The sequence below is a fragment of the Columba livia genome, chromosome 1, assembly GCF_036013475.1.
Source record: "Columba livia isolate bColLiv1 breed racing homer chromosome 1, bColLiv1.pat.W.v2, whole genome shotgun sequence".
Lineage (NCBI taxonomy): Eukaryota > Metazoa > Chordata > Aves > Columbiformes > Columbidae > Columba > Columba livia.
Genome location: NC_088602.1, coordinates 89770605 through 89842693, shown reverse-complemented (window position 1 = coordinate 89842693; position 72089 = coordinate 89770605). Strand labels below are relative to the sequence as shown.

General features: G+C 38.3%; 2 long non-coding RNA genes across 4 annotated transcripts in view; one reads left to right on the top strand and one right to left on the bottom strand.

The window, feature by feature from the left end:
• Positions 1-7294, bottom strand: part of LOC110365500 (uncharacterized) — a 9372-nt gene extending 2078 nt beyond the window's left edge. Inside the window, exons 1-4 of one of the 3 annotated variants that reach the window (XR_002425027.2) lie at positions 7015-7294; positions 6071-6181; positions 4681-4791; positions 1-909 (exon numbers count right to left, since the gene is read on the bottom strand). The exon at positions 1-909 is cut by the window's left edge and continues 2078 nt beyond it. This is a non-coding gene — a long non-coding RNA (uncharacterized LOC110365500). Of the gene's footprint in view, positions 4792-6070; positions 6182-7014 lie in introns of all 3 variants that reach the window. The other 2 variants (XR_010473232.1, XR_010473231.1) reach the window with 2 other exon arrangements.
• An 8365-nt stretch (positions 7295-15659) lies between these two features.
• Positions 15660-56620, top strand: LOC135579662 (uncharacterized). Its single transcript, XR_010473230.1, has 3 exons — positions 15660-18667; positions 26601-26712; positions 51964-56620. It is a non-coding gene; the product is annotated as an uncharacterized LOC135579662 (long non-coding RNA).
• Positions 56621-72089: the final 15469 nt, after the last annotated feature.

Here is a 72089-nt window from a genome sequence, read left to right as displayed (position 1 = left end):
AACTTGGCAACTACATGGAAAAACTGTTCATCAATGTACAGAAAGGACTTACCATCTTTTTAATCATTAATATTAAAATTTAAAACTACTTATAAACTTATCTACTTTTTTCAAGAGCAGAGAATAATTGGGAACTCAATAAAACACATGCTGACTGGCCTTAAAATCATCTCATATGGAGAAATTACTTTCTCGTTCTCCTGGCTTTCTCTCTCTGAAAGTAACTGACTGTCTTTTAAACAGTTTTTCTGTTGTACCCTCTTACTATCAAGGTTTATTACAGAGATCAAGCAGAGGTCTAGACACAAAAAAATCCGTCTTTTGTTCTCAGTTCAACCACAGTCTTTTAAATGACCTTGGACAACTCATTTATTTCAACTTCAAAGGCACTAGGGAGGGTAAAATTAATCACTGTGCTGTCCACAGATAATATATACATTTAGTAGCCTACTATTTTTTGGGGAGGGAGGAGACAGACAAGATATACATTGACATGAATAAAAATTTTAGTTATTCCCTAGTTTGTCCTGCCTCTGCCGTCTATAGAGTTGCCACCTAAAGAAGAAAAACCATGTTGATTTATAAAATGTTTTAAATTAAAGTTGTTACTAGATTTTAGTGATCTAGGAAAATTATTTCTTTCTGGAAATCCTAATTTCAGAGGCTTTTAGGCATTGTAGAAGTAATATTTTCCGTGTGTGCTTTACCTAGCTATGCCACTGTACAAGCTCCAGCTGCTGCCCACAGAATGAAATACCAATCTCAGAATATCACCTCAATTTTTCATTGGCAGCTTTCCTCAAACACGTAGCAGAGAAAGTGTACCTTTATCTAAACCACATTTTGATCTTGCAAAAGCTAGACATTGTTATGTAAGATATCTGTGTCGATCTTGCTCTGGAACATCACCTGTTAGTGGAAAAATAAAAACATAAAGGTATTTTAAAAATATCTTGAAGACAAACTCCTATTAAACCTGGATCTGTTCTGAAAAAGGAACAGATTCCAGGGTAATTTTTGGCTGTGCTGGGTAATGACTGTAATAGGGAAAACAGGAACAAGCACCTAGCAGAGTACTAAAATTCACAATGAAGTCACTTTGCATCAGCTGATCTGTGGTAACCAGGTGTGTATGAATGTTTCTCATGCCAGTGTAGAGTACTGTTACCATCCTTTCCATGCCCAGTTAAGGAAAATCCGGTTGTATCTGCTCCAGACTAGGAATAGCTATTAAAGGCAACTATGATACATAAAAACTTGCCCGCAGGGCTTCTTTTTAGACTCTGCACTCCTTCTACTGTTTTAAGTCTGGATTAATCCCTCTGAGGTCAAGTTAACTTTAGTGGAATTTCTTTCTAGCTCCTGTAACTTTTTTAGCTGAGAGGAAAATGAATCCATTTTTTTTTCTTTTCTTTTTTTTTTTTTTTCTGTTGAGTACCATCTCTGACTAACCTAACTTAGACAACTTCCTAAAAGAGGCATTTAGTTCAACACTCTCGGTATTAAGAACTGCCGAATTTCTATGGTCTGCATTTTGCAAGAGTTTGCTAAACCAAGGACCTCATGACCTCAAAATCTCTAAAGCTGTGTTGCAGACTTATGAATTCTGCAGCCTTTTATGGTTTATTCTGAATAGAATGGGAGGCAGAAATTTATTTTGTGGTATGCCACAAGTAAAGTGTCATGAAGGTAGGGAAGAACAGAAATTGAGCCTGTAATCACTCTTCTCTGTGATTTATTCTAAAATGTATTAACAGGGCCTTTTGAGTGCTCTTACCTGACTTTGTAAAAAGTCTAGATGCCCATTAACATGGATGTTTGTTCACTGACTTTGATTATCAAGATATCCTTTGCAAGTGTAAACCCATCACTCAACTCTGTGCTATACCCAGAAGAGAAACTGGATGTTAACAGTGGTAAGAGGCAGTTTTCCTTTTCTTGAGGCCTGGAAGGAAGGGGAGCAGTAAGAGAGAGCGGTTGTTGTTGAGATCCCCCACAGCCAACTTTGGTGGTGCAATGAAGTGACTACAGTGCATGTACTGTAGTGCAATTGCCACAAAAGAAATCACTTTCACACACAGAATGATACAGACACTCTTTTAAGGGCAAGTGTGGAGTCTTGCATCTGGGCAGGAACAACCCCAGCTTCCAGTATAGGTTGAGGAACGACCTGTTAGAGAGCAGTATAGGGGAAAGAGATGTGGGGGTCCTGGTGGACAGCAAGATGACCATGAGCCAGCACTGTGCTCTTGTGGCCAGGAAGGCAAATGGCATCCTGGGGTGTATTAGAAGAGGAGTGGTTAAAAGGTTCTCCTTCCCCTCTACTCTGCCCTGGTGAGACCGCACCTGGAATATTGTGTCCAGTTCTGGGCCCCTCAGTTCAAGAAGGACAGGGAACTGCTGGAGAGAGTCCAGCACAGGGCAGCCAAGATGATTAAGGAAGTGGAGCATCTCCCTTATGAGGAAAGGCTGAGGGAGCCGGGTCTCATTAGTTTGGAGGAGACTGATTGGTGACCTCGTTTATAAATATGTAAAGGGTGAGTGTCACGAAGATGGAGCCAGGCTCTTCTCAGTGATAACCAAGGGTAGGACAAGGGGCAATGCATTCAAACTGGAACACAAGAGGTTCCACTTAAACATGAGAAGAAACTTCTTCACAGTGAGTGACAGAACACTGGAACAGGCTGCCCAGGGGGGTTGTGGAGTCTCCTACTCTGGAGACATTCAAAACCCGCCTGGACACATTCCTGTGTAACTTCATCTAGGTGTTCCTGCTCCAGCAGGGGGATTGCACTAAATGATCTTTCAAGGTCCCTTCCAATCCCTAACATTCTGTGATTCTGTGATTCTTTTGCTGATCAGTGTGAAAGAAATTTTAGAGCTCAAAGAGCAGAAATCTGTGTGCCAGCTAACAGGGGTATTTTATGCTGCCCTGCCTCTATATTGATTTTGCTGACTCAGGTCATCTCAGATTTTGGTGATCTTTTCCGTTGAAAAGGAATGATTGCTTTTATAGTAGTCTGATGGAATTGCACAAAAGTATACCAAAGCTACTTGATTGATTAGGTGGCTTATTTTCTGAGACATTTCTTTTTGGTGGGAATGCCTGTCTCCCAGTCTGTGTCAAAAGAGACATCAGTTACTTCCTGACTCTTGATTCTTGTCTCTACCCTGTCTGTCAACTGTGTTGCTAGCACAAAATTTTTTGCTCTTGCTTAATTGAGGCTTCTTGTTTGTCAAATTTGATATTTCAGGCATTTTCTGTGAACACAATCACAAAGCTTTTTGGTGAATGTGATGAGCACTAGCGAGTTCCTAAAATTCATATGTTATGGCAGGATTTACAGTATCATCTCTTGACAGCAATTTTGTTACCAGTTCCTAGATTTCTGATCTATGAAAATACTTACTATGCAAAATTTATCTTAGATTCATGAGTGCAAAGTTATTTTGATAAATAAAACCCAAACTGGTATATGCACTGATCAGAGGTGCAAAATACTATTTTAACTCTGTGGTTAGAGCTTTTGCACTCTGAATATCCTGGGGTCCAAGCTGTTAAACATTATATTTAAATTTCTGAGTTTACAAAACAAAGTTATAAATATTCAGCAAAGTTTTATGGTTGTGTCATTTGTTAAATACTTTACTATTTCATAACATCTAAAAATAATGTACAAGAACAATAAGAATCATGCAAAAAAGTGGACCCAAGAGAAAGTGTCTGTGATAACCCTTTTCCACTTTAGAGAGGTCCTAAAAGGGATCCAATACAGTGTTTGGTTCTGTCTAACTCCTGGAAATAAAAATCAAAAGAAATTACAGAATTTAATTATTTGAAGAGACATCAGCATTGGCCAGACACCAATATTACACCAGCTTAAGTTGCAGCTGCACAGTTCTTAGATTCAATATTTTCTTTAAAGCTTTTTTCCTCATGGCTTAAAAATCATGTCTCTATTATTCATCTAATGCTTACATGCATGAAAAGTTTGCAATGCTTATTTTAATCCCTTATAGGACACAACATTTAAAAAACCTATTTATGTTGCTTCTTCAGTGCTCAGTGGAGCCATCATCATGACTGCTCAAGCAATGAAACATGTTCAAAGAATATTTAAAGAAATGCAGTTACCTTTTAATAGTATAGTAGAGAAAGTGTTAACTCCAGCATACGCCTATGGAATGGACCCAGTAACCCCATGGTTTGTGTGTTTGTAGACATCAACTTTAATGGCCCGTTGTGATAATTAAGAGATTTTAAAATCTTACCATTAGTATTTTTGCCTGCCTGCACAGTCATCTGCAGTCAGCAGAGGGCCAAAGGTTAAAGGTTAGGCCTAGGAAATTCAGAAAATGTGCCATTCTGTTAAGCAGATTGAATGCAGAGAATGGGCTGCTCCAGGGACAGGAGGCTGTAGCTGATTTTTCAGCTGTTGTTGTTGTTCCTGGCCCAGGGTAAGTTTATGCACAACCCAAAACATTCAGTATCCTTTCTTCATGTCAAAATAAATGTGCACTTTATCCACTAGAGGGTTTCTTAAGTTTCATATACTTCCCTGTGTTGTTTTACCTGGTACATACACTAGAGAGACTTTTTTTTTTTTTTTGTTTGATCAGCCCATTTCCAGGCACGTTGTTAAATCTAAGGAAAGGATTTCCAGCAAATTGGTTACTTACGAATGTGCTGAAACTCCTGTTACTGCAAAATACATTTTAGCATCTGGGTACTGCCACTGCCAAGCATGTGCTACTGCCTTCGGGGATCAGCTCAGGTGTTGGCTCTGGTAACTGGAGCGTATCAAAAGTAAGGACCAAAAAGAGCACAGTCAGCAAGGCCAGCATCAGAATTACCGACAAGTGAATATTTGCACTGCAGAGAAGACAAGTGTCCATTTCATTTTTTAGTTCCCTGAATGAAGCTATGTCTCTAAATCAAATCTGTTTATTTAATCATTGGAAGTCCAGAAGTAGTTTATATATAAGCATGAAGAAAACCACAGTTCCTCTTTCTCAACATCCTGTTGCAAAAACAAAGATTGTGGAGGTAAATTAAGGTTGTTTTAAGCCACTTTTGCATACTTTGTCATGGGATCTGGCTCAGTCTCAACTGACTCCTAGTGTGAGTGTCACTCCTGTGACATACCTAATGCTTTCTGTGTCTTTCTGTCCCTCTTTCTCATTAGCCTTTGATGGCTGCAAATGATGGAACAGGATTACTTTCTCTGGTTACACTGCTGATATACCCTTCCTGTGAGAGCTGGGGAAGACTGCTGAGACATCACTTTCCATTAGCTATATCCTTTTCAGGGAGGCCAGGGAGCTGATTACATCATTAAGGTCTCTGTAGTCTCATGGGATGCCACGTGGAAAACCTGGAATAACTGGGAATAGAGTTGAAGAGCAGGAAGCCACAAGAGTAGCTACTGACTGAATTTTTATTTGTGTCTTCAAAGATTCCACCTCTGTTTCTGAGTATCCTTTGTGAATGAGGGACAGAAAAGGCTTGTTAATCATATTCAAATCTTCAGATTAGCACAAACACAGAACTGTAACACTGGTGATATGTTTGCTCTTTAAAATTTACGCACAAGGTGGTTTCTGCTTTTGTGTGAAGCAGCCAGGCATTTTTAAGACCAGGCTTCTGCTGGTTGTGAAACTCAGAGTGAAGCAGCCCTAGTCTCTGCCTTACATAAATCCTGTGCCTGGTACCATGGACTGCTGCCACTGCTGTGTTTGTAGTAGTGAGATTTCCTTTCTGACCTACTTTTCTGCTGTACGCATTGGGCCAGGCCTTCTGGAGCCTTAGATCATTTTATGTCATTCCTGTGCCACAAAGCTTCCCTGGAACTGCTTTGAGCAGCCAAGGAAGGATCCCATAAGCCTAGAGGGATGCACAAACTACTTAACAACTCTATTGTCTTTTTTCTTGCTGTTGCCAGCACAGCAGATGTACTTAGTGTGCTCTAAAACAGACAATGGCTTCTTAGGTGTATAGTCATTCTTTAGGCTGCTTCACACAAGGCAATGATCTAGCACACAACATCAGGAATATGAGAACGGTACTCACAGATATGCAGGTCTATGCTGAACACATCATGGCCATAATCACCCTGGACAAATATATATGAAGCGAAGTAATACTAGTGAAGACAGCCTGGGCAGATATTAAAGGAATAACCTTGGAGATAAAGAAACAATACGACATTCATAAACTTTTAAATAATTGTAGAGCATTAAATGTGCAGCATTTGGTTATACAAAAGTCTTTATAAGAGTTGGATACAACTCTGCTAAAATCAAAATCTGTGTCTGTGAAGTTTTTCCTGGAGGAAAAGAGAGTAAGGACAGGAAAGACCCAGTTGGAAATTTGTATCTAAGACAATGGAAGTCTGTGATCAAGGCTTACCTACCCCCTCTCAAAGCTGTGGAGTCAGTGCCTCTTTTTGTCTCCATCTTAGAGCTGCTCCAGACAGCACAGATACCAGTGTCTGAGTCTTCTTAATGGTATTTAATAGAAAACATAAATTCTATGCCATAGAGAGCATGATTTCCTATCTATAGCATCTGGTCTATAATATTTTTTTTTTTACAATCATCATATTAAATCGTTGTTGTGTTTACTAGACCCAAAACTTCATGCTCTGCTATGCTTAATTCCTTGCAAGATAACTGACAGAGCCTATTAAGCAAACATGCCACCATGTTGTAACTTAACATTAGATAAAAGAGACATTTAATTATTTCATATGAGAGCCAGAGTCTAATTGGCATGCTGCAAGTAGATTGCTGGGGATGCCGATCACATCCATATGCCAAGTTTTCATCCTGCTTGCTCCTCAGAGAAAAACATATTGGCCTGAATTACCCTGCAGAGCCATACCACGATACCCTCAGGCATGTGTACACCCAGCTTGGTGAGAGCCCTGGCAACCTCATTACAGCTGAGACATCTAGTTATTGCAATTGAAATTTGCACTGTAATTCATGTGCAACAAGTGTTGCCCAACTTACCTGGACCAAAGAAAAGCTGTCAGCTTGACAGGGGGTGTCTAGGTGGGAAAACCAGTTTCACTGGGCTCCTCCACACAGAGAGAGCAGAGAATGAGAACTTTCAGCAGAGAAACACAGGGACACAATTTCTGTGCCCAAGGATTCCTGTTTGACTGAAAGGAAGAAAACAACAGCAGGGGAGAGGCTCTCAGCCAAAGGCAGAATTGAGGGCAGCTGATCTTAAGCACATCCTGCAGTGATGAGAGAAGTAGGGCAAGGAAAGCATGCAGGTGATCAATCATGTTTTGCCTACATCTCCTCCGCAAGTACTGTTTAGCTTAGAGTGGCTGAGTTAAGAAAACCTCCTGTAGCACTCACCATACGTGCCTATGTATGTCCTGAGCTGTTGACAAGTGTCCAAAAAGCTGGACTTGGCAAAAAGAGGCAATCTCTTTGGGTGGCTGAGCAGGATTTCACTGCCCAGACTGATTTGTTATCCCATTTCTGAAAAATGCCCTCAAGAGTCTGTGCCTTAGGAGTCAAAGAAAGAGATGGTTTTGCAATCTATCCAGATTATGGAAGTTTAAAGCGTTCACAGACCCAATGTGGTATGATCTAAACATGAGGCCTCACAGACAGATATTTACCAGGCTCTTATCTTGGCCATGGAAACTACTTGGCTCAGATATTTTTATCCTGGCACATCTATGCAAACCTGCATCTGATTTAGACATTATGGTCAGACAGATTTGAGACAGAAATAAAAGTTAAGGAGTTAAAATCAGATATGCGAGCCACCCATGAAAAAAAAAAGTTAACAAGATGTTTCATGTACCTGAAAGCTTGAAAACTTTGACATTTCTGACAAAATATTACTTTTCTTTCTGTGACTCTGTAGCTGACCCAAACCACAAGGGATATTTTGTTTTGCCTATGTAACATATTTTTTCACACATATATGAATGATCTGTACCTCAGATCAGGACAGTTATGTACCTCATAACTTTCACATCCAGGACTCTCTTCATATTTTCTGGTCATGATGATTTTGACATTGTTGATTTGAAAAGCCATATATATTTTGCTGATGTTATCCTAAGCATCGAAAGTGTCCCTGTAGCAGCTTCTCATGCCTCCTTTGTTGCCCTGATGAAAGTAAGCCTGAAGACCCCCAAGTCACTGGGCCCAAAAGCAGGCAAGTGGTGCTCCAAGGAATGTGCCTATTGCCTGACATAAACACAGGCTGTGATTATACGGACTTTTTGCCAGCTGCAAGGTTAAGCCTGGCTGCTTGTTTCAGATCCTGCAACACACTTTACCATTCAGTTTCTTGTTTGTGGGAATGCAGTGCAAACCAATTCACTTAAATTATTGGAACTGGAAAAAAATAAAACACCCTGCTCTCTGTTTCCCAATTTATTTTTTCCCCCTAGATAGGTGTGTATGCACATGTGGATTTTTTACTTTCCCTCAAATTTGAATCATTTCAGCAATCTGGATGACAGTATGACCTCAAATTTTAGGTGGGGCTGTTAAAGTTCAAGAGGGCAGGAACGAACAGATGCTGGAGGGGAGGGGAAAGGAAACTTCATAAATTGCATTTGCCAAGAGAGTACCATTCATGTGACAGTCTTTCCATGATTTCTGTGTCTGCTAGCACAGGGTGCCCTGCTCAGCAAGGTCAAGGACAACCGTGATTGTAGATGACCAGAGCACTAGCTTTTAAACCCTGAAGTCTGTTCCTCCTCCAGCATCTGGGAGCACCAAACTTTCTGGTGCCAGAAACCAAAACCGTAGGCTTACCGTGTGCTGTTTGTTAAGCAATCTACTGCTGCTGTTCAAAACAGCAAAGAAGGGTGTTGTATGGAAGAAGGACAAGCTGTGCACTCCATTGCTAGGTGATGATTACACTGGCTGCATAATTGCTCAAATACAAAAGACTATGAGAACTACTCAGAGGTACTGAGTACTTTCTGTTTCCCAATTCCTTTCAAGTTTGCTTGTAAAGACAATATTGCCCATCCACTTATAACCTAGATGCTTACTCAATCACAAATCCTATTAAAAGGAAAGGACTTGAGGGGGTAGAGTTGACAAGGTTTGTCCATAAAGACTTGTGTTTTTGACAGCTGAATAGAGTTCATATTACTTGTTGGATTTGTCAAAGTATATGTATGAACTTGAATCTTGGATATTGAATGGCAATGTGGTGTGATAGTGTTATATAAATGTAACTCAGTGTTTCATATTTAGACATATGATGCCAGTCCTGTACCAGGTGTACTTGAGAAAATTTGAAACTATTCAGGACAAGCTTAGGCAACTCAAAAGAAGTTTCATAATCATATGTGCTTCTCCCTTTCCCTTTATCTTGGTTTGAACCCTACAGTTGCCTCCTGTTACATTTCAGTTGTTTCCCTATTTTTCTGACTGTGAACCCTTCCTGTGCAGTTTTCATGACCTCATGGAAGCCTTCAGAATGGCCAGGATCAATAAATCTCCCTGCAGGGCTTGTTGCATGCATGTCTTTGCTGACAGGTTGTAAGGTGTCAGCACAGAGGTTGCTTAGGCCTCCAGCAAAAGACCCTGCAGTGAGAGAACCAGAAGGGTATTCAACTGGTACCTGGGAAATAGGTTCCTACCAAAAAAAAACCAAAAATGAAGCATCTCCCTATGTTACATGTTTCTTACCTCAATTCTTATTTGCAATTTACTTATTGACATCCACTTTTAATGTGTACCTGGGAAAATCGGCTTTGTTAATAAAAGTGATGAGAACACTATAGTTCAATTTGGAAAGTAGTGGCATTATGGCACTCTTGGTAATACACATATTGTCATCTACCTGGACTTCTATAAGGACTTTGATATGGCCCCTCACAACATTCTTGCTGGTAAGTTGGAGAGATATGGTTTTAATGGATGGACTATTAGATGTATGAGAAATTGACTGGACGGTTGCATTCAAAGAGTTACAGTCAACAGCTCAACTTCCAAGTGGAAACCATTTACAAGTGGTGTCTCTCAGTGGTCCATATTGGGACCAATATTATTATTATCTTCATCAATACATAGACAACGGGACTGAGAGCACACTCAGCAAGTTTACAGATGACACCAAGCTGAGTGGTGCAATTGATACATGTCTGAGGGAAGGGATGCCATCCAGATGGACCTTAGCAGGTTTGAGGAACAGGCCCATGTGAACCTCATGAAGCGAAACATGGTCAAGTTCAAGGTCATGCACCTGGGTCAGGGCAGCCCCCAGTATCAGAACAGGCTGGGAGATGAAGGGATTAAGAGCAGCCCTGGGAGGTACTGGTGGACAAAAGATTGGGAGTGAGCCATCAATGTGCACTTGTAGCCCAGAAAGCCAGTCCTACCCCGGGCTGCATAAGAAGAATCGTGGCCAGCAGGCTGAGGGAGACGATTGTCCCCTTCTCCTCCTCATGATCTCGTAACACCTGTGAAGTGTCATCAATACCTGGAGTACTGTGTTCAGCTCTGGCATTCCCAGCACAAGAAAGAAATGGGCCTGTACAAGCAGGTCCAAAGGATGGACATGAAAATGGTCAGAGGGCTGAAACCTGTCTCCTCTGAAGAAAGGCTGAGACAGTATGGCTTGTCCAATCTACGGAAGTAAAGGCTCCTAGGAGATCTTATTGCAGCCTTTCAATCTATGCAGGGGGCTTATAAGAAAGAGAGGCTTTTAACAAATACCTGTAGCAACTGGGCTAGGGGAAACTTTTTTTAACTGAAATAGAGTAGATTTAGATTAAAGGAATAAATGTTTTACAATGAGGGTGGTGAGGCAGTGGAACAAGTTGACAAGAGAAGTTGCAGATGCCCCATTCCTGGAAGCGTTCAAAGTCAGGTTGCTGGGATTTTGAGAAACCTGATCTAGCAAAAGATGTCCCTGCCCATAGCAGAGGAGTTGAAATAGATGATCTTTAAATGTGCCTTCCAAGGCAAACTATTCTATGATTCTGTTATTCTCTGATTCTATGATTCTATGATACTGATATTATCATTAGATTGTTATAAGGTTTTAGATAGTTTAAGAGGTTTCTCTCTCTATTTTTCTCCTGTACAAGTTAGCCTTTGTTGCGTATCTATTTGTCTCATGAACTAGAGAATAAAAAATAGAATGCTCTAATTGAAGACTCCAGGTACCTTCATCACTCATCAGGTAAGCCAAAATAAATAATAAAAAAGCGATACCTTTTTCAAAGACAGAATCAAGAGAAAAACACAGCAATAAACCAACTACAAGTTCCTGGTGATTGCTGCATTCAGCTCATTATTAAGGGAAACTGAATACTTTTCATACTGTCCCACCTAGTCTAGCTCATAGGCCTATAGGGTGCATCAAAAGGCAAATAACACTTGAGCGGAGACAGAACCCGAATAATTTTTTCTTAAAAAACCTTTTTTTTTTTTTTTCTACAATTTATTTTACCATTTATCATACTAGCTGGCTGCTATTTGCCAGTTAAGAGACTCTTATGAAGGTTGGATCTTTGGGATACAAGGCGCAACAGAGACTGATGTTGTAGACTGTGCCACCAACCTCAGATAGCCCATTTCATCTCCTTTGCATGTGTTTCTTTTTCTAGATATTCATCATTTGGATGGTAATGACTTAAAGAGAAACAGTTTCCTTATTCATATGCAGCTCCTGATGTGTTCTCAGTTAGAGAGCTAAAGGTCAACCTTATGTTCAAGTGCAGCATCATGTATCAATAGTGCTAAGATTGTGCATATTTCACTTGCATCCAAGAAGTTACTGCAATAAATTTAAAGGTCCCTGTGGAAAACAGTGCATATCTCCACCTATATGTATTATTTTGAGCATGATATTTACCCTGAGAAGCACATATTTATCTGTGACTCCTTTTTACTTACATATCTGAATGTTATTTGCAAGTTGAACAAAGTGATGTTATCTTTGCACAAATTAGCACTGCAGAGTACTGCTTTTTAAAATTTGGAATGTCCATGGTGAAAACCACTAACTCATGCCTTTGGCTACAGTGAAAATTTTGTAGACAATTCACGTCTTTTGAATCTCAGTAAAAAGCTCTTCAAAGCAGGTGAAACTGTAATATGGTCTTATGAAAATAAATAAATAAGCAAATTTCTTGCTGCAGTGCTTTGGAAAAAGAAAGAAAGAAATTGAAGGAGTAAACAGAATCTTGGACTCTAGAGTAAGAGAAAAACTATGGAGCATTTCACCTATGCTTGTTGAGTTGTTTTTTAGTGTTCTGGGGAGATTTTTTAAGTATTGCATCTGAGATTTTGTGAAATAATTACACTTGTGGTTCTGGTTTCTAATGTACAGTACATGAATGTGCAAAAGATATTAAGCAAATTTTGCGGAGTCTTTCACCTCAGATCAACAGCCCTCAGATCATTAATCATGCATTATAAGCTTTGATAGACTAAGTGTTTTAAAGACATCTGCTGAGTCTCAAGGATAGATTGCAAACCTTGCATTTCAGAGATTCCAGTATTAGAGCAGTAATAATGTTGGGAGAAAAAAAAAAAATCCAACACAAACCTTTGCCTCTCCTTCTGCTTTTAGAGAGACCTGCTGTGCTGCAAGGGAGGATGATCACTCAAGTTATTTATAATTGGAGACTGAACAAGTTAAGCTCACCATGTATTAACATGTCTTCTTAGATACAGAGATTGTTACCATCATTACTTGCTCAGGCAACAAGCATATAAAGAAAGATCTGTTTCGCATGAATTGAGTATGTGAATAAAACACAGTTTTGTCCTGAACAACATCACGCATGCCTGAAAATCACTACAGGTAACTGGCCTTTTACTTATTTAGTTTGTCTGATTCAGTCAATGAAACACGTCTTGGAGAAAGCTGTTCTTGCATGTCTTGCACAAAAGAGACAAAATTAGATTTTTTTCACATTAACATTTTAAGCAGGTACAATACCAGATTTGGAAGCTGATTCTGAGTTACACTAGTGAGTCAAAGATATTGGTCTATAAAATATATTTTGCACTTGTTATCTGTTCACTTGTAGTTATTGTCTCCACTTGATACTTTACTGTGAGGTGGTCGCTTCTCAGATTGTAGAAGGAAACATTTTCACAGTGGAAAGGGAGCAGGGAGGTGGAAAGGGAGCATGACTGCTTGCAGGCTCTCGGTTATGGCTACAGGTTTGTTTCCAAACAGACATCAATAGGGAGTGGCAGGCTACAGAGTCAAAGGACACCTTTGCTCATGTTATGCTATGGATGAACCCTCCCTAACGACAACAATTCTTGAACTAACAGCTTGTTCTCTAACTCCCATATTTATTCTTTAGCACAGAGGGTGCAGCCAGGAATTTCAGTACCTGATGTGTCCTGGTGCAATTGTGTTGCAGCTGTTTGAAAGTGTTCTACTTAAAATATGGGAAATCAGGATGAATTCTGTCTTCTTCCACACTTTCTTAAGAAACACCCCAACTAGCAGGCTATGTAGCGTGACTGCACTGTGAGTTGTCTTTCCATTTTCTAAAAGTATAAAGCAGCAGCTGAAAGCTGGGTGTCCTCGTTATTAACTTGAGGAGTCACTTTCCTTCTATCCAAGAGGTAATTAAGAGGGTCATCAAGGGTGGAGTTACCTGGAAAACCACTTGGAAACCCTCCAGCCCAGGGTTAAGATACCCTCCCATGAGGTGGAAGTCCCAGCTGTAAATCTGCTCTCTTCTTATTCAGGGCAGTGGCTGGCAGTATAAACTTTTCCCATGCTGACTGGAAACTGGTGGAGCTTGTTACTCAGTCTCCGAAGTCCTGTTTACTGGAGCAGTCCCAGGTGTATGATGTGATTCCTTACAAGTGCAAAGCACAGAAGAAGAGCTTTGTAGTGTGGTGAGATGGGTGTAAGATGTCACTGGTGCCCTCAGGCAGAAGAGGGGCTGGGACCTGGTACTCCCATGTGAGTGCTCTAGTGCGTGGTCATGGTGGGAAGACATCAGCTGCAGGGTTGCTGCTCATTTCCTATGTTTTTCTTACAATACTTGAAAAAAAAAGCCTCATTCTGAGTCAAATTTTTCATATGAGATGACTTTTCTTCCTGGCTTTTTGCATGCGTTAGGAAAAAAGGTAATAAAATAAATAATAATAAAAAAATTTGCACATAATCCAGGCTGGCCTCCCCTTTCCTCCCCTCCCTGCATTTCTCAGTTTGGTATTGAAGACATCGATTACTCTTCCAGCCCTTTGAGGCCTGGACTAAAGCCAAGAAAATGAATTAAAAGGTAAACAGAGGCAAAGTAGAGATATATGATCAGGGACACAAAGCAGGTTCCTGGCATAATGTGGAATTGAGTCCTCTTGCTTTCTGCAGAATCCAAGCTTTCCTTAAAAGGGAAACTGAAGGAAATAGGTCAACTCAAATAACACTAAATCATGCTGTATGAGAATGTATCCCTCGCCATCTCTGTGCTGTGAGTTGACACAGTTCTTAAACCTGTTTTTACTGATGAGTATCTATCATGTTCAAGGAGGGTCTCCGGGATCTGAACAGCATTCCCTCCTTGGTGTGACAGTTTTTCTAACAGCTTTCTCACCATATCTGCTCTCAGTTGTTCTTTTTCTCTCTCTTTTTCTTTTTTTTTTTTTTTTTTTTTAACAAAAAGGAAACTTGAGTCATTGCCACATTTTATCCTCTCTTCACTGCTTTCATAGGATCTTCCTACTCTTCCTGCTTTTTTGCCTCTTTCCATTTTATGAGAATTTTATTCTCCTCTTCATATAGTTCCAACACTTACCTTCTCTCTCACAAGTAAAGAAAATTAAAGCCTTACGCTATACATTCATTCTGGAATTCAAATCTATTGTAACACCCCTTATTCAAATTGCTTCTGGGCAAAGAGGAAGGCAGCTTTATTTTGTTTTAATTTTCTTTTCCACAGTTGGTTTACAGTCCTACTATTGAGTTCAGAGTTCTGATATCCTGCAGGGTACCCTAAAAAATATTCTTTTCAAATTCTTTGTTAAATATTTAATAAACAACGACCATGTTTCCTAATGGACTTCATCCAACAGCATTTTTTACAGAAGGAGCCCTGGGAAAGGTGTTAGAGGTCAGACTGAATGACAGAAAGGTGAGAAGGAATTTAATTTGTTCTCAGATAAATTATCAAGACAAGAATCTGTAAGAAATGCTACTATTTTCTTTCTGAAATCAACTGTTAGATAAATATGTTGTAGACTCTCCAAATAAAAACTGGTTTCAGTGCAGGCAGCAAAACTGCTCCAAATGAAAAGTGATTTTTTCCATTTCTTCTGGTCTACCTTGTCTATTTATATTAACGGTCTGAAATAGATCAGAGAGTGCTATTAACAAAGTAATAAAAAATGGAAAATAGCACTGAATATTCCTAGAAAGCTGAAATTGAGATGTCTATTTAAAGCTAAATCTTAGATCTCCTGTCACATAAGCATGCTGTTAAGCTCTCAGCATTATTTTAATTTACATTTAAGTAGCATTGCCACACCTGACAAGGGCAAATAACTTTTCTCTACAGTTCTACATAGCTGATAAATCCAGGTCTGATTTGACCTTCCCCAAATGCCTTGATTTGGAGAGAAGCCTTGAATAGGAGATGACCCTTAATCTCTCCAAGCTTTATCTCAAGGGAGTTGAGTCTGTATGTCCTCTCTGTGGAGCTTCCTGGAAGCAGCTAGTGTGTTTGTCTATTTCTTGCATGTTCCCATAGCCCTCAGCTCCTTTAGCCCACATCACCCACTCCCTCTCCCTTGCTATTGCTGTGCTCCCAGCTGAGCACCCTGCTCCCTGTGTACTGTAGTGGGACATGGTGTCAGAGAAGGGGCAGCAGGATGAATGCAAAAGAGAACAGCACTGTGACTGATGGCCCTTTGTTTCCTCAATAAATTGGGTCTGGGGTGCCTGGCTGGGGAGCATGTGTGAGTCTGAAAGAGGAATAACTAGCAATAAACATCCTGTGCTGCTCTCTGTCCCCTGAGAAAGAGGTTCCCTCAGAGGGTGGACAGAATCATTGTGATAGTGCGAGTACCCACAACTATAAGCCTATGTTAAGTCTGTCAGTCAGTCTTTGATGTAGCCCAGTAAGACTGATGATAATCTACAGTGAGCAAAAACAGACAGGGAAGAGAAGCGGTAACGGTAACAACAGAATTTGATCTGACTCTGCAAAATAATACTGGCACAGATGATGGAGATTTTTTCCAAGTAAAATTATAGAAAATATGGTTTGGATCTCAGGAGTGAGGAACCCTGCAACTCTTACAGGTTCATGTGAGGTTTTATTGCCCTATTCTGAGACCACTTTTAAATTTTTATGCTATCTTTCATTGCATGAAGACCTGCTTCATGTCTGCTCTACAAAAACTGCCATTCTTTTATGTTTCTGTGATGGCAGCTAGCAACATGAACTGCATATGTAGCTAAAGTCTCCTTAAACATGAAGTATATTTATCATTTTTCTTACGAGATGCCAATTCTATTACGTTGAACCCTGGAATAAGATTTTTTCCCTGGTATTGATTAACATTGAACTTCCAAGTTAATGGTATATGTTCATTAAATTCATTGTAACTTCAGTTCTGAAAAGCGTTCAAAGAGGGCGCTGGTATGAAGCGATTTGAGCCGCTGGCTCCGGCAGCAGGAAAATGTTCACCAGGTGGCACTCATGGACCGCGCAAAAACCCTTGTCCTTCTGCATCTACCCGAAATGGGAGATGGTCGCTTAGAAGCCGAGGTGATCTGGTTTAACTGCTCAAGCACAAGTACCTTTCCAGGGCAACACAGTTAGTGTTTGGAATAAAACAACCCGCATTTATCCTCCTCGCTATCGGTATTTGCAACATAAAATATGCCCACAACTCTTGTCTACGTTCTTAACAGCTATGCTAATCACTTCATCCTGCATTATGATACATAGACTGTAACAAAGTGAAGCTATACCTTCTTTATGTCTTCCCCACTAGTAAACCATGGAGTGGAAAAAGAATTAGAGTGGAAAATTAGCATGGAAGTGTGTTTCAGAGGCATCCAGCTTGCTCAACCAACTTCCCCCTATCCTTGAGAAAAACAAACAAACAAAAAGCACAAAACAACACAAAACAAAACAACACAAACCTCCCAAGTCTGGGATGAGTGTTACACCTCTGACTTGTTTTAAGAAATACATTCCGGAAATGAAAAGTTAATGGAGCCAGGTTTTTCCCAGTTGACACATAATCCTTCATCATTCACAGTCTTTCTTAATCCAATTCACACCACATCCACAGCCTGGAATTTTTTTTATTATTTTTTTTTGTCCTGCAGTACAAATAAGTTGTTGGATACACACAGGCAATTTTATGTACTGTTTTGTTAACGTTATTAAAGGTTTTAGAAGGAGTATAGTCCCAACATACATTCTGCTATGTCAGAGTTTTCTAGGCTTTCTCACAGTCTGTTGGTGGCCTAAATAATATCTTTAAAAAAAAAAAAGAAAGACTTTGACTGGTGGAATTAAATGTGCACTAATGTGTACCTTCAAATGTGTACTAAGGCTTTTCATCAATGATTTGTTCAACTAACCCCATTGACTACAGTTTGTAGTAGTTAATATTTCCAGGTTATTTCACTGCTACGTTTGAGAAAATATTTCCTAGGCAGTAAAAATATTATTATCTTTATATTACAGTCTCTCGGGCACAAATTTTGAACCAGTAGAAGCCTTCTGCTTCTTCACCTTTGGTTTCCTGCCATGACAGGACAGTGGGGCCAGCAGCAGCACGATGCTTGGTCCTGCCTGTCTGGGTGGAGGCAACATCTTGGCTCTGCAGTAGCAGTGTCAAGGACACACCTACACATGTCCCAGCTGTTGGTCTCTACCATTGAGCATATTTCCTGCCAGGTGTTAACACTGACTGCCAGTCGGATCAGCCCATGGTGGTACCATGGTACACCTGTCCGTTAGTTTCAGGTACTGTTGTATCATCCCTTTACCTCTGCTTATCATGTCCTGTTCTTGTCTGTATTGTTGAGTTTGTCATGGCTATGCTCAGCTCTGTTGCCATCACTCTCCATTCATGACCAAAGAAGGACCATGATGCTTCCCTGTCACCACGCCAATGAAGCAGAATAGGTCTGAAGCAGTAAGTCACATCATATCTGAGGTTGGAGAACATGTTCTAACATTGAAGTACTTTAGGTACATCAATAACATTTAGGGTTTTTTAAATGTACTTTTTCTGTGCTGTAGTATGGCCTACTATGTATATGGAAAAGAGCAGAAGATGCACTTCCTTAGAGGTGTGTTTGCTTAGGTGTGCATTTAGCAGGGAGCCTTTTTTGCAAGAGAGAAAGAGTGAAGGTGAGCTTACCTGTTCACACTACAATGTTATCTAGCTTGGGAAGACAGAGTAAGCAACAATGCAGCAATGAAAAAAAAAATTTAAAAAATCAGTCTTAATATGAATGCAAAACTTAAATCATAGCTAATGTTATTCCTTTTCCTTTTGCCTTCTTTCTTCCATTTTTTTGAGCAGGCAACATATAAATGCTTTTGCTGAACGTATCACTTGGCTCTTCAGCTCCACTCCTGAATTCTCTCTCACAACATATTTGCATTCTTGGCCAATGCTTGTGATATTAAAACTCAACAGTCATAAAGATCTCATTCAACAGGTATGGTATGAAACTTGGTACTTTATATCTGAATTTGTTAATACTGATACATGGAAAATGTTACATGTTAAGATCGTTAAGATCTCTTGATATTGTTTTGATAGTCAAGAGAATGAAGAGGTTGTTCTCTTAGCTGTTTTCATCATGACCATATGCAGGCAGTGTCATTGAATCCCCAGACTGCAAACTTAAGTCTAACAGTTATTGACATTAATGTGCTTATATTCTTCAAGACATTATCTATTAAAGTTTTTGCTTTCAAATGTTCAGTGTGCTATATTTTCTTTATATGAAGAAATGGTATTATAATCAAACCCATGTGTGTCTAGTAAACCTATTTGTTGCTGGGAAATACCTAATTTACTGGCAGACAGGTGACAGACATTGATTTGGTTTCCTGGTTGCATTATCATAATCTCTGAATGTGTTTGAGGTTGCCAATCTTACATTTGGATGAGGGATTGAAACACCCTAAGAAGTTTCATCATGTCTTTAGGACGACAACAACATGTCTTGTGACATTAGATCCTCACATCCTGGTGAGAGGATGTGGCTTGCTCTGAGTAACTTGGGAAAGAACAGAATTTCATTTTCAAGAAAAATGAGAAGACTTACTCATTCGGAGCAGGGAAGACTGCTGCAATTCCTATCTCCTCAGGGTTTTCCAGCAGAACACCTACCGATCTACTGAATCTAGACATTGTTTACAAATCACAAATATCATGAATGAAGTAAAATAAAAACTGAGGTTAGCTCCATTTATGATTCAACAGCAGTTCAATCTATAATAGCAAAATGCTCAGTGTAGGACACTGTGAGACTTAACTAGTCCTGTAGAAACACTCTGCTGGAGTAGAAGTCTCACTGTACTCCACCTCTGAAACTGAAAGCTGAAGCTCTTAAGCTGAAAACACATGGTAACACTGGCACATCTTCCTTTGTACAGGCTGGAGGTAGCTTTGGTGAAGCGGATTACAGAGCAGACAAAGGTCATACAGTCCGTGGGCAGACATTCTGAGAAACTGATTTCCCATTATTTGTTACAAATTCTGAAAACTACAAATAGCACACCAGAAAACATTTATGTTCAGTCAAAAATCCTTAGCTGTAAACATTTGACTTCAGAAGGTCATTATGGTCTACCTGGACTTGTGTAAAGCTTTTGACACTGTCATACAACATCCTTTTCTCTAAATTAGAGAGACATGGATGCAACAGATGGACCACTCAGTAGGTAAGGGATTGGCTGTATGGTCACACTCGAAGTGCTGTGGTCAACAGCTTAATGTTTAAATGGACACCAATGACACGTGGTGTTCCTTAGCGGTTGGTATTGGGAGTGGTGCTGTTTAATATCTTTGTCACTGACATGGACAGTGGGACTGAGTGCACCCTCAGCAAGTTTGCAAACAACAAGCAGCTGTGTGGTACGGTTGACACCCTGGAGGGAAGGGATACCATTCTGAGGGACTTTGACAGGCTTGGGAATTGGGCCTGTGCAAACCTCATGAAGTTCAAGAAGGCCAAGTACAATGTCCTGCACAGGGGCTGGGGCAACCGCAAGCACAAATACAGGCTGGGCAGAGAATGGATTGAGAGCAGCTCTGAGGAGAAGAACTTGGGAGTGTTGGCTGATGAGAAGCTCCACATGAGCCATCAATGTGTGTGCTTGCAGCCCATAAAGCCAATTGTATCCTGGACTGCATCAAAAAGAGCGTGACCTGTAGGTCTATGGAGGTGATTGTGCCCCTCTGCTCTACCCTAGTGAGACTCCACCTGGACTACTACATTCAGCCCTGAGGCCTCCAACATAACAAGTCCACAAAAATTCTTAGAGGTCTAGAGCACTTCTCCTATGAAGACAGGTTGAAAGAGTTGGAGTTGTTCAGCCTGGAGAAGAAAAGGCTCCGGGGAGAACCTCAGAGCAGCCTTCCAGAAGCTAAAGGGAGCCTACTAGAAAGATGGAGAGGAAATTTTTACAAGAACATGTAGTGATAGGACAAGAAGTAATGGTTTTAAACTGAAAGAGGCTAGATTTATATTAGATATAAGGAAGAAATTCTTCAACATGAGGGTGGTGAGGCACTGGAACAGGTTACCCAGGGAAGTTGTGGAAGTTGCATCCCTGGGAGTGTTCAAGGCCAGGTTGAATGGGGCTTTGAGCAACCTGGTCTATGGAAAGGTGTCTCTGACCGTGGCAGAGGGGTTTGGAACTAGAAAATTTTTAAGGTCCCTTCCAACCCAAACCATTCTATGATAAGATTTTGTTTCCATGTGAACCTCTTTTGTGAATGTATCAAAAAACTCCTTACTTATTTTCTTTGTGTCTCTTTTTGCCTCTCCTTGATTCGCTCATTCCTTTCATTAAGGATTCCACTGAACAGCTCCTTCTAAGTGAACCACCATCATTCTGAGCTATTTATGAGTCCTCTGACTTATTCCTTTTGCTTTCTAATACCCAGATTCCAGTCCAACTTGACTTTGCTCCTACTCTCCTGCCATCTTTTGCTTGTATTAAAGGTCTGCTGAGGGAGGTTGTGGATCCAGACTGTCTGCAGTGTGTCATTCTTTTCTTTTCATTCAGCTTTGGAGTGTTGGTTACTAATGATCATAAATGTCTATGCAGAGTAAGTATTTATAAAGAGCATGTAGTGTGGAAAAAATCATCTACTTAGCCTCCTAAAAATCTTTTTTTTTTTTTTTTTTGCTTTACTGGGAAGTAAGTGATGCTTTGTTTTATTACAATTAAATATTATTTTTCAAAAAATTGCAAAAAATTGCTTCAGATTCATAACAGACTTCAGTGCAGATAAACTAAGCAGATTATTCTGTGCTTTGTTGGGTTTTTTGTTTTTCTTTTTTTTTTTTTTTCCTTAAGTTATACATAATAGAAAATTAATAGCAAAACTTCAGATTAGGAAGGCATAACTGTGTGACTTCTGAAGACCTACAGCACAGTGCAGTACTGTGCAAGTATCCACAAAGGTTTAGGTTGCAACAACCTGATCCAGTACATCAAAATGCTCAGATGAGTCTTTTACAGGTGCCTTGAGATTGCCTTGGTCATGAGAGATGCAAAGCATGTCTGACTGTGATGAGATACTAGGATCAATGGCTGGGACTTGAGGAGAGAAGGAAAGAATGTGACATACACGATTAAGTCATTCCAGTAAGATAGGATTTGACAATATTTGGTTAGATGACTTGTTCTTAGAATTGATTCTCAGGTTCTGAATGCAATTGTCTTCCATAATGCATCTGGGTCATTACGCAATGCCAGTCAAGGGGCTAGGAGACTTGGGAAGGAATTCTAACTGAATCAATGCTTACCAAAAGCGTGTGTATTTCTGCTGTCCAACAGGTGAATGTAGTTCTTCCAATAGGCCCATCAGAAGAATGTGGCGTACATACATCACACCAGTGTTATCACACCTTATTTATGAAGCACCACTTTCACAGCCCTGTCCAATTGTCTTCTCACTGTATGCCCTATGCTGTGAAAATGTCTTCAGAAAATGGAAGTAAAACACTGCTGTGCTTTACAGGATGACAAACACATTTTGCAGAAGAGACAGAAACAGGTGCAAGCAGGTTCTGTATAATCTATGCAATTCTGTATAGTTTGTGCATATTGGGAGGAGTGTATAAGATAGCTGTGGTTCTGACTGTTAGCCTACTCTCCGTCCTGGGGAACACAGTGGGGATGCAAAACTGTCTTCTACTTTGCCTGTGCATTGGAACTACTTAATTCCTGATGCCACTTTCCAAGAGAGACTCCACACTGGGATATATGGGGCAATGAAAGCGCTCACTGAATTTGATATGTAGCTGTGTGTGACATTGTCTTATTTTTGCATTTCATAACTATGTAACTTCAACTGCTGAATAAAATCTTGGTGGAATCATTGAATGTGAACACATTCAAAGCCAATTTAAGGTTGTTAGGTCCATACTCAGCAAAGTTTTCTTTAAGCTAATTGTCTGTGGTAGTGCCAGGGATAGAAAGTTGAATCAAGATGCCAAGTAATTAATTTTAATTTAGATAATATTATAAAACAAAGGGAGACTATGAGGCTGCCAAGATGTAAAAGGGCCAAGAATTAAACATATGTCTTCACACATTTTGGGGGTGTCTGCTGCGAGTAGGGAAAGAAGCTGGTTTCCTTATTCCTAAAAGTGAGATAGAAGTCTATGGAGGTGATAACCGAGTTCTATTAAAAATAAGGGCTTACCATATGAATGTTTAATTTACAATGAGCTTCAGGGAAGCCAAATAATTTAAGGTTTTCAGCAGTAAATAAAATGGAAGGAAATACTGTTTGCTTGTGAAACGGTTCTGCAAAGATGACAAATAAGCATGATGTTTGTGGAAACAAGCAACAGTTTCCAGGACAGTTACCAATGTGAAGAAAAAAAAAAAATTGGCTTACTAAATTTTCCTGGAATACGCACAACACCTTATTTGGGCAAATTCCGGTTAGTCAGTCATGCCTTGACTTAATAAAGTGTTAAAAAAAGTGTGAATCTCTTACCTGACGTAAGGAAAAAGGCATATATACCAGACAAGATTTATTCAGTTCCGGCTTCCACTTTTAATTTGCATATAACTATATTTTTCCAGAGTAGGATGTACATATTTTTTTCATGAGTCACTGGAGGATTCACCTTTTCAAAAGCACTGTATCTGTATCAAAGCACAAAGACCATTATAACCATTATAAAGACCGAATTTTAAAACTATTTAATACAAATGTATAATAAACATGTTGTGCCTTTACTCAAAGGTACATAAACCAGTTTAAAGTATTATTATGAGAAAATCAATATCTATTTAGAATTCATCCCATCTACTAAGTTTTTTTTGGCCCTAATTACAGTGAAGAGTTTGTTACAGAATACAACTAAATCATCACAAATGTGTTTAAAAACAAACAATGTGATATGGTAACAATTTAATGCTTTGAATATTTCTTTTTTCAGGTGAAATATCATACTGCCATGTTTAAAATAAGGAAGCAAAAAAATCTTACAGGCCAAATTGATAACAAGTTTGTATGGCTTGACACTGGTCATAGACATTCATTTGTTGATTCATAAAGCTAGTGAGAACTGTGATTAAAAAAACAACAACAAACAAACAAAAATCAAACAAACAACAAAACAAAAAAAGTCTCTGAAATAGTTCTCAGCCCTTACCAGAGCCACATCCTAAAGAAGACAGTGTTTTTGCAGAAACTAAAAGATTTGCTCTCAGGGAACCCCAAGACAACCATCTCCACATTGTAAAGTCCTTGTTTTCATTTATAGGTGTTTCAACCTACTTTTGGGTGACAAATCCCAGCTGTTGCAGTGATTGAGAAGGTAGACCTAATTTGTGTTATCAGCTGTCTTGGCTGGTTTGTAGCTCTTACTGATTTAAATGGATTTGTTTTCAGTATCAGAAAGATATTACATAGAGTCAGAGGAAGGACTAAGGCTGTCATGAGTATAGCCAAACTGTGTTTACTGTAGCATTTAGTCTCTTCTGAACTATTTTTTTTTTACTGCCTGCAGATTTGTGCAAACCCTTCAATACACGTATTGCTGGCAGCTCTGGAGAACAGAAAAATTGTTTACTTCTTTCTTAGTGACCTGACAATTCAAAAAATTTAAGTTAAGTGTTTTACTAAAGTGACATATGAGCGTTTTTGAGACATTATATTTGAAACTAAGGTATATAGGTATTTCAAAATGAATAGCTGTTTCAAATAATATCAGCAGATTTACACTTGAAGATTTGGTGGATGCAAATTGGTGAAATACATCAGTTAAAAGTTTTGGTTCCATTTCATCTTATTTATTTGCTGTCTGGAACAGATTTAAACAAAACAAAACAAACAACAAAATCCTGACATCTTGAAATACCATTGTCCCATTTTGACAGCAGCTTTTGCTATTCCAAAACAATAAACTAGACTTTGTAATTCAGTTTCTTGAGGGAAGAGAAATCAGTGAAATTAAGTCTGCATCTACCTCAGTTGTAACCTCTTTTATTCAACTGTATATTGCTTTCTTGCTATAGAGTAATCAAGCAGTGTTTAGAGTGTTCTCAGTATCCTATACTTTCAGAAATCTCACCGAGACACTGTCGCCTCTTGACTCAGAGTGAAGCTAAGAGCAAACTTCTTGCCGATGTTCTTCTATTATAGTGCTATAAAACTATGCACCAAGAAAAAATACTAAAGAAGCACTGTCTTTGCTACAGTGATTACTTATTAATATATATATATTTCTTTACCAGACATATTTTTTTAATTGTTATTATTATTATTTTTTCCTGGCTGCTTACATTGCTATCCCTCATATCCCTTTCATAATTAAGAAATAGTGATTTCTGCAGGTGGGTAAGTTACTCCATCCAATAATAATAATAATAAGCTAGTGTTGCTTTTAATACTGACTTAACACTCATGTATCTTTACTGACGGGCACATAATACTGCAATTTCTATGCATGAAAATGTCTAAATCAGATTATTTGTTTGTTTGTTTTGCAAAACAAATTTGCAGGGGTTTTTTAAACATTGGAGGACCGTATTTTCCTATAGTGCTGCAGGCAGTTTCTTACAATGCAACAGGCTGTGGATGGGGATCTGAAAGCCTGTAAACAGAAATATATTGTCCTTAAAGACAAAATACTCTTTCATGTTGAAAAATGTGCTGATAAATGTAGACACAATTTGTATGTGTGTATATGTGTATCTATACAGGTAAAGTAGATCCACCAATTGATACAATAGAAAAGTGTCAGGAAATAAATTAATTCTGGAAGTTTTTCCCTTTTTTCTGTATAAAAAATAGAACAAACAAATTAAAAAACAAAAAACAAGCAAAAACCAAAACAAGCGAACACACAAAAAAACAAACCAAAAACAATTATTCACTACAGTTCTTAAGTACAAATCATTAATTCCCATTTATGGGAAGCTACCTACTAGAGCCACCAAAAAAACCCACAATGTTCATTTTCACTCTCCATAAAAACTCAACAGGAATTCCCCATAAGTTCCTTAGAGAAGACCAATCCCTTCCCAAATGGCATCACGAGAAAATTTCTTACGATGAGTTTGTTTTCAGATGTGTTCTTTCCCAGGGAATTATATTGGTTTAAATACAGGAAAGATCTCTTGTAAGTTTCCAAGTCTCTGCTAACACTATGAGTCAGATGTCTGCAGGTTGCATTGTGCCAGATTTGACGTCAAACAATAATCCAATGGGGTTTTCTGTTAGCCTTCATAATGGAGATTCAATGAGATTTTACTGCGTAAAATAACCGGATTTTGTTTGAATCACCAAGAGTAACATTAAAAATCTGATTTTGCTAACTGTTTTGTTAAAAGAAAATTTTAAAGGCTCGAAATGTTCCAAAAAAATGAAGATATTAAGCCTGAGTATACAGCAATATTAATTCTGAAACGTTTCACAACTTAATGAAGTGTTAGAACAGCACAAAGTCACTGCTATGGTTAGTCTTTGTGGTGACGGCAAGCACTGATTACTCCTCTCTTTAAAACTGAGTATTCTTGCTCTCCAAGACTGGGGCGTGCCATTGCAAGTATGGTAATTATTGCTGGTTGGAAATTTCATGAGGAAGCAAGGAAGCGTTGCCTCATAGATGGGTTTGGCAGGTTCTCCCTGCAGTTGGGGTGCATGGGGAGCTCTATGGCCTTGGCCATGGGTGGCCTGTTAACAAGTCTGCCCTAGGACCGGCATCCTTGTGTGACCTCCGCAGCTGTTATACCAAACTTATGTTTTTCTCCATTTTACTGAGTTGCTAAAAGATTCAGGGAGCTTCCAGCTGTTGAGGATTTTTGGGTTTGCTGTATTTATTTTTCCTTTCAATTTTTGTCCTATTTGGGCTGAAACCAATTTCAAGAACTCTCATTTTCCCACAGACTGGAAATCCAGCTTCTTTGGCTAGCCACAGTTGTTCTCTAACCTGTCTCCCACACTTCCGTACATTCTTGAGCAGACCTGTTTTCTTCAAGCAAAAGTGAAGAAATGAAGGTATAGACGCGTGAGTTTGGCTTTGGCATGTTCCCACTTTTGCCCATTCTTCAGTAAATAATATTTTCAAACACATGGAACTAAGCCCATGCTTGCAAGATTGTTAATTGCTATTCCAGAAGTCTGTGCCAGCCTGCCCCTAACCCTTTTTCTCTGTGTCCTGGGAGGGACTAGAGTTTGAGGTTTCTGGTTACTACCAGTAGTCTTCTTGGGGAAAGTATAACATACATGACTTTTGTGCCTAATAAGACCTCCCCAGAAGGGCTCACTACAGTATGAAAACAAACTTTGACCTATATTCAGGGAACATGTCAAATGGTCTCTAGCTGAGAAATGGCAACAGGAAGTCCAACAGGTCTTCATCTATCTGTCCATACTATGCTAAGATTACCCAGTGTAAATGAGACTGAGGAAAGAGAGCATTATAAGGAGCAGAAAAAACAATGGTAGAGGAACACCCTTGGAAGACCATAGTTAAGTGAAATGGTGAAAATACTAAGTCCATTATTTAAATATCTTTTTAGGACAGGTTTAGGAAATCATCCAAAGAGGAAAAAATGGAAGAGTAGAGCTCAAAATAGTAGGTGAATAGTTGACAATTGTTATATTTAACACAATCCTGGGGGAAACAACAGAGTAATAAGAATATGGATTTTTAGTTCATGGCTAATATAATGTTATCCATATAACATAGAGCTTGATTTTACATGAAAGGAGTAGATTTCTTCTCAGTTAGGAACCAGGGAAAATTCATAGTTGCTGTCTTTGCCATGGTGTTCTGAATAATCATCTCAGACAGCTTCTATTAAATGCTGCTGTCTGTTTTACAGAGACAAATCTCTAGTAGATCTCATTGACTGGCCTCTTACTTTTTCCCATCTGTGGCCCTCTGCCATGTCCAGACAGGAAGAGGAGTATTTAATATGTTGCTAATAACTCCTTTTTTTCCAGGTAAGGAAAAGTTACCCAACATTTTCCTGCATTCTTGGCAGCAGATAATTAAGAATTTTTCATGAAAAGAAGCTGAAAATGGTCCTGAGGATTACTGGGTGGAGGAATGTCCAATGTCTGCCTTAGCAACTCACTGTATCCCTCCTTTTCTCAAAAAGTGTCTCAACTATAAACAATGTAAATAGATCCTTTGTCTCATAGCACCCACAGTTGCAAGAAAAACACAGAGGAGCACAAAAGTGAGGTGAAATCAGTGAGATTCTTCATGGAATGAATCATGTTGAATTTGGCTTGCTCCCAAATGTACATATTAGCAGAGCAGCCTGTCACCTGAATGAGGCTAAATCATGCTGGAATATGTGGTAGCAAGAGAAGAAGTATAGAAGCTGTACATAGTACATAGAGTGTGTTTTCATGTGGTTACGGTTTGTTTTAGTGTGAGTCAAAGCATCAATGATCTTATCAGGTAATCTGCTGTGGAACAGTGATATGTGGAACTGCTCTCCCCTGCCATGCTCCCACTTGAGCAATCGCTGAGTGAAAGATGAGCATGGTGCAAATTGATGGAGCTGCTTATAGAGCTGTGTTCCTAGAAAGGAACAGTGGGCAGGATGGGTACAGATCCAGTTTATGTGTGCATCAGTTACCCAAAAGCAACATTAGATACAGACACTGATAACACCTATGTTTAGGAAAATGAGGGCAGTTGCACTAATCCATGAGTACTGGTGTTTACCCAACTCTAAGTCCTGTGTTCTGCATGAGCCTGTACATCTGCACCTCATTACTCCACCATCAGAATGTGTGTGTAGATAATACCTTTTACGTGACTGGGGGACCAAGACACTGGAGAAGACCATAGTACAGGGGTGTCAAACTCATTTTCACTGGGGGGCCACATCTGCCCTTTGAAGGCAACCACGAGGCTGATGTGCCCCCCCCCCCCCGGTGAAAATGAGTTTGACACCCCTGCCATAGTACATCTTAGAACAGAAAGAGTCTCTGTCACACACTTCCTAGAATCACTAGATTGCTGGTTATAATTCAGCCTTTGTTGCCCCTGGAAAATGCAGGTTGACAGAACAGTTCTGCTTCAGAGGGTTACATGACAGTAAATACATTCAAGGTTTATCAGCCACACAGATGACACCGTATGGAAAGCCATGCAGTTGACATTGTTAAACTCAAAGAAAAAAATGTTAAAGAAAATGGCCTTTTGTACAGATTCAAACATGCACACACACATAGATTTACATAAAAATACTTACTTAAGTGTAAGTCTAACGTCTGGAGGACCAAAGAGAAGAAAAGTAGTAATTTACTAGAAGCAGGCATGATACTAAATGGACATTAAAATGCCATAGATTCTGTTGGCTTTATACACGGAAAGATTTGTGAAGATGTTTCTTATATAATAAAATCTATGTCAAAATACACTAAGCAAAATTGCATAGATTATCCCCTTGGATCCTAAATGTATCAGGAAATATAATTTTCAGAGTTATATGTTCTATTCCAGTTTTATAGTAAGTCATAATACTTAAGTAGAAAGATAGTGTCCATGGAAACATATATAGTTTCTGTCATGTTTTGGACCCATGTTTTAATTACGCACGAGTATGCTCCTGTAGCTCATATGAGAAAAGTTTCAGGAAACAGAAAAACTACCCATTGTAGTTCTTATATTTAATTTCCATGACTTAAATACTATTCTTGTAGAAAGGGGAAGAAAATGGAAGTTCTACTAAAACACATTCTCAGGTTTACATAAGTTGTTCCTATGTACTTAGTCTTGCCTTGTTTATTGAGAGAGAGGAAATGGGCACACAGCATGGCTGTATGAGTCACAAACATCTGTCTTTGAATGTGTCCTATTTGATTAATAGAAGTTTACAGCCATTTTGGCCTTTCTTCATACTGGGGTGACCAAACAGCGTAATTTTGTACTTCATAGGTTGCTTGGAGGTGAACAATTTTTCCCACATTTGCTGTATTTGAAAGTGTTTATCTTTGAGGCATGAAAGTCAGAATGTGGGTTTTTGCATGTGGTTCTTTTGTTTATTTGTTTCTGCACTTACTGATATAGTTAAAGTCTGACTCTTGATGGTGGTAAATGTGTTCTCAAATAACCTATGAGGAAAATAGAAATAGAAGAAAAAGACAGAAGCTCTGACTTCAGCTTGACACTTTTTCCACATAATTTAGTTATAAATTCTGAAAAAAAAATAAAAATGCAGCTCTTCTCTGTTTGGATGACTGAAAATCAGTAGCAGATATCTTTAATTCTTCTGCGTTATGGGTAATAGAACTTTTCAAGGAATGGCTTCACTCAACTGAAAGACACAGATTTTTCTGGATGTGCCAGACTATAAGTGACAAGCCTTGGCCAGGTGATGATTGTTGTGTCCTTCTGCACTTGTCACCAGTATAAAATGAGTGAGGATGTCTTTGGCTCTTGTGGTAGTTCTGGTTAGCTAAATAGCTTATTTTGCCTTTTTAAATCATATCCATCCAGTCTAGAACAGGCAAGGTCCAATTTACTGTTGAAAGCCTCTCCAGAGTTTTATTCTCTGAATTTACCTCCCTTTGCCATTTGTGGCCAGCACACACTGATTGCTAGTAAAATGTCACTATCTGGGTATAAGCTCTTCTTGCGAGAGAGAAACCTCTAATTACCTGTAAATCAGCTTCTAGTCTATATATGTTTCTGGTGCAACGTGAAGGCAAAACTAGAGGCCAGAAGCTGGTCTTTTTGGTAGGGGAAGAAGTATTGTATATTCCCTGCTTCACATAGTAAGTCCCAGAGAGAGAGCAGAAAGCACTGCAAGAATGTAAAGAGTAGGTTTCTATCATAGAGCAGTCCCTGCACAACCTTCTTTTTTTTCTGAAGGAGACAGTGGGATTGAAGCTAGGAAGCTTTTTGTCATGTCCCTGAAAAAGTAACAGGTCTTGTGCGGCTTCTTGTAGAATAATGATCTCTATTAATGAAATCTGAAAATGTGTCTTGTCTCAAAGTCCATAGCTGGTATCTTGTGAATTGTTTTCCCTCTATTAAGATCAGGAAAAAAAATCTTACTTACTATCTGCAAATCAAGGAGTTTTGAATTTCTATAACAATAATATATATAAAATGTCAAAGACCTGGCTTTACAGAATGCTTCCACGGTGGGTAACTTAATATCACCAAATATCCTGTGTTCTCATTTACTTGAAAGGAGGACAATTAAAATACAAAGGCAAGTTTATTTGCACAGAGAAACCTGTTAATGACTGTCATCATTAGTCACTTGATGTAGAGGGAATTGGTGTGGGAAGATAAAGCAAATATAATGGGGAATGAGATGTTTCTAGCCATTTACACAGGTGGCCTAAGTCTTAAATGTTTGTAATAACATTTCCTTGCACTCTGTTTGTACTTAGTCTCCAATTTTATATTTTGCTTCCCATACATTAGCACAACATGACAAGGAAACATCGTTGTAATTCGCCTCTGTTTCAGTTATGCTGGATCCTGACTAGTGAGACCCAAATAGCCCTGTTTTCTACTGAGCTATAGTGATTGGTACCATATGCAGCCTTGTCTACCTGACTTCTGCTTGTTTTAGTTTTATGTGATCTCTCTTATTGAGTTTTTCAAGATTTTTCTTAAAAACACAATTCTGACTCAAATAGAATAGGAGGTGAAAGGAAGACACCAGTAGTGTACCTGTGACGTAGATGGCTGTGTGAACCCGTCAACCCCCTGAAATCAGGGTTAGACACACCAGTTGAGGTTCGCACAGCACGATAACAAGAGGAACCCCAGTGTGGACCTGTTATACCTCAAGAGGTATGTTCTGCAAAAATTCACATGTATATGTGTGTGCACACATGCACACACACACGTACACATATGCACACTAAATAAACATAAAATCAGAGCAGGAATTATTTCAAGTTGCACTCTCAGGGCTAACTGAAAATAATTTTATTAATGGGTCTTTCAAAAAATGCTTGGGAAGTGTTGAGAAGTACAACTTCCTTTTCCAAAGTGTAAACTGCTTTTTCAACAGTGTTCTGTCAATTACCTGGCAAAGGTCTAATCCATCAAATCTTCTCAGTGACCATTTCTAATTTGCTAAAAAATAAACTTTTTGACTCCTAGGTAAGAGTAAAGATTTGAACATTGAACAATAAAACAATAAAACTGGTAACTGTGTCCAAATTATTATTTAATTTGTCTACTTTTACAAGAAGCTTACTTTTAGCAGTGGGAAGCATGAAATATCTTTATACCTTCCTTTCCCCAAATCTGAATTGGAATATCTTGCATCAAGTGAAAGTACCATCTCCACTGGAGGCATGCTGTCTTATGTTTAGAGAGTGTCTGCTGAAAATCGGTTGCATTTACTTCATGTGGGTATACAAAAAGCAGGACCTCAGCTCTCACTAACTGCTTCTGAAGGTATTGAAGGTCAGTGGTTTCAGATAAATATTGCTTAAAATACAAAAAAATGCAAAGCCTTTCAGTCTTGAAGTGGTTGGTTCCAATTTTTTTTTCTTTGTCAAATTCAATGAGCACTTGAACTGACAGGTCTGTTGGCTGGACAAATCTTCCAGTATCTTTGGCAGATACTGGACTTGGCTTTCTCCGTAAAGTGCTTTGTTTTTTCTCTCTCTGCTGCCAGGACACACACAGGCACCCACACATTTTCTCACTCATGTGTCTCTTTCTCCCAAACAGGCCCTCGTCACCACTCCTAACTTCAATTGCTCCTCTTTTTCCCCTCTCTCTGCTGGCAAGATGTGTGTTTGACAGGCAGGTGCCCTCCCTTTTCCCTGCAGCCAAAGAAAGGCACTCTTGCTGTTTATGTACCATAAAGGCCACAGCACAGAGACTTGGGCAGCTGCTGATCCACTTCCTTCACTTATCACAACTCAGCTGCACTGAGTGTCCCTACATCCACAGGTATTTGAAATACATATCCTGTGAGAGATCTTTCAGATTTTTTTTTTATGCCATTGGCAGGCCAGACCCTAGCTGATACTTGCATTCAGAGTATGTTCATTGTTACATCAATATTAATATTCTCTACAGACAGAAACATGCTAAAAATTCTTGCAGCCATATAAACTCCAAAGGGTTTGATGTGTAGTCCACAAGATCAGTGATGGCACAATTTATTCACAGTGTTTGCACACACATTTTGCCAAGTCTACCTGTCTCCTCAGAGTCCTTTGTTATTATTTCCATAGTATAGAAGATAAAAGAAATGGATGTTCAAGGACATGTAGGGCTGGTGTCAAAGGTTAAAGACAAGGATGTTCAAGGAATGTAGGGTTTTAAGAGGGCTGCTGTCCCTTTATTGTCTGATTTCTGATTCTTTTGGTGCATTTTGCTTCCTTTAGACATCAGCTGCCCTGTCTGGGACAGTAGATTTTCCACAAGAGCCAGGAGCCTCGCTGGCATCTGGGGGTCTGGGTGGTGTGGCAGTGTTGAGCAAACTGCTGCCATTGAGGATTTGGGTTGGGAGTGAGGGCAGAGAGAAACCATTCTGTGAGCCTGAGAAGGATTTGGGTGAGGTGCTAAAAGAAACTGAAAGGATTGTAGATGATATATCTGTTGGGAGTTGCCTTGCTAACCAAATCACAAAAATCCCTGTCTCCCTCCTGTAAAAGCAGGAGACACCGGCTGCACTAGAAACTTCACCCAATATGGGAGTGGGCCGGAACTTTAAAGTTTGGGTGAGAAGGCAGAACAAAAGGAGAAACAAAATTAATCCTTGAATTTAAGATTTTTGTAAGATTTCTGACATCTCCCAGCCCACCATTCAGCATATCTGAGTGCATGCTTGATTACTGAAATTATGTGGAAATATCAGAAAAAAAAATTTACAATTTCTTATTAACATAGATCTACAACTTAATAGCTTTGGCATGGGATTGCATGCAAAGCTTTGAATTACATAATTACGTTTCTTTTCTATGGTCTGGGTTGATTTCATTGAATGTGGTCATAAACATTAATTATACACTTCTAATGAAAAATACACATTTTTCCAGGGTGTTAGAATGAAAAAGGTGGTATCTGATCATTAAATGTCTTACAGGAAAAACTGGCAATAGACTGGAAATATCCTAGTTATAAGGTTTCCAGTGGACTGACTAGAAGAATAAGTGGGTAAAATAAATAGGACAATGTAAAGGAATCTGGTTTTTCCCTTCTCTGGCCAATATTCTTGAAGCAGTTTCCAATTCAGAGATGCAATCTCATGTGTAAAACTCTCACTTTAGAGGTACAATACTTGATGGTCTAGACAGACTATATCCTGTGTCTGTAGCTAGAATCAAAGCCACATTTTTAGCTATTGTGTATTTGGACACCACAGACATGCAAGTTAATTACATTGAGCACAACATTTATTTAAAAAAAATGAATGGATTTCTTTTGTGAATGCAGTGGCTAACCTATGACTACGAAAATGAAGGGGAAAAAAAAAAAGGAAAAAAAATTAGGAACATTACTTCTTGCCTGTGTGGTAACACAGAAACATAATCCTATGCACCTCTGCATTATTACTAACATCTCAATTCTTTTTCAGTGGAAATATTGGCTCTGGCATTGACTTACATTATACATGTATGTGCATCATTCCTTATCTTCTTTATGTGTCCAGGCAAGCTGTCAACTTGCTTTGGGGTATAATGCAGAAAATTTTATCTCTGAAACCAGAAATGTATGGCAGTTAATACTAGACATACTACCCTCAAATGCATTAGCTCATGTGGAGTACTCATACCAAATAACGTCTGCTTGTTTGAGATTTAAAAAATATTTCTGATGAAGAAAATGTCCACCATACTCTAATTTTATATGACAAAGAAATAAACAAAATTATATTCTTGAAGTGGGAAATTTATCAGTGATATATACTTTTCTTGTTTGTTTTTAAATTACAGTGTCTCTTCATTTTATACTTGACTACAATGCAACTTGTAGTTTGTACTGTATTGCCATTCTGGCTGTATTGGCATCAGAGTGAACATTATTATTCCTCTGTTATTTTTTGGCTTTCCTTGAGAGTTTTCATTTTCAAAAAGAGTATTTTGTGCTTTGCTCATTCTGAAACAGTATACCAATTCCAAACTTCCCTCCTGTTGAGAAGTGAAATGAAATATTGCACTCCCTGGCTTCAATTATCTTGTTCTTAGTTACCCATTTGGAGAGAAAATTTTGATATGTTAGGGTGGCAATATGACAATCATGATGTTTCAGAGCATTACAGGTGGGTTTTATTTGTGTTATTAAAAGCTATGCCCAAGTTCTCTTTTGGCTTTTGTCCTTGCAGAAAGCCTGGCCCTCCTCCAGGGACCATTTTGACTTGAGAGACTAGAAAGAGACTCATAAAAAACTTCTGAGTTTGGAAAGTAAGCAGAAAAGGAGTGCTCATTAATTTCAATTGCCTGCATTGTGAAGTTAAGAATATAACTTCGAAAGGGTAATAGAGAGTGGGAAATGGTGATTAAGAGGTTAATAATGTCTATGATGTCTAAATAAAACAGTAGATAATAATAATCAATGCTACTAAATGCTTATCAATGCTCATCAGTTCTACTAAATGCTAAGGATAAGTCCTAGCACACACATAAGTCGCTGAGAGATTAGCAAATAGTGGGGTTGAAGAAGCTACCAAAGGAAGACTTGCATTAAAAAAGTCACAATATTCTGTCATAAAGTAGCTGAAATAATGCAGGACATTTGAAGGTGGATGAACTACCATATGTGTGCTTATGAGACACTATTTAGATAATTGTATCTATCTTCACAGAATCACAGAATGTTCGGGATTGGAAGGGACCTCAAAAGATTATCTAGTCCAATCCCCCTGCTGGAGCAGGGATCCCTAGATGAGGTTATACAGGAAGGTGTCCAGGCAGGTTTTGAATGTCTCCAGAGTAGGAGACTTCACAACCCCCCTGGGCAGCCTGTTCCAGTGTTCTGTCACCCTCACTGAGGAGAAGTTTCTCCTCATATTTAAGTGGAACCTCTTGTGTTCCAGTTTGAACTCATTACCCCCTGCCCTACCATTGGTTGTCACCAAGAAGAGCCTGGCTCCATCTTTGTGACACTCACATTTTATATATTAATAAACATTAATAAGGTTTCCTCTCCTCCAAGTTAAAGAGCCACAGCTCCCTCAGCCTTTCCTCATAAGGGAGATGCTCCACTCCCTTCATCATCTTCCTTGCCCTGCACTGGACTCTCTCCAGCAGTTTCCTGTACTTATCCCTGTTAAAATACATGTGAAAGTATTAATGCCCTGATCTTTTCATAGCATTAAAATAATGAGTGGAAAACATCACTTCCATTTGTAAATATCACTGTAGTGCAACATGATGACTGCAATGGAGTGTTACACTCTGGATGACTAGTGGGGAACAACCGTGGCATGTCTGAATCAAATTCTTTTTATTTGAGACAGAAGAATGTCTAGTTTTTGACTGAATTCCTTAGGCTTAGATTTTCAAATGGTATATAACCAATCATTTCTCAGAAAATCACTTCCCAGTTAATAAATACTGATATTTGCAGAAATGGTTAATGTGAATGATTCATTCAGGGATCTGTGCAGAGGCAACAAAAGTGCTACTGAAATCCTCTCTCCACTTTTGTGGCTGTGGCTTAAAAAATAACTCCAAGCCTCTATATGTATTATAAGTCCTTTCCACCTTGTTTTGGATAAAACCACGGTACAATTCTTATTGCAAGCATTAATAACTCCTTGAGAAATAATGACCTCTGCTTTAATGAAACAATGAACAGTGTTAATGATCAAAGGGCCAGATGTGTGCCATCTTGCCTCTTTAAAATAGTAAGCAAGCTGTTCGGGAGAGTCAAGTTACTTGGAATTAATTTTGTGAAATGCTCTTTTTGCTTCTTCACACTATGTATTTACAAAAAAATAGTACCTTTTCTCCATTTTCTTTACTTATTTTCAGTGTGTCTTTTCCCTGAGTGTAACCCTAAGTTAGTACTTTAAAAAAAGATGTTGCATGACTCTCATTATGCCTGGAACTTCAGGAAACTTCCAAGAAGATGCTTGATAGCTAGAAGATGGTACTTTTTCTAGTTACAAGTAGCCTTAGAAGTGATTTTCTGTGACACTGGAATTTCTTTGTCTTACACTCTGTCTGAAAGGGACTATTTGCAATTTTGAAATAATTCCTGGGAAAAAAACAACAAAACAAAACAAAACAAAACAAAACAAAACAAAAACAAAAAAAAAAAAAAAAAAAAAAAAAACCAACAAATCCTCACTGAACTCAAGAGAGTAACTCAGGCTAAATGCACTCTTGGTCCCCAGCAGAAAGACTGGGGAGGGAAAGTCCTGCAGCATTAGGAAAAAGGCAAAGTTTTGATGGGCTCTTTTCCAGCTTCTTCCAGCTTCCTGGGGATGCAACAGATAAACAGGGTGCAAGTAAAAACCAGTGCTGCTTTCAGACCACTTTAATTTATGCTTGATATTAGGGTGGCTGCTGACTGGAAAGACTCAGCTCATTAGTACAGCAGGATTGAGAAACAGATTCCTTCCTCCCATTAGGATTTCAGAACAGCAATGCAAGCTGAGCATTTCCTTTGGAGGGGCTCGGTCCAAACCCGCAGATGGAGAGTGGGAAGGAGTTCTCATTCATTCTAGAAGGAAAAAAAGAGTTGACAAGAAAACATAGGCCAATGTAGACTATAATGGTTCCAGATAGTCTTAACTTTATGATGTCTTGACCACTTCCACGTTTTTACTTTTCTGCAAGATAACAGACTGACAGAATGCCCAGTTCTCTTTCTTTTTTTTTTTTTTATTATTATTTTTCTGATGTACATGCTCATTAGCCATTTCCCAGAATATAGATTTTGATTTCCCTTTCACCACAGTATTTTCAATTATCTTTTAATTCAGTCCAATGCTGACTATTGGCAACATGAATAAACTTTTTGCTGTTCCAGAAATCATACTCTCCAGAAAAATACAATCTTGAGGCTGTTCAGGAAAATAAGATCACATCTGCAGATACAGCATTTGGCCCATATTCTGGGGCTAGACACTGAACACCTTGCTGGAGACTTGTGGCAGCAGTCGTCTCTCAGGGATCTCCGAACAGCTAAGAAGCTGATGCATGAAGTGGTTTGTGTCATACATTTCCAGGGGTGAGGAGGGAGATGAGCTGTGGGAGAGCCAAGGAACTCACCACAGATCCTGAGCACTCCCACACTTTGTACCCTGTTTGTTGCAAATAGGTAAATAATGAAACAAAACAAAACAAAACAAAACCTTCAGCATACGTAAGGGTGCTTAATGATCAGGTCTGGGGCACACACATGATTTTGTCCCACAGAGCACAAGCGAATTTGCATAAAAGATTTTCAGAAGTCTCTCTCAAGTTCTGTTGGCCTCCTCAGGCGTGGCAACCCAAGAAAAACACTAATATTTCTGCTATATGGGCCTGACCCAAGCCCTCAAATGGAATAAACTTGAATTGGAAATGCTGGTACTCCTTTCCTCTTTACAAATAGTTTTGAGATTTTGCATAGTTTGCAATCAAATGTAGACTACTCAAACACTTTGTGAAACAGAATTAACATTTCCACCCAGGTCTTATAAATAATTTATATCACTGCTTTTTCACATCTGTTCAGTGGCCAGTCTTCCTCAAAATGCAGTTTAATATGGGAAATAAGTGTTTCCATCTTCCTTGTCTCCAATTAACTGTGTTTCTGTAGCTGCTATTTGTTTTTGTAACCATAGTGATAAAATCTACTTATTGGTTGTAGTCATAATAGTTCTAAACGTGTATTTATGTTTATTTCGTATGCACAAACCTGAACATTATATTAACATAATTATAAGTTTGAGGAGTATGTTAGAACTATCCTGCTTAAATATTGTAAAAAGTATGTTTATTAGCATACAGATCAATATAGAATATAATGACCCTTGCAAAAAACACTTTACAATGAAACGTGGTAACTCCTATTTTTGGTTTACTTAAAAGGAGTTGGTCTGATAGAGTGATACTTTGCATAGATGAGGAAATGAAGCAAGGCTTATTATAATCAGGAAAACAGTTCAGCTCATATAAAAGGAAACAGAATGATTTCCAGGGAAAAATTTTGACTCTGTCTGAATCGTCTAGAGAAAAAACAATTAAAGGCTTAGATATGCTCCACGCAGATAAGAGGTTCTTTGATAGTTTCTTTAATGAGTGCAATCTGAGAGAGAAGTTATATATGAAAACCGAATGTTTGATAACTTCCTTGTCAAGATGGCAAACGAGGCGGACAAGAGACATTTCCAGTACAATCCAGTGTAAGTTGATTAAGCCTGTTTTTCTTTTACTTTTTTCACTTAGCTACTATAAATTTTTATAAACATATATAGATATTCTCTGTACAGAAAGGGGTTTTATTTACATTTTATCTTGACATAGGTTGAGCTAACTGTGAGTCAGGATGACTGGATCTTCTGCTACCTTCTTATGATTAGGCATTCCTAATTTACAGGTCTGAGTAATCTGCGTATTTGTGGGATCTTGGGGCACCTTCAGAGGTGCTTTACCTTCTGCAGTACATTCTCTAAACTATCCAAAGGGAAGCTGCACATTAACTATGTGGAGAGCTGGTATTACAGTTATATAGAGATGTGTCCTGTAGTGGCATGTGGGCAACCAAATACGCTCTTTGGCATGCAGTTAATTATTGAAGTCTATGCTTAAATCCTCAGGATCTTGGGGAAACAAGTAACAAGCATACAAAGAGGTTATATAGAGTTCCTACTTGAGAGCTTTCAGATTGAGATTTTGATAACCTGAATTCCCCATTAAAAAAAGATTTCTGATAATCAGGTGCATTTCTAATTGTAATATCAGCACTAGCAATATTCCTAGTGTGCTGGCTAAACTGTGAGAAGGTTGAACAAGTTTCCAGTGTTTAAGGAATATGAGGAAAAGCTGTATGAGCAGCACTATTAACTGTTATGAATTGGGAAAAACTGTGTCCATACCACTGGTTGAAAATGAAGCAATTGTCAGTTCATTTTCTTTTCTGTTGCATAGCTGTTCTCCATAGCATAAATTGTCTAGAAAAACACCTAAGAAAAAAATTTCAAGCAGTAAGATTGTCAGAATTTCTCCAGAGTTATTGCAGTCTTTTTATTTCCCAATTAAGTTGTGTTTTAAATTGTTTCTTCACTTTATTTGCTCTGTATGTTGTGGTCTACAACATTTGTGTACTTCTTTTCCATATTGCACTGTGCATCTGCCCCAGGCACTTAATGCTCTGTCTTCTTTCCCCAGTACATGCAACAGCAAAGTGCAGCACTTTAGGATTCTCAGTTCTGTCCTGTTGGGATCTTGAACTTACAGAGGTGGTATCCTAACAGCTATTTCCTTCTCTTTCTTTGTTTTTATATCCTCCCCAGTTATGTATTACTTCAGCCACTATACAGCAGCTTTTATACTAAAATCAATTATTCTTCTGATATGTGTGTGTGGGCAGTCATGATACCGGGATCACACACAGTTTAATAATCTTTATCTAGTCTGGTCTCTAGAGGTGGTCTCTAATGTTCCAGGTTTAGCAGAGGTTACCTGGAAGAGTAGGGACTTTCTGAGCCTTGTATCAGATTCAATCACTGAAACAGATACAAATGCAAAACCATCTTCTATCTTTTTAGTAGCATACTGTACGCAACTTCAAGGTCCAGTTTAGTGATGCTAGTGTCACAGGGTTCATGAACCCTGCCTGGGAAGAAGCAGCTGACATCAATAACATCATGAGGAAGAAAAAAGTAGAAAGAAACAAGGACATCTCCCCCTAAACAAACGTCATCCAAACCAGAACACACAGGGTGTTGGTAGTGGAGGAGTAGCTGGAAGCTGAACACCAGCCTGGGAAACTGGGAAGAGCTGGTGCCCATGAGATATGGGAGCAAAACAGGGGTAGAGGCTATGTTACCTCAGGGCTTTCCCAGAGGAGGAAGTCTTGCCAGATAGTGCTGCTCCCACATGAGTTGAGTCATTCATGATCAGTAAGTTCATCTAACTGCGGCATTCATGTGTAGTCTTCTTGTCAGAGAGTAACTGAATTTTATGGCTTTCTTAGGTAAACAGCTCTGGTCATTACCGCATGAGCAGCTTAGTGAGTTGGCCCTATTTCTTTTTATTAGGTAGTACCAGAAGCCTGAATGCACAGTCCTTTCTCCTAGGCTGCCGTCATGAGGTAATAGCCACAAATGGTTACAAAGAGATTAATTTGGAAATTCATAGACTCATAGAATAGCTTGGTTTGAAAGTGACCATCAAACACCACCTAGTCCAACCCCTCTGCAACAAGTAGGGACATCTTCAACTAGATGTTGAAGTCCAGCCTGACTTCAAATGTCTCCAGGGATGTGGCATCCACCATCTCTCTGAGCAACCTGTTCCAGGATTTCACCGAATTCGTTGTAAAATGAATTCATTTTCCAGCCTGAATCTCCACTCCTTCAGTTTAAAACCATTACCCCTTGTCCTATCGCAACAGGCCCTCCTAAAAAGTCTGTCCCCATCTTTCTTATAGGCTCCTTATAAGTACTGAAAGGCTGCAATAAGGTGTCCCTAGAGCCTTTTCTTCTCCAGGCTGAACAACCCCAACTCTCTCAGCCTGCTCTCACGGGAGAGGTGTTCTAGCCCTTTTATCATTTTTGTGGCCTCCTCTGGACCCCTTCCAACAAGTCGATGTCTTTCTTGTATTGATGGCTCCAGAACTGGATGCAGGACTCCAGGTGGGGTCTCATTGCATGAATATGAGCTGTCTTTTCTGTTGATGTTCATGCAGCTTTCCAAAGATTTTGTGAGAACAGTTTATAAGAGAAAAAAGACTGCAGCATATAAAACCAGAGTTAAGCTGCATGACTGCAAAACGATTTTCTTTGCTATTCAAGGTGGATTGAAGGGAATTTTCCTACTCAAGGGAATTTTCCTACCTTTTTAATGTATTTTGCTAACACTTCCTGATCACAGTAGGATGCATTTTTTATACATTTCAGGGTATCCCTAAAAATATTAAAATGGAAATTATGACAAGGAGTAAAAATCATCTATCCAGGCAAGGATTTTATTACAAATAGTTTCATTGCTGCATATGAATTTATTAGGAAGGAATTTAACAGTTTTCAGAATTTAGTAGTTTTCAGTTTAACAGAATTCAGTTTTATTTTGACTTCTTGTTCCAAATATCACATTTCTTTTAATGGAGGTCATATTCCAATGATGTTTCCAAATTCTTATAGTGCTTCAAATATTTAGTCTTTGAGATTTTATTGTGTCATGATAAGGAGAGCCTGGAAATGGCAAAAGCTAACAGACATTGCCTCTCTTCTCCACTTTCTTAGTGCAAATTTTTGCCTGCCACTTTTCTATCTATCTCATGCCTTCACCCACTAGAACATTTTTATAAAGTGAGGAATCTAATGCTATGTATGAGTTTTGAAACTATATGGAAACAACAAAGGTCATCACAAAAAATAAAAATCATGTCAATTTAATTCAGGTATTTGACTGTGGCTCACTGTCTACTTTTTAATTGTTTGAATTTGGTTGGAATAAAGATATATTATCATGCAAATTTAATTGCATTTCAGCTACTCACAGTATGGGTTAAGTATGGGAGCCACTTCACCCTTCCATCTCTGCTTTTTTTCTGGTTGTTTGGACTCCCTTATCTGACCAGAGGACTTAGGCTTCTCAGTGTAAGACTTAGATACAATTTAAAATCTTCCACACTACTCAGAGAACAGTAAAACTGTATATGCTCATACTAAAGTATATAGGTCATTTTTTTTCTCACATACTTTTCTAAAACAACTTATGTGTGGACCATGTAGGATTCAAAATAATGAAGACATGTACTTCCCAAATAGACATTTTGTATGTAGAACTGCCATAGGTTTTTACCGAAGCAGGGTAGAACTTGGAGCATTTATTAACTGTAATTTTAAAGGTCTTATGAGATAATGTAAAAATATTTTTCGAATGATGCATGCAGTTCCCTTCTCTTTATGTCCAACAAATAAAGCTATTTGGATAGCATCCTTTTCTCTTGCTTCTTTGAAGTCAATCAAATCTTCTTTGCAAGAGCCTATGAATATAAACCTCACAGCAAGAATGTGACTTAGCTCAGTAGAAGGTGTCTGAGAAAGAAGAGGGAAACCTTATGCAGAATCTCGTTTTAGCTTGGTTTTCTTCCGTCTTCTATTTTTACATCTTGTTTTATTTATTTATTTATTTAGTTAGTTAGTTTATTTTTTTAATGATGTGCTGTATGGATATTAGAAGATAAAAAACATGGCTACTTAAGGGGATAAAAATTGGAGTGGAAAATCAGAACAAGTTATTAAACTTCTTAATAATTAATACATGCAACATTTGAAGATTGATATATGCTGTTGTTTTGAAATGTAGAATCATAGCCATTCTGGTTAAATGATTACTGAATTCTAGCTCAGAGTAACCTCTACTGATGAACAGCTGAAGAATAGTGCTGTGGGTTTTTTTGAGCTAGATCACCTTTAATCTGAACAGTGGTTAAAGCTAGCTGCATGTTTAGTGATATAATTGTGCATCATCTTTTTAGTTTCTATTTCATTCACACAACCTAACAAGTAACTTCCAGTAATGGCCATTGAGGTTAATAGGAGACTACTTTTTAATTTTTTAATTAACTTTGCTAGGGAGAAGACATTTATCTTACTGACTCAATATTTACCTATAGAATGACTGCACAGAATTGCATGGATTTCTATTATTTTTGGGCTGCAACCAGTCAAGAATAGGCAAAGCAGATCTGAAAATATTTTGCTGAGTCTGTTTATAGTTTAAAGAAACATCACAAATTGTATCTTGCCTTCACAGCAACAACTAGAACCGAAATTTCCATGACTACAAAGAAAGAGGTAAAAGATACTTGGCGATTGAATTCTTCATACTGTTCCATTCCTGCTCTGAAATCATTAAAAAGCTTTAAATAGTAAGAAGTCTAGCTAGCAAAGAATTGTAGAGGTATCCGGTGTCAGCCTAATAGGATCTGATCAGTCCTGGCAGACACTCAGTGCTCCCTGGTGGAATCTAGAAAAACTAGCTTATGGAGACTGAGAGTAACAATCATCATTCCCCTTTATCAAAATCTATCTCTTTCAACATCTTCTCCTTGCTTCATACTTACAGTTTCAGATACGCAGCTGAAAACTGTGCCTAACACGGTTTTGGATTCACAGCAGCATGACAGAACACATATTTGGGAGAACAAGTCAATCAGTCTATAGGGAGTTTTGACAACAGCTCTGCTGGGGTAACAAAGTAGGAGATGAGGAATGTTCAGAAAAATTCCTTGGGAAAAGTGTCTGATAGAAAAAAACAAAGCATCTCTGTCCTCAGGTGTTCAACTGTGGAACTTTAGTTGGTCTTTACCAAAAAAAGAGAAGTGTTCTATTCATTCCATGCACCCTACTGAAAACTTAAAACAAATACATTATTCTAGCTTACAAATTACTACCTTTATTTTGGCATATATCTGATCACTTAGGAAAGTGTCCAATTTGAGAAAGCCTGTAACAACCTACTTAAAACAAAGCAGATGTTTAAGAAGCACCTTGAGTAAAGGCTAGAGTTCTTAAAATTAGGAGGTGCACATCATTTTAGTGTAAAAACAAAACAAACACTAACTAAAAATTGAAACAGATCTTTCTTCATTAATACTGAGTTCTATTGAGCTCTACAGCCATGCAAACTCTGAAAGACCAACTATTTCCCATGAGAAATTAAAAGAACTTTTCAGAAGTTTATAGATGTTTAGTTTTTAAAAAATAATAAACAAATATGACTGCCCTCTGTGTAATCAAGTTTGCAACAGATATGACAGCATGTAAGGCCTACATGTATGCTAATGTTGCTCTGATTAGTTTTCTGGAAACTTTTCAAAACACAACTCCTGTAGAGGCTGAAATACTGAAACAAGTCCTTATATAATGTCATTTATTTACCAGTAGAAAAAGGATAGAATTGCAGAAATATCTGATGACCAGAGATCTTTCTTGTTTTGCTCCTATATTTATGTTTTGGAAAGATGATTGTCTCTAAGGAATTCACTACTGAGAGAGAAAAGAAAATGAGATATCAGGTTGGCAAAGAAACTGGAGTTTTAGTTCTGGATTTAGGATACAGACTCAGTGAGGGAACTGTACATAGGTGAGAATTCTAAAGTGGCATAAGAGAGACATGCACTGTCAAAAACTGCCCTAATATTTTACAGAACTCATATTTTATGTCCTTAGTGGAATACCTCTAGTTATCTGGCCCTGATGGCAACAGGGAATGTTTTTCTTTTTGTAGAAAACAAGCAAAGTTAACAATTAGATCCACTGAGAAGCAAAAGCACATAAATGCAACAATGAATTCTGGAAAACTACTTCACATCTATATAATTAAAATGCTTCTCATGCAGACTGAGTATACCAGAAGCTGTACAACCTATGAGAAGAGCTCTGGTTCACCAGTATTTATTTTAGTCACATGAAAACCCTCTACTGAGAAAAGAGAAAATTTTTGGAGGTGTATGAGACAGAGGTTCATAGCAGAACAGAGTAAAACTCCAGGAAGTAATAGAAAAAATATTTCAAACAATTGTTGTTCATCATTAATAAAAGAAGTAAAAGTGGTTGAATTCTTTTTAGATATAAATCATCAAAAGCAAGAAGGAGATTGTTTAACACAGTTATTAAAGGAAAATTATATATATTCATCACTGTAGCCAAGACTGATCATCAGCGAATTATTCAGCTTCTCCAGACTACACCCTATTTTTCTATAGATAAAAGCATATTTTGCCTACACTTGCAAGTTGAGAATTGAACACTGGGATCCTGATGAAGAAAGAAATAAGAATGTATATGTACTAAATTAAGACTCTTTGTGATTCTCTCTTTGAGCATCAGTGATCCAGTGTTGGTTCTACAGGTATACAAAGAATAGCAAAAACCTTATTAGAAACAGGAACTGCTGTCAACTGAGTTATTTTAATGGTGAAAAGAAATATATTTCTCTCAGTGCAGAGCTTTTGGTAGACTACAGTAAAATGTACAGGTTAGAGTAATGTAATGTACCAGTACAGGTTAGAGCTGGACCTGCTGGAAGTAGCACTGCAGAGAAGGACTTGGGAGTTCTGTTTGACAACAGGTTGACCATGAGTTAGCAACGTACCCTTGTGGCCAAGAAGGCCTGGGGTGCATTAGGAAGAGTGTGAGCAGCAGGTTGAAGGAGGTTCTCCTCCACCTCTACTCTGCCCTGGTGAGGCTGCATGTGGAGTACTGTGTCCAGTTCTGAGCTCCCCAGTTTAAGAAGGACAAGGAATTACTGGAGGGAGTCCAGCAATGGCTACAGGGGTCTGGAGCATCTTTCTTATGAGGAAAGACGGAGAAAGCTGGGTCAGTACAGTCTGGAGAAGAGAAGACTGAGAGGGGATCTCATCAATGATTATACATATCTCAAGCGTGGGTGTCAAGAGGATGGGACCAGACTCTTCAATGGTGCCCAGTGATAGGATGAGGGGCAAAGGGCACAGACCGAAACATAAGGTGTTCCACCTAAACACAAGGAGAAACTTCTTTACTCTGAGGGTGCCAGAGCACTGGAACAGGTTGCCCAGAGAGGTTGTGGAATCTCCTTCTCTGGAGACATTCAAAACCCATATGGATACATTCCTGTGTGATCTGCTCTGGGTGAACCTGCTTTAGAAGGTGTGTTAAACTAGATGATCTCCAGAGGTTCCTTCCAACCCCAGCCATCCTATGATTCTGTATGACTCATCTGGAGTGTTGTGTTCTGGGCTCCCCAGGACAATAAAGACATGGACTCAACAGAGTGAGCCTAGCAAAGAGCCACAAAGATGATTAAGGGAGTGAGGCATCTTTCTTAAGAGGAGGAGCTGTGAAAGCTTTAAGTGTTCAGCCTGGAGCAGAGAATTCTCAAGAGGATAATTATGCATGTGTATATACATTTAGTGGTAGGGAACGAAGATGAGAGAGTCAGACTTCCCAGTAGTGCCAGAGACACGACAAGAGGCAATGGACACAAATTAAAGCACATTAAATTCCCTCTGAATTGTCTGTGGACAAACACCTGAAGAGATTGTCCAGAGAGATAGTGGAGTCTGCATTCATGGACATATTCAAAACGAAACTGGACAGGACCCTGGGCAACCTGCTCTGGCTGACCTTGCTTGAGTAGGGCGGTGGGATAAGATGGCCTCCAGAAATGCCTGTCAACCTCAGCTCTTCCGCAGTTCTGTGAAAGAAAGGGATTAAAACCGAAAAGCCTTAGTATCATGTTCCTGAATTAGTCCCTGATGTTTCCGAAAGGCTGTGTCTTTAGAGTTTACTAGGAGTCGTTGTGCATCCAAGTGAGTGAAACCATAAGGTTTTGATTTCATGATCTGTACATTTGAAGGCATTATGAATCATTTAATAAATTCTTTCAGTATTCAAATGTCCAATTCAATCTCTATTCAATCTTCAAATTTAGTATTTTATTTTTATGGTTATATTGATTTGTCTATTGAGGGGGATCAGTGGGGAGATCAGTTTAGCCACAAAAATAGTAGACTGAAAATAATAAATATCTACAGTTGAGGCTAGGAACCTGTATGGAAGTTAAAAAGAAAAGGGAATAAAGTATTTAATCGGCATTCATGTATACTAAAGGCACAAAGGGACAAGTGTATTATATCCATAAATTTAGACATACAAAGGTCAAAATTTGCATAAATAACAATAGGGAGAATCTTTAAGATAGCAATATTAACACAACCTTTTCTTTAGAAAAACAATTCCTGCTGTCAGCTCCCAAGTCTGTGTCTGGCCCACAGGAAGTCTATTCAACAATATAAGCAATATCAAAAGGTGCCACCTCTGCATTTTCCATCACTTCATGGCTTGCAACCAGAAGTAATAAGTCACGTCTACAAGCAGAAACCAAAATAATAGTCCAAACACTTGGATATAATAGAAGTGATGGAACCATTAGGGCATCTAAAATCAAAAATGAGTGGGAGGGGACCAAACCAGAGCATTTCATTTCTGTAGCCCAGAAAACTAGCTCTTGACTGTAAATTGGGGAGACACAAGTCTTGACTATGGCAATAAAAAGATTATTAGCTTATGAATGGGGTTCCTGTATCCATCTGGTTTGAGACAGAATTCTTGGCTGTAAGACATGCATCATATTTTCCAGTTTTCACCTTATAAATCTGTTTGTCCATAGAGTTCTTGGAAGAGGTTCCTGGATTTATCTAATATCATATAAGTGGCCATTTTATATAAGCCCTTATTTTTTTTAATTTAAGTGAGATTAATAACAAATGTTCTATCCATGTTTATAAGCTATCTAACAGCATTAGTTTAAGAAAATATTACTTGGCATAAATCATATTGTACTAGGAAGTCAGCAAGAATAATGAAAAATTCACTTACTAAAGAGCTATTAAAATTATTAACAACTGATTAAACACCCCAGAACTGGTTGGAGTATTATAAAAATAGCTAGTGCTATTTTAAATATTAGTTCAGAGGAATCTTTCATCCCAACAAAACTATCACCAGAAACAGCAGAATCAGTAATCCACCAGGACATCCACAGGCTGTTACAGTTCTGAAATGAGGGACTAGAGCACCAGAACTGTTAGGAGAACTCAGCTTTGAATGATATGAAGTTAAATTCCACAACTGTCTTGCAATGATACAAATATATTTTGAGTAGTGCAGGTACCTGGAAAATAAAAGCTTAGGTATTGAAATAAAGTATACTTTTATATAAAATAAGAAAGTTCATCTGATAAGAATGCTGGAGGATTAATCACGTAATAAACTATAAAATTTAACTGTAACTGTGAGACTCTTACCTTATAAAGAAGTTATCATCATCAAGATGTGACAGTCATGATGTTATCCACCAGCTGTTAACTTAAATAGAGTCAGCATCTTCTGAAATCCACAGGAATGTTTTCTCTCATATTTTACTTCTGTGTTGGGGAGGAGGGAGAGAGTGATTCTCAGAGCACATATCTTCTGAGATTGGAAGGGTAGCACTAGCAAAACCTGGGTGGGGGGTGGGGGAGGAAATTGAGAGGGGAAATTAAGAAAAATAGCTTCCTCTCCCTTCTTTAGTTTATGTTTCTGTAGAAAGCACTTTGTGTCATTTGTAAAACTATATGCCATGTTATATGTTTGAGCAGGACTTTTTACACAGTTTTAGGAAACAAATGCCTTGTGTGTTTGAATTTATGCATTATGTCTCCTTGTGTTTAAAGTTAGTCTTGTCATGAAGTGATTGCCATGCATATCTGTGTCTGTTGCACTGTTTGGCACCAATTCCTTTTGATCAAACAAAGTGTTAAGAGGCCTCATTGGTCCTTCACTTTGAATTTACATTTTCCAGTCTTTTGGAAAGGCTTAAAATTTCTTTAAGTTGTCTTTGCTATTCAGAAATAAACCCTACATGCCTGGTAAATTTGGCATATCTGTCTATTATCTAACTATAATTCAACATGACTGCTACATATCTGTTGCTATGCACATATTTCAACAAATGTATCGTCACCTCTGCTGAGATACTGAATTATGACCTGAAATAATTAAGATACAAAGCTAAAGCTATCAGAAAAGATGGCCATAGGATTAAAGCATTTCATTGGAATATAGCAGCCTTGATGAGTAGGCATGGCACTGCTCCTCTGAAGTTTCAATAGCAATTTACTGTGAAATTGTAGCATATACTGGGACTTGCCTAGGCATTTTCCCATATATGTGGAATTAGGACTGCAAACACTGAATCCTGAGATTTACTGGCTCTACACATTCTTGTAAAAGGGAAAACTCTCCTAGCGTTCCTAACTTGCTAAAGAAGCAACCAAACTTACAATACAATATCTTATTTTATACCAAATCTGAGTGAAGATCATCTTGCTGTCCTCCAAGTTCACTCCTAGGGGTAGGTATTGCATAGGGGTGTACTTTTGTACAGCTCCCTGTATAAATGCAATTGATGGGAAATTTATATTACCCCATTAAACCCTCCTCTTGATGTCAATACAGATTTCCTTAGAGGCAGAGATCCAGATATACAAAGCCAGGAGATTAGTGTTCAGATGAGGAAAAAACCTCTCATGTTCTATGTGGTCTTTCTAATTCACTATAAATTTTAATTTTCTGAAAGTTTATGAATGCTGGATAGTCTGTTGCATGTTTTTATAGGCATCTGTCATTAACTTTTGTCTTTTGTAAAGCTGAGATAATCTGAGAGATACTACATTTTGCTAAACCTGCAATTTTCTTTTCCATTTTATGAAAGCAGTACATTTGGTATGTACTAGGACTAGGATAACATTTCAAACATCATTTCCTGCTGAGCTGTGCTCAATAATTAATTACATGTCAACAGATGAACAAAGTATTTCTTAGATTATTATTGTTATTTGCCTTAGCTGTACAAAAACAAATATCTTTACTATAATTTCTCAAAGAGTGTTCTAAATAGCCTGTGTTCTGATTCCCATTATGTATTAGTATAACCAAATAACAACAACAAAAGAGTATTTTTCAAAAACACACCTCTTGATATTTTTTTACCAGAATTGTCTCATTTCATTTGCTTACAGTGACCGCAGTATCTGTGCATATTATAAACTTCCACAGAGCATATAGGCTGTTCTACTGAAGGGAAGAAAGGAAGGATGGCACATTGACAATAGTACCAGTAAAGGACTCAGGAGATCTGTATTCAATAACCTTCTACATCAGTTTCCTTCCTGTATAGTTTTGGAAGGCTGTTAGATTTACAAGGGTATTTCAGTACTGAAATCCTTTCTGATAATCTGACTTTTAGATTAGTGATCCATCCATTATAAAAAGATAATATTACTGGATTTACAGTCATGGGGATATTTGAATGAACCATGAAGTTACAGAAGGGAATAAAGAAGTTCTTAGGCAGCTACTCAGACCTCAGCTTCGTATACTTTAGTCCATCCTGTCTTTTCTGAAATGGAAAAATCTAATCTCTTTGAGCCTTCAAAATGGGGTGGTTGCATGTGCCCCACCTAAGCCATGCCCAGGAGTCATCTGGGAGTGCTAGTTGCCATAGGCCAAAAGCCAGTGAATGCTCTGGTATTTTAAGTACACGATGACATTACCAATGCTTAGGAATATGCCCTGGCATGGTTCAGTTTCCTAATATAGGTGTAGCCTTTCCCCACTCTGGGATTTGGTATGAATAGAGGGTGTCGAATGTAGGTATAACATACCAAAGACTCTCAGGGTTGAAAGGATGTTTGTTTTCCCAAGACAGAACAAAACTGGGAAAATCTGCATGACCTCCACCAATTTTCAGAAGCTCAGCTTCTACTAGGAGCTGTTCTCAATTCCAGAATGTCTCAATGAGCTGTATCACTGCACATTTAAAATTCAAACTCAAGAATCAAGGGATGCTCAACCATTTTTTCAGGAGCTGATCAAAAATCCTCAATGTTTTCACTGGCTTCCCCCTCCCCAGTTTGAAACTCCTGTTCTCTTGCAGAATCATGCATAATGGACACCATGGCAATACTCATGCCTGGGTGACTCTTCACCTAGAGGTCACTGTTTATTCAGTTTTGCCTTGAAGTGTGTGAATTAAGCTCATCAATAAGAAAGTGAGCAGATTTCTGTGTGAACTGGATTCAAATGAACTTGCACAGCTGTAACTGCTATTGTGGGTATTGCCATACTCACAGCATAATTGCCTACTAAGTCTTTTAGGAAAAAGATGCTCAGCCAAGAGCTTTTAAAAAGCGCCAGTTCTATTTTTACTATTTGTGTCACTATCCCGTGTTTGAAAACCACATTTTTATTAGATGTGACTTGCAACACAACTTGGAGGTGACTGCATTGTTAAGTGTAATGTTTCAGAGAGGAGTATAAACACAACCAGGACAGGTGGAGAAGGAAGGTAGAGCCTATTTTTTCCCATAGCACCTGTTTGTGAGCTTAGATTCTAAGAAACCGGGTCTGCGCCAGACTGGGGGGGGAAATTTACTTCCTTTTCTTGGAGGAGATTGCTTCTTATTGTAGAGATATCCAGCTGGAGGACTATGTTATTGCATAAGCTATTCAGAAATGCACTGTCTTTCTTTCCCAGCTGAAGCACTGATTCTTGTATAAGTCACCTGCAGTTCTAATGCAGTTGTTTCCTTCTCTCTCACAGGTACAGGAATCGCTGTAGGCATGGCAGTAAAATAATCACAAAGCTGGCAACAATTTAGAAAAGCTTTAATAAGGGAATTATTCATCATCACAATGATTCATGCTCACCAGTTTTCCAGAGGAGATGGTCACAGCATTTTTTTCCACTGGGAGGAGGGAGACAAGGGGAAGACAGGCAAAGCTGATTCCCAAGGCTTGGCTCCACGCTCAAGAGAAATGGATATGAATTTTCTCATCTTTCAATATTTTCTCAGCTCCTGGATGTGTGGGAGGAAAAGGAAGTTATTCAGAATCAATTATAACTTTCCACTACATTGCTGAATTTTGGATTATTGTTTGCCTTATGTCTACAGCCCATTGTCTCTTGTATGAACTGATTCCTACCTCCCCGTTCTGTTATCTCTTAATCACAACAGTGTGAAAATAGTTTCAAGGCAACTGAAATTACCTTCAAAGAGACTACTCAGTATGCTTTTCAGACCTGATTAATAATCCCTTTAAATGCATAAAAAGATTTTCAAATATTAAAGTGGACTTGGGTTTGGGCCTATGGTATCAAAACAGTATTTGGCAAATCTCTGGGTATTAAACTCCGATATCCATTGAGGAGTCATAAGATATGACTGATAAGAACCAGCCTTACTCAGAAAATTTAGGAAACAGCAAATGACAACTGTGACTCTACTTGGGAAGAAGAAAAATACCCACATCATTTTTAAAATCCCAGTTTGAATTTGGTATACTTTCTTGGGGATGCTCCAGAAACAATGTCCTGATGGTTCCTCATATTTTTAAATCTTTTAATCTTCTCATGTTATTCATACAGAGGGAATTCCCTATGACCCCTAAACTCAGTACATAAAAAGAAAGATATGTCCTATTAATAAAGTTAGATTGTGTAAAGCATTTCCTATTCAATATGACTTTTTACTTAAATAAATAGGACTTTTTTTTTTTTTTTTTTTTTTCAGAATGGAAAAATAAATGCTTATTAATCTTTTCCAGGTGTGTAAGAGCAAATAGAAAGAATCTTACTGTAGATAAATGTATCCTCTGATGCTGGCTATGGATGATCAATTTTCAAGGTGTGTGGCCTTATTAAGTTTGGAAATTTGTATACAGCTCACACATACGTGCCTCTGTTTCTAGTAGTGAGGGTATTTTGATATGTACCAAACACCACAGCCTGGAACTGACATCATTCTTTGGCAGACACGTGAATATTTTGTATTGTAATTTCTGGCTTGCATGTCAGTACACTCCTGCTGTCTATTAAACAGAACGATATACTCGTGCTCAGGGTGTTTTGCCAATCCTTTCGATTGGCTAAGAAAATAAAGGTTTTCTCACCAGCTAAAGAGCTTAGTTTACGTGTAGTTTGCTTATCTGCAAGACAGAGTTGGCTAGGTCTCTGTATTTAAGCTGGAAAAACATCTCCAAAAGTTATATGAACTTTCACTTGAACATCATATTTTTACTTCCTCATTTAAGTGCTTTCAATGAACACTTCTAGCGAACTGTTTCTAAAGCCACGGTCTACGTGGGGTGATAAATAGAGTCAAAAATACTCTTTATAGCTATAACTTTTTCTCTACAGCTAAATTTGAGGCGGGGGGGGCGGTCCCGGACACATTCTGTTGTAAAATAAGGCCATAAACACAGAAAAATTTTGACAATCATTGCTGTAGTGGGCAAAGATTTTGCAGCATTATTAAAACATTTTAATTTTAGTATTTAGAAAATATTCAGATAAAGTGACTCTTATTCCTACAAATTAACAGAAATCTCAACCTTACCTAAGAGTTTATTTTTTTAATAGAAAGACCTGCAGAAGCACTCTGTGAAGGGGATGAAAAATACTTGTATTTTGTGCTATGATTGCAATACATATTAACAGACCAGATTAATAGATACATGGCTCACAAACATTTTAGCTGGAAAAAAAGTTGAATATTTTCAGTAGTCAGAAACTAATTTTGCTGGAGAAGTAATTTTCTTTTATTTGTTCAGATTCACTAGGTATTTACATAGACATGTAAATCACTATGTGAGAATATTGTTGATGGATGCTTTAATTCTCATTTGTCTAGAACTCTCCAAAACCATCTAATAATTTGATATTAATATTTCTTTTCAGTCATATTGGTTTTTGGATACTGTTGCTACTGGTAAAATACGTCAGCATGCAATTGTTCATTGGAATTTTCCCAGTTGTGAGAACTGAAATGCAACTAGTAGGCAATATTGCACGCAAAAATAATATTTTTAGCCATCTAGTAGTAATAAAAATATTCCCTGCACCCCTAAAAAAGAGTAGTTTGATATTGAGTGGAAATAAAAGTCTTTTGACACTTTATTCATATCTTCAGCAAAAAAGCAAAAAATGCAATCAGGAGTCTTCCAATGTTAGTACCACGGATAAAGAGCATATATATAGGGAAGGAACAGATGAAAGAACACCTAGATAAAAATGCTGAGTTGAAGTTGATTGAGACTTATAGTCGTCCTCTTGAGAATTTACAGGCATGGTAGCTGACATATCCAATCCTGTTTTCTGGAGAAGAGTGGAGGTGTGGAGAAACAGGAAGAAGACATGCCTAACAGTTGATGGTGACTGTTCATATTAAAAGTGCAAGGGAGACCAAAGAGGATGAGCTGTTAAATAACTGGATGACATAAACAGAGCTCAAAATGACCCTTAAAAATTCAGTCAACATCCTGGAGAAGAAAAAGCCATTATTCTTTAGAAACAAATACAATGTTCCAAGCAAAGGAATAATCACTAAGTTGCCTGATGTTTTTGTGGCCAAGCAGTATTCCTAAAGAAAGAATCTAGAAGTTGTAGTGAATCATTACCTTATTCTCAAAAAGGATGTAATGTTTTTGCAAAGAGGTAAAATGGATTGAGGTGTGAACAAAAACACAGACAAAAGGTGTGTGTGGCCTACAATAGAGTCCTGAAGGGTGGGACACCGGAAGCTGTTGTGCAAACCATTCCCTTTCCCTGATGCAGAAACAGCTTTATCTAAGCAATTCCTGACATGATTGGAAGTCTTTAAATGCAAATTAAACTAATGAAGGTGGCTCCAAAACTGCTGCCCCAGGTAATTGAAACCTGTTACTTTTGCTCCAGCATCCTATGACACAAAAAACAGATTGCCATATTGCTCTTCACAGTGCTCTTTGAAAACTGGTTCTTCTCAGTCTCTACCTCTCCAGACAAAATAATGCCAATTTATTCCATTTTATCTTGCAGGCTGTATCTTGTGACTCTTCTCATATATCTTCTAATTCCTGTTGGTCCCTAAGTCTCTTGTAATACCCGTCACCCCCAAAATGATTGCAGTTTTCCAACCTAAACCTTTCAGTGCTAAGCAGAGAGGAAGTCTGAGGAAGGAAACAGATCATATCTGATTCTGTGCTGAAATCTGAGTGAGAAGGAATCAGGAGCTTCTGAAGTATTTCTATTAGTTTTGGGAGATTACCCATATAACTCAACGTGATACAATAGAAATCACTTCAAAAAGCTAAAGGTGGTGATATTTTTTTTTCTTTCCACAAACCATTCATTCTTTCAAAACATAAGTCCCAGAGGCAGATTCCAAGGTTTCTCAGAAGACTGATAACTGTGCTTCAGTGCATCCCACATCCACTGACTTTATTCTGTTTTCTTCAAAGTTCACTTCAAAATGCAGGCTAGAAAAATTCCTCCAGCTGTTATGTAGAGGGAGCTCTTGCCTCTGAATGGAAGCTGTGTATTTCATCACAGAAAATTATATATACTTCTTTGAAAAGAGAATTATGCTTTGTTTTAGATGTTTAAATGGAATTGTGATTTGAAGGAATAATGTAAACTATTAGGTATGATCATATCTGATATGTTTCATGTATATACGTATATATGCATATATGCATGAATGCGTGTGTGTGTATATACATATATATATCTATATATAAGATAGAGAGACACCGGCCTTTCTGAAGTCTGAAACTATTGCATATCCAGCCCCTCAACAGATATTTGTCAGCTCAGTGGGTCTTTTTCTTTTCTTTAAACCATCAGCTAGCTATGAATAAAAAGTCACTTAAACACCTTTGGAACACGTTGTAAAATATGAGATAATTGTCGTTATCATTCAGAATCTATCTAGGAACATATTACATATATAACTTACTTCCAATGTATTGCCATCTATGAGCAATCCACATGCACATATGCATTATTATTTTCCTTTATTCAAATTCTGTTACTTCTGTGTGACATTGTGTCTTGTGGTGAGATCTTACACAGGAATCAATACACAACAGTCTGATAATCATCCAGTTTTACTAGAAATATGAGGATGTTGGGGCTCAGGGAGACAGGACATGTTAGTTCCTTGCTAGAGCTAGAGAAAATCTGTGAAGGGGGGAAAAACGCCAGTAACAAGAATTTACTTGCTGACAATTCTCGGCTCATACCTGGAATAATCAGGTGAAACTTCCTTGACCACACTGTGATCCAGCTGCTTCAGTGAGGGCAGGCTGTATGAAGCAGAGGTGTGATGCTTGGTTGTAGTTGTGCTCTCAGGCAGCTTGCTATCCATTTTACAACTCTCAGCCCCCAGGTTTTCCTGAGTTGAAATTAGTACTGTATATTCAAGAATATTTTCCATTAATAAAATAAAATACAAAATAGAATAATATAAAATGTCACCTGACAGGTTCTTTCTCTTTTCATTGAACTAAAACAGTTCCTGATTGCCAAGTTGAAATGTGACAGTCAGTCTGGAACAAATAAGAATATGTTCTTCAGATTCTAATAATGGAAATAATGAATTGTCTGTTGCAAAACTTCGTCTTCAGATTTGATTTGAAGGGACAGCTTATTTATTTTAGTGAGAGGAGAATCAATGTTGTCCCATCAGCCCCATGCTACTGGCTTTGTGTCTAGACACACTGGATCAGACTAGATTTCAAAATACAGGTGAGTAGAGCCACCAGCAGTTCCAGGATTTGACATTTTGGACAGTCTGTGGGCTCAGAGAGTCCACACATCAGTCATATTTATCAACTTTTTATTCATAATCATAAAGGCAAAACATTGCCTATTATGCTAAATGACCGTTAGTAGTCTGGGCTCTTCACGCTACCTCCACTGCTGGTGCCCATGCCATGTCCTTAGACTTGAGGAGAACAGCAAGGCCAAGGGTGTGCATTTTCTTAGGGGGACAGAGTCATCCACGAACTTTTCAGGATGATGATATTTGAATTAAAGAAAACTCATATTAATTCTCTGTCTTTCCTGGAGAAAATTCCTGAACAAAGGGAAAATGCAGTGGGTGTCACCATGGCTGGTGCCTCACATAGAGCCACCCCAGGCTGCAGGGTTCCCTGGGCTGCACAGGGCTGCTAGCCACCATTTTAGATACCTCCTTTTGATTGAAGAGGTCCTGACCTCTGATGGCCAAAAGGGATGCCATCCCAAGATCGAAGACAGTCACATCGCCCTGCAGTCACATTTCCATTTCTAGGCAGGAAGCTCCAGTTCCATGTTTCTACAGACAGAATGCTTTCCCAGACTTATTAGCTCCATCTTGCATCTTCATCTGGCTGAGCAAGAGGGAAAAGACCAGTTCTGTCCCATAAAATTGATCTTGGACAAGATCTGGATTATATCAAGAGCAAAACAAATAGGATGAGTTCTCACTCTGGTTTCAATAACTGGGTATGTTTCCATTTGCTTGGATTTAGTTGGGATTTCTAAAATGATCCCTCGGCATTAGAGCTCAGGATAAATAGCAGTCCCTGAATTTCAATGTCTTCAGGCCTTCCCTGGGGCTTCAGTGGGGTAGTGGAATACAAATGTACGTGCTATTAATAAATCCAGTGTGGACTGTGGGGTTCATCGTGGCAATTGTCTCCCTTCTACTCCTCCTTCATGTTAAATACTCTATGGTGTACTGTTATGTATATGATATCCTGCTCTTCTTAGATTTGTGTGGCTGGGGGCTGAATGATGCTGTGTTTGATATTAGCCTGCCTGCTAGTTGCTTGCTGCTTCATATGGTCTCAGCTGTTCACATCGACATCCCATTTGTCTGTATAATGCACAACACTTGTACATGCATTCTGCGTAACTTCAGGATTTCAGTCACATTACCATATTCCCATAAAGTATGTAGTTAACTAAATAATGACATGGATGACAGAATGGACAACTAGGTACTGGGCCCAAAATGCTGCTGCTTATGGTTACTACTGGCGAGACTGGATTTAGTCTCTCTGTGCTAATTATTCTGTGTCAAGCAACAGACCACTAAACCTTAAAAAAGATTTTTAATTGAGCTTTGGTGGTATTCTGAAAAATGTGCCTAATTTTACTCATCCGTATGATTTTCTTGTTTCCCTGTGGAGACTACTGTGAAAGAGGCTGGCTATGCAGATGAATCATGGTATGGTTAAGAATCCTTAGATTGAAGAGGTTTTATTTTTTTTTTCCAGGAGAACTCAAAGTCTATGCTTTTAGAAAATAATATTTTTGAAACTTAAATCATCAGATTTCTTTTTCTATTCTGAACTTTGACAGAAAAACAAGCTTCAGATTTTAATGTTAGCCAACAAATTTCAACCCTTTTTATGCATAAAATCTCATTGTATTGAGCTAAGAAGAATACGGAAATAGCAGGAATCAGCTGTATAGCCAATTTTTCTTCAAGGAGAGCAAAATTTTAGAATAGAGCTGACTCCAGTATCTTAAGCTTTTTGTGTAGATTTGACTATTTCCTGTTTAGTTCTCACTACTTTGCTCAGCTTTTGATAGCTTGTGTAAACCAGAACAGCTCGTACTATCAACATGATCTTAAGAAGGAATTTACTACATTTCTTTTCTTTTTTTAGAGAAAGTAAATGCACCTGCTGATATAATCTCATCATTATTGCATTCTCATTCACACTGATGTTCACTCTTATGTTTGTAAAATCCAGTTTTTCATATATTTCATTCGAAGTTTCCTAATGGTACATGTACAATACAGTTCAGACTGTACTGACAGCTGCTTGTGATGGATCTGAAAGCATGTGGTAATGTGATGCTTGTCATATAAACTAAAGCTATCTGAGAGCAGTTGAGAATTTGAATCTGCTTTAGTAGAAAATATTTATGGTATTTTAGACAAGCATACCATGAAGTGCAACAGCTTCTGGTTTTGTGGCAGGATTAACTCTTGGAAAGCATGATCAACTGTAGAAAGTCAAAATGCAGAAGATGTAGGCTCAGAAAGGAAGTGTGTTATAAATATGAACCATTTCCCTTACATAGCTTCATAGCTTTGTATGATACGGATATGTACAAGACCAGGTGCAATAGCTTTTTGAATGAAGAATCTGGGCAGCCATTTCTTTCCTACCACATGCCTTGGGGGTGTGTGCTATACTGAGTGCTTTAACCCGAGCTAGCAATATAAACACCATAGCCACTCGCTCACTTGCCACCCCCTCCACTCAACGCCCCCAAATAGGGGAGAGAATCAAAAGAGAAGGGATAAAATTGGATTGAGATAAACACAGTTTAATAACATTACAAATTATCTAAAATGAAATGGAATATAAAATAAAAGATACTCAATGCAATTCCTCACAAACTCTGTCCATACCAAGCAGCCAGTCCCAGGCAGCAGCAATTTGGTCCCAAACAGCCAATCCCAAGGCGAAAAGAGAGAAAAAGGCAGAAAGGCCCAGAGGCCCCTGCGAACAGCAGGATGGGAAAAGGCCAAACTAAAGAAAGTCCCAAACAGAACTCCCCTAAACACTGGGCAGATTAATGAGGGCAAGGGCTAAACTTCTGCCCACACATGTTCATTTGAACTGTATTTACGCACTGCTTCCTTTTCTGAGATTGTCTATGTCTGCAAAGTCATGTAATAAGACTTTTGCTCCGGAGCATAGAATGATGCTGCCAACTGTCTGAAATGCACTTTATCAAGATTACTGTGAAGCTGATGCTCTTTGTGAAGATACAGGGTAAGGATGCTTTTCCTCAGCTTGAAGTCAGTTCAGCTAAGCATCCTCTTCTCTCTCTGCTTGACGTAGAAACACCATTCCTTTTGGTATTGCCCATCTCAGGACAAGCCTATGGATGTCCTTTTGGCTCAATTCCAGTCAGTCAACAGTATCTTCTTTCTTCTTTGGGGAAACAAAGTTGGAAAGGGTACTCCAAAATCAAATGGTTTCTTTGTGTTGCTTTGTGTCTGGCTGTTGTGAACTAGCTGGATTCCAAGCTGCATGGAGGTCACTAGTAAGCAATTTGGTTTCTGAGTGAGTTCTAGGATTTTGTTCTCTCTTCATTAATGTTTCCTTAGACAGACAGAGTTCTGCTGCACAACCATTGAGCTGCGGGGATCCTGGCTTTTTTGCAATTCCTGGCACTATTGTAATATTAAGTGGCAAGTAGATTCCAGATGCTGGGTTTATTTTCGTTTCTTATTGCTTGGTTTTTGGAGAATAAGTGTGGTAAAAAAAAAAATCAACAGAATTATTGTTTAGTATATGTGGTGATCAGCCATTTGAAGAGGCTCCAAGTTGTTTTTAGTCCTGTTTCTTGGGGACAAAGAAAGACTTAAACCAAAATATTATGTAAGTGCTTAAAATAGGAGTGTGCATGGGCTTCAGCGTGGTGGAAGGTTTGATTGGTCCTCTGCAAAACAATGAGTGCTGCTCAGAGAACTGAATATATAAGGGTTGAGTTTACTCAGGTTCCTGATGTGCTGCTTCATTAACTTCAGCCTATTTCAGTTAAAGTGCTGCATTGACTTCACACCTGGTTGTTCGTTGATAAAGACATTTTGTAGATTTTAAAATGGTAAAGGCTAAAAGGGAAAAGGAAATACCTTCAACAGTAGATTATTGTTATTTTTATATTATATCAATTACATGGATAACAATTCTTACTTGTCTCTTACACTCATCAATGACCTATGTATTCAAAGTATTTGGGATTATGGAAAAGAAACATGTATCATACTATTAAATTCAACAAGCCTGGCTAAAAAAGTGGAAGATGTGATATATATTCTGATCCTATTTTTCAGAAGTAGATCTGTAATCATCTACTGTGCAAACTCACTGTATGATGCCTCTTTTTCCTTTCTAAATGGTTTGAAAAATCAGACTGAACTGAGATTCCAGAGATTTCGTAGCTGTCTTGTTATCCCTACTAGCCATGGCTCAAATTAAATACACCTTTGGAAACTCAGCAGGAAAAGGAAAGGGAACTGGTCTTTAGCAATGTAATTCTGTACAACACAATGGCACAACTGTGGGGTCAGGATCAAATTTTGAAACTCAACAGAGAACTGTTACTATGACACAACTTTTTTTCCTCATTGAAGTCTGTGATGTACAATATTCTGCAAGAACTATTCATGCAGGATGCAGCAGTGAGATAATTTGTGGATCCAAATTGTCTTTTCTGCTGTGTATCTAATTGACTTTCTTCAATGGTACATCATACTCTGTATAGCACAGTGGTGCTCTAATATTAACATTTATTTCTAACAGGTTGACTTCTAAGGTGCATCCTTAAATATTGCCTATAGCAACAAAGTTTTGCAGAATCAGTTGTATCTAGATATCAAGACCTAGATCTGTTTGGATTACTAAATCCTGACTTTTTGTTTCTTTACTAAATAACACACAGTTAGTCAAATAATTTGTCATATGATTCTGATCCATAGAGTAGATCAAATGTGGCAAACTGGAATACTTTTGCTAATTCCAGTTTTCCAGAATCCTACTCTTTTTTTTTTTTTTTTGCAAGATAGAACAAATATGTGCCAACTTTATTAGACTCATATCTCCCAGATGCATTCATTAGCCAAGATCCTTCCTGTCTGGAAGGGTGTTCCCAGTAAACATAGTTTGGCTTGCACTTGTTATGACCTGATTCAGAACAGGAAACTTCAGAACATTATTCCCTCTTCTGATTGCATTTGAACTGTTCTGGAAGAGAGATGATCATGAAGTAACCATTAGTGACCTCTAATTCTTGACTTGTATGCATTTTTACAGTACTGATTTATTGCTGTGGTCTCTGTAAGTTCAACTTTTATGAAAAACATAAATAATCAATGCAAGAGTCCATCTTTTTGTTTTTAATTTTGAAGAAGAACATGATTAGCTATGAGTTAATATCTGTGGACATCCCTCACATGATTCCTAATATCAACACGAGGCAAGGATGAGACAAACTCTCAACCACGGCACTTCTCTTCAGCAGTTTGGAGTACAGACCTTAAAAAAAAAAAAAAAAAAAAAGATGCCTAAACTTGAAAATATTGTGTGGAAAGGGCTTTCGAAAAGAAACTTTTGAGAGTGGGCTGACAAAGCTAACTGTAATTAGATGAGGCAGGGAAATAAAATCTAAAATCTATGTGCATTAAAGTGATAAGGTCACTTGCTCAGAACTAAGGCCAGGGATTCCACAGTCACTCAAATGGGTAGAACCAACTTCCAGATCCCAAAACCTGAAGTGCATTGAGGAACACAGTAGTTTCTAGACATGATGAATTTAGCATTCTAGCAGAAATCCTGAAGAAAAATGAATAATTAATTGGGATGATGTTTTATCTTTGATTATTAATTAAGATATTGTTCATTAGGAGAAATTCAGCATGGATTTTTGAAGAGTAAATAATGTCTGATCAACCTGATAGCTTACTACAAAGAAACGGTTAGTTTGGTAGATGAGAGGAGAGCAGTGGATATTGTTTATCTTGACTTTTGCAAGGCTTTCAACACTCTCTCCCATAACATCCTCATTGAGAAACTGATGAAATATGGGCTAGATAAAGGCACTGGGAAGTGAATAGAAAACTAGATGAACTGCCAGGCTCAAAGGGTTGTCATCAGCAGCACAATGCCCAGCTGGAAGCCAGTCACTAAACGTGTACCTTAAGGGTTCATACAGGGTCCAATACTGCTTAATGTTTTCATTACTTATCTGGACAATGGGATACAGCGCACCCTCAGCAAATTTGTATACAGCCTAAAACTGAGAGGAGAGGCTTGTACACAGAAGGCTGTGCCACTATTCAGAGGGACTTTGGCAAGCTAGCTAGTGAAATGGTCTGACAGCAATCTCATGAAATTCAACAAAGAAAAGTGCCCAACCCTGCCCATGGGGAGGAATGACGCTATGCTCCAATACTGGTTCAGGATCAACTGATTGAAAATTAGTTCTGCAGAGAAGGACCTACAGGTATTGGTGTGTATAAATACCTCATGGGGGCAGTAAAGAAGATGGAACCAGGCTCTCCTCAATGACGCCCTGTAGCAGGATGAGAGACACGAAGCAGAAAATCAAATACATGAAATTCAATGTGAATACAATAAAACATTTTTAATGTGCGGATGGCCAAACACTGGAACAAGTTGCTCAAGAGTTATGGAGTCTTGGAAAGATTTAAAAAGTTACTGCTCCAGCTCAACCTGCTCTGAATAGGGTGGGTCTTGACTATGTGACCTCCAGAAGTCTTTTCCAATATATTCATTTTCTTTTTCTGCAAATGGATAATCAAAAAAAGAAGATGCAAAAATGATAGTGAATTAATAGGGATTCATTAGAGTGTTAGCAACACTTACCGTGGCAAGGACATCTCACTCTGTTCTGCAACAAGTTTTCATATAATTTTTCTACACCTGGGGAAGAATAACCCCGTGTACAAATATATGCTGGAAAGCGGCTCAGTAGAAGAGGCCTTGGGGATCCTGGTGGGCACCCAATTGAACATGAGCCAGTGATATGTCCTTGCTGCAAAGGCAAATGGTATCCTGGGCTGCATGAGACAAAGCATTGCCAGCAGGTCAAGAGGGCTGGTCCTTGTCCTTTATTCAGGGCTGGTGAGGCCACATCCGGAGTGCTGTGTCCAATTCTGATCTCCTCAGTACAAAGGAGACATTGACACACTGCAGAGATTTTAACAAAGGGCTACAGGGATGATGAAGGGCCTGGAACATTTCTCCCATGTGGAAAGGCTGAAAGAGCTGAAACTCTTCAACCAGGAGAAGAGAAGGCTCAGGAGCATCTTATCAATGTGTATAAATGCCTGAAGGAAGATTACAAAGAGAACACAACCTAAAGGCAGCAGAGGCAATAGGCACAAACTGAAACATGGGAAATTTCATCTGAACATAAGGAAACACTTTTTTACTTTGAAGGTGACCAAGCATTGGCACAAGTTTCCCAGAGAGGCTGTAGAGTCTCCATCCATCTTGATACAGTCCTGGTTCTATGTGACCCTACTTAAGCAGAGGGGTTGGACCTCCAGAAGTTCCTTCCAAACTCAACTATTCTGTGTTTCTATGGTTAAAGCTATCAGGAAATCTTAGAATGAGAGCAGAATATTAGAAAAGTAAGAAAAAAAAAATATCCTAAAGGGATTTAGAGAGATTCTTTTGCCACACACAAAAAATTGAACTGTAGATGCTTGAAAGCATCTACAATTTACTGAAAGAGATGGATAAACAAGCTAGCTTTTCATAAACAGGAATGGTAATGCACGATGTGAACAGCAAATTCTTCCTTACCTTCCTAGAATAACAATAGCGGTATTATATATACTCCCAAGACAAATAAATAGTGATATTTGCTCCATGCCAAGGGTGGTTTTGATCTGATTTTATTCTGTTTTCTCTCTCTGCAGACTCTCTCTCTTGGGATAAAAGCTTCTTAAGAATCAGCTGATTGAAATGGTGTTTTATACTGCCACTTGGCCATATACAGCTTGCCCAGAGCGGAGAATAGGGAAGACTTGTTTCATAACAGCTTAAGAACTTAAGAATCTGAAAAGAAAGAGCAGAAGAACTAGGCCAAATTAAAAGCCTTTTAATGCTGTTATATTCCTGTTGGTAGATCCTTCAACATACAGGAAAATATCCCATGACTGATAGTTCTCACAAGCAAACTAAGTTCTCATCCTAGTAGGCTGGATGCTTCTAATGCAAGGAACAGGGACCTGTTGTCACCTGAACTATGCTAGCTGCTGATTTCAGCTCACAACTAGCTGTGAGGAATTCTATATTGTTAAGATTATTAAAACATGTTTGTCAAGTGAGCAGGGGTCTGCACATGGGCATGTAGCAGTGCTATTCATAATACAGTGTCATTTTGTTGTCCAAAACAGACATAATCTCAATAAGTTTTTAACATCACTTATCAAAATTGCAAAAGCATGACACAGCTAAAGGCTTTAATGTGCTCAAATAGACACAGGTGCTTTAACCAGAGGAATACAAGCAGCTCTTCAGACACTGCAGATCCTGCTCAATTATTTTAATTGAGACTGCTTCAGTGTTTCAAGGTCAAGGTTTTTCAAGAGTTCTGAAGATCATCTAGTTTGATTTCCAGTCTAGCACAGGACCTGAATTATGGTGGGCCTGTGTAGCAGAAGATTAAATGCTTTGCTGCTCTAAGGGCTAACTGAAAAATCTGCATTGCACCAAAAGTCCAGGTATGCTGTATCTCAGTCAACAGATACAGGATTTTTTTGTTCTGCAGGAATATTTAGAGGTAATTAATAAGACAGTTGTTTTGCTAATTGCAAATGGCTAATTTATACTATAACTCGCCCAATTTTGCTGTTTTTCTCACCAACAAGAATGTAATAGAATCATCTTAACAATAGGAGTAATGCTCATTAGTTTTGGAGGCTTTGATGGTACATCTCTAGTTTGTTGATGAACCAAAGATCTCAGTGGAGCAGTTGTGCACATATACCTAGCTCACCTTTGTGTGTTCGTGTAGAGTTAGGAAGAACTATGGTGTAAACCTCAACTACCTTGGTTGTTGCCATGTTTGTTATGTTTGGAATAGAGCAAAGACATAATTAAGCCAAGGTTTGGTCTTCGGCTCTCCTCTTTCATCCAATAATTTTCTGCAATGCTAAAAGTCATACATAAAGCTCTCATACATAGGGCAATATAAACCTTTGCTGGATTTCATGCACACATAAACACACACACACACAAAATACGCATATATATATGTTTGTACACAAAGTGATCAATACAGAATTTAAAGAGACACAACACATATTTTTTTTCATTCTACTTCGGCCCTGTGTCACTTTGTTTATTCTTTGGTTCCCTGGTGACTGCCAAGTTTGAATTAGATCCCGTTCCTTCCTCTACTTACTTGAGAAGGTGGCCAACAGGAACATTTGGTTTGTTGTTTATGTTTCCAACTCAGAAGCTGTCTCAGTAAAAATAAAGTATCTTGGCATTGGACAAGAAAACATGGCATTCACAGAAACGTGCAGTGCCACCCTTTCTCTCATTCCCACCAGGGGTCAATGAAATTAAAATAAATATAATTACTCATTCCTTGCTCAAAGTTTTTTCTTTCAGTAAATCATAAATTGATTTACTCAGTGATGTATTAAAGAAGGCTTGGAACATAGTGAAATACATAGACAGGTGCACAATGGGAACTGAGTTTAATCAAAGCTGATTTACTAACATATTATACATTTTTTTTTTCCACAGAAGTGTGTGTTCTTATGTCAATATGTGTTTTTGACACTAGAAGGACTGTAGCCACTAAATTCTGTGTGTACCCTTTTCACTTGAAAAATAGGATTTATGGGCTGAAAATGAATTGCATGCTGCATCTGTACCTTGTTTTTTACTTTAATTTGATTCCTACAACACCATCATGGCTTCCTTAGCTTCCTCTAGGTTTCATGACCTTCATTCTTGTGGATGGACTCTAATGCATAGGAGTAGAAGGAAGTTGTGGTTTGTGTTTCTGTGAGTACATTCCATTTCACTGGATAAGTAAAGCTGAAAAGATGAAGGGTGAATATACTTTGTGTCACTTCTTTCATACACCAGAATGTGTCATTGGTATGTCTCGTACAGGAACATGAAGACAAAATAATAAAATGCTGAGTTCAAAATAGTATTCATGTCTGTGTGCTCGATGATCTGTCATAAAAATCAGACCCTCTGCTTCCAAGGTAGGGAGGGGAGTCAGGGTGGGGTCTTCCAGCTTTCATCTGTATTAGGGATCTTCCTGCACCCAACTACATTGCTGCTTTATTCATATCACAAATATGCTTTTAAGGAGACTGTCCAGATCATCTTCACATAATGTGCTTTGGTTTGTATCATGAAGCAGTCTCAAGTGTGTGAGCAGGATGCCTTTTAGATAAAATTAAGTTGAAAGGGCACCTGGTACATTCCAGATGTAGAAAGGTATGCAGAACATGCCGTCAGATTTGAACTAAGCCAAACCATAAACTGCTGAAGGATGAGTAGTGTCAATGTCAGCTCCTCAGCATCAGCTCTTTAACTTTACAGATTCATTATTTGTGAATGCAGATATACACCAGCAGTCCAAAATGTAGCTCTGTGGTAGAATGGATGTACTTTGAATCTGAATGGAGGAGGAGGATTCTGATGTTCAACAACTTCTGCTCTTCAGAAACTTTCAAATGGCACCAGAGCCTAAGTACATAACTCACAGGAAACATGATATCCTGAAATGACACACCTCTGCAGGTAGACCTCTGGTTTGTTTTCAGGCCCATGCTCTGCTGATTCACTCTGAATCAATCAGAAGTCAACTTCAGAAACGAAGATGTCTTTTGACAAAATGCAGCTGAAACTAATACATTTCAAAGGAAACTTAGTTTTGGAGAAAATGTTAACAACCGGTTCTTCAGGGCTTCTGAGGGAGAAGATTTAGGGCTTAGGTCTATGAGGATTTGCATGTAGAAATCTTTCTTTTCACAAATGTGAATTTGATAGCTAAGGAAAGTTTCCTTGCCTTAACAAATGTTTCAGTCTTGATCTTTTTCACCACACTGAAAAGTGGATTTAAGAATGATTGGGATGTGGACATGATGATTGTTTTGATATTTTACAAAACTAAATGAAAATAAATATGCAATCAACCAACAATGTGTGTGGAAAGCTGAAAAAAAATGAAAAGAAATCATAAACAAAGATTAGCTCAGATGAAATCCTCTGTTGATGTTTCCTGGTGTTCTTCTCAAAGAGCTCTCAAGGCTGAAAGACATAGAGGAATGGGCATGGACACACTGAATATTGGTATTGTTAGTTGTCAGGACTCTAAGGGCCCAAGTGGGTTTTAATTGCCCTGACTGGCCTGACCTGGGACCCCTTCCCAGGCCTTCTCTGCTAAAAACCCAGGAGGTCCACTCAAGATGAGGGCCAGACACCTGGTCTTGCCTAGTCTGTACTGTATGTAGCTGTTCTGCTGGCTTTGACTCCTGGGCGGCTTTTGTACCTGTGTTGCCTCCAGCCCTGTGTCCTGACCTGTACCCAGCCATTGCCTTGCTCTGTCTGGACTTTTGGAACTGTCTGCTGTCACCACCCCAGGATACTGTGTAGGGTCCCTCCTATCTTGATCTCTTTGTGGAGCACTGATCTCACAGCTCCCTTGCAGCTGACTATGTTAAAGCCTATTTTCAGCTTCTCCAACTCCTTTAAAATTATCTCCCAAACCTCCCCAGTGTTCTTCACTGTTACACTGAAAGATGAATGGCAAGATGAAGTCTAGCTAGATGATGTGATGGGCATTTGTAATTTCCAATGGAGTCAGTCAGAATTGCTCCGTAGAAAATAAAGAATACATATATCCTTGAGTCGTTGAAAATCATGACTGTGATAATACACTGAAGTTCTGGGGTATATGATGAAATCTGCATTAGCAATACAGTAGGGAACTTATAACTTAACAAGCTTACCCCTTGAGGGAAAGGACATGGATGTTTGGTGATACATCCTATTTCCTTGTGCTCTGTATGTCTTCTTTATGAAGAGTGAGGTCTTGGCCTTGATTGTACCTCTGAACTCATGAAGTTGGGCGAAGACCAGCTGTTCAAACAAAGCAGAAATGATGTCAACTACTGGCACACAGAAGAAAATACAGTAAAGTATTCTGGGTATGTAAGTACACTTTGAGATTTGACATTTTTATAAGGAAAGTAAATGCACAGGACATCCTAAACTACTTCATATTAAAAGAATCTTGGTAAGAAATGAAGTACAGTGACAGAAATGTTTAACTGGGTTTGTACTAAAAAATAAGGTTACCATAACACTTGATTAATGCTGTTTGAGTCATACAGCAATTGCAGTACATATACAAACTGTTGTAAGATTTATTATGCAGTAAAAAAGTCTCATTAGAGAGATGTGTGGATATTCAGTGCCATGTTACTTTCCTTTTAGCTCCAGGCTAACTTTAAAATTCTATTCTGTACAATTGTAGAAAGTTAAAATTCAAAATACATGCTTCTGACAGAATTTAGGACAATTACATATTAATGGTCTCTTTAACATCTTTTTTGTTTGTTTGTTTTAATGAAATAACACTTTAATGCTCTTGAAATTAGAAGAAGGAAAAGAAATATATTAAGTTCCTGAATTTTAGTGCTTATTCCCATTCAGTTATGTTGTTTGTGAAGTAGACTTTCTGTGTTATTTTCTGAAATGTTTTAATGTACTTCAGTGCAAACTGGCCATCAGGGTTTTTTTTACTGCAAAGCTGATGGATATATTTTCCTCCATCTTTCTTGGGAATTGAAGGGAGATATTCTGTGTCAGTATGGATTCTGGTCTGAATATTTTAACCTACAGTTTGCCATAGGCATAAGGCCAAATTCAGACCCCTTGCTACAAAAAATAACTGGAATAAATTGTAGTAATGTTGTAGTAAATGGTAGCAATTGTAGTAATATTGGTTTCTCCACAACTCATCTTTTATAGGAATATGTACATTTCTACATCTTTTGACGCAGATCTTGTTCACAATTTATAGACTTTACACATTATGATGAATGTCATGTCACCTTCTTATCCCCATATTTCCTATGGCAAGCCTTTTCCAATGTCAGATGAATTGTTGCCTTCAGGGAGGTTGGATGAGCTACAACACTCATGGCTGGATTGTGTGAGCCTGTGTCTGTTTCCTCTGCCAGAACTCACTTGCTGATTTTAACTAAATTTGTTAGATGGGCAGTGTTCACGAAGACAGTTCAAGTCCTAAGAAGCCAGATAGAGAACAGTAAAAGGTGAAATATGTGATGAACTATGGACACTGGAGTGTTTAACTGACTTCTAATTATAAGAAAAATTTTGACTGGGCTTCCAATATTCTTGGCTACCAGCCACCAAACTTACATGAATAGGGAAACTAGGCTTTATTTTTTCTTGTTTTATTGATTTACTTGGTGGCGTTTTCCAGACTTTTCTTCATCTACAAGTAGATCTAATTTCTAAAGAAAATGCCTAAATGCTCACAACACTGTGCTACGTTTGACCATGAAGGAAATGCTTCCCTGAATACTTTTAAATCTATTATAGAAGGTATTTTCCATTAGACTCCTCTTTCTCAACCTACTCTTTTACACTGTGTCTATTAGAGTAGAAAAAGAGTTTTATGTAGAAGGATCACTTAATGAAGTGCAGGGGTCAGGGAAGTTTAACTGAGGGGCACTGGATAGGAGAAGAAAATGGCACAAGGTGAATATCCATGTTTTCAAGGAAAATAATTTCTCCAATTTCAGTCTCACCTCTTCTCTCAAACTTTGGAACCATACATGTAGCTTTCTCCAACACCTTTCTCTGGTGCCTCCAAGGTTAATATAAACCGAATGTTGTGCGATATCTACGTGACAGACAGTGCCTGCTGCTGTCAACAGTAGTGAGTAGTTCGTGCTGACCTGATGCCCTGTTTACTCAAAAGTAAGACCTACCCCAAAAACAAGCCCTAGCATGGTTTTTCAGGATTTCTGAAGCTACTCAAAATATAAGCCTTGCTCCAAAAATCAGTCCTAGTTACAGCTCCTTAAAAAAAAGTCAATATAGATAGTGTCCGGGCATCTATACATGTAAAAAGTAAGCAACTTTTGGAGAAAAAATTAATACAAGACCCTATCTTATTTTTGAGGAAACAGGGTATCAAGGCCTTTTTGTGAAATACTAACCTCTTCAGAGCTGACTGCCACTGATGAGCAGGCATCGTCTTGCAATCAGAGCAGAAGGAGAGGTGTGTGTGTCGGAACTGGCTGTTATATCCTCCTCTCCACTTTCTTGATGTTTACAACTGAACTGAACACATCATTAAAGAAGAAAAAGCATATTATTCTTGGAACCAACATTTGAGTTTCATGAAGAACAAGATACATATCCTGTTTGCTATATTAGCTTAAGTGTCACAGCCAGCTGCAAAGCAGTCAAAAAAACTACACGTCCCTAACCCGTGAGCCTGAGGACGACAGTGTATAGAGTCTCTGGTGTGCTCATGTGCTGCCAGGAGCACTTTCCTCTAAGTTTGTTTAGGTACATCCTCTGTTTTTTTCTGTAGAATTAATATACTTGAAATGTTTAGTGGAAATAAAAATACACTATAAAGCTTTTGTAGTGAAAGTATTTTTTATTATTTTTTTTCCTTGGCAAAGGGTTTAGGGACTTTTTCACTTTGAAATGCTAAATAAAAATATATATCTATATATATTTAAATGTTATCAATCTAAATCCTGAAGATTTTTAATGTAAAAAAAACCTAAAATACGTGACTCAAGAAAAAAAAACTGCCTTTCTACTGTGCACCTTTCCCCATGCAACACACATCACACTCCGCAATTTACCACAAAAACTTTCGTTTTGCTATCTGCGTGGGTCATCTTAATTATTTTTTCCAAAGTGTGCTTAGATTTAAACAAGAAAATATTTGCATACTAATTAGAGAGACATTAGCAGAGTCCTGTTGAGCTATTTTTATCATAGTACTAGTAGCACCCTGGAGTAACTTATCCATAAAATATATTTGTACATAAAATTTCACCTTTCGCCCTTTCTGTTTCCAACACTAGTTTAAAATTAGCTCTAATATGAACTTCCAAATGTGGCTAATTTTTAGAAAACATAAAGTTTATGGACTACTCTGTTAAATGTTTCCAGTGGCCAAAACATTGCATTTAAGTAAGAAATCAAGTCATGTAGAGAAATGTTAAAGCTAAGTTATCTAAAAAAACTGTTCTATTGTGATGGATTTTTAATAAAATATGTTATTTCTGATTAGGTCTGAAAGGAAAAAAGGAAGAGAAGTCAGTGTTCTGA